The following is a 72,089-nucleotide window of genomic DNA, read 5'->3' on the forward strand; positions in this document are numbered from 1 at the left end:
GGGTAGCAAGTACAGTAGCAGACAGAATGAGGATTTCAAGTTGATTTTGGATGGAAAACTGAACTAAAACAAGCAACATGAATTTCAATAGAGATAAATGTGAAATGCTGCATTTAGGTAGGAAAAATAGAATGCATAATTATAGGATGGGGACACTTGTGGTAGCAGCAGCAAATGCAAAAAGAATGTCAGGGTCTTTGTATATCATACACAGAACATGAGTTAGTCATGTGATGCAGTTGCTAAAAAGGCAAATGCAGTAATGAGCTGCAAAAGAAATATAGTGTCTAGATCACACAAAGTAGTAGCACCAGGTTAGACTTCACTTGGAGTACTGTGTTCAGTTTTGGGCACCACAGTTTCAGAAGGATATTAATAAGTTGAAATGTGTCCAGAGGAGGATGGCAAAGATGGTGAGGAGCTTGAAGACAAAGTCTTATGAGAAAAGGTTGAAAGATTTGGGTATGTTGTATGTTTAGCCTAGAGGGGAGACAACTGAGTGGCATTTGAAGGGCTGTCATATAAAGGATGGAGTAGAATTGTGTTTTTTCGCCCCAGAAGTTTGGACCAGAACCACCAGGTTGAAATTGAATCAAGAGTTTTCTGCTAATCATTAGGAAGAACATCCTGAAAGTTACAACAGTTCCTCAGTGGAACAGGATTCCTCCAGAATTGGTGGGCTCGACTTCTTTGGAGATTTTTAAGCAGTGACTAGATGGCCATTTGACAGTAATGCTGAGCCTATGATTCATTATGACTTTAGACAGATTGTGAGGGGGAAGCTATGAAGGAATGAGCCAGTAGTCAGCTCTTGTGCCTTTTCTTATGAGCTCAGGGTAACGCGACAAGAAGAAATTTTGTCTCAGGGCATATTGGCCCCAGGATCCTGGATATTTTTACCTTCCTCTGGGTAGGAGTCACAAGGAACAGATGGAGGTGGCTGTGAATTTCCAGCATTGTGTAGGTTGTTGTACTAGATGACCTTTGGGGTATCTTCCAGTTGTATATTTCTACACCTCATCTCCCTTCCCATATTTTGCTTTAGAGTGCAAACAGATGCTGCTATCTCTAGGCAAGTGCCTAGTAAACTGGAATGGCTTAGCCAATGAGTGGTCCTACTTGTAGAGGATGAGAGTCCTCTCCAAGAAAGTGAAGTATGAAAGTGAACCAGAAGTATGACTGGGGAAATTACTGCACACAGAAATACCCATCAGAATAACAGAATCATAAAATCATAGAGTTGGAAGAGGCCACAAGGGCCATCAAGTCCAACCCCCTGCCATGCAGGAATACACAAAGCACCCTTGACAGATGACCCTCCAGCCATTCTTTAAAAACATCAAAAGAAGGAGACTTTAGCACCCTCTGAGGCAATGTATTCCACTGTCAAACAAATGTTTAGGTGGAATCTCTTTTCCTGCACCTTGAATCCCTGCACCTTGAATCCATCCTAGTCTCTGGAACAGCAGAAAACAAGCTTGCTCCAACTTCAACATGACATCCCTTCATGTATTTACACAGGGCTATCATGTCACCCCTTCACATTCTCTTCTCCAGACGAAACATACCTAGTTCCCTAAGGCATGGAATCCAGACATTTTACCATTTTTGGTTGCCCTCCTCTGGACCCATTCCAGCTTGTCAATATCCTTCTTGAACTGTGGTGCCCAGAACTGGACACAGTATTCCAGGTGAGGACTGACCAGTGCAGAATACTATTACATCCCTCAGTCTAGACGCTATACTCCTAGTGACACAGCCCAGAATTGCATTGGCTTTCTTGGTTGGTACATCACACTGCTGACTACTAAGACTCTACTAAGATTCCCAGATCCCTTTCATATGTTTATTTATTTATTTATACTTTGGGCTTCTATACCACCCCGTCCCCAAAGGGCTCTATGTTGCTGTCAGATCAGGTGTCCCCCCGTCCAGAGATGCTGTGGTGTGGTGTGAACTTGGGCTAAATGTTCTGGTTGATCACTGTGTCTATCAGACACATGTTTGCTGTCCCCTCAGTGCCCCTCTTCCCTTCTTCACCACCTATGGACAATGGAAACATAAAAATGAAAACTAGGAGGAGAATGTAGCAGCTGAGATCATGGCATCCTCACAAAAACACAACTGCAATGAAAGAAAAGAAGAAAGGACAAATGAATCTGCAAGCAACACACTAAAACATGACTCAAAAAGACAAGGGAGCAAATCAATTCTATGCTAAAATATATATGTAGTTCACAGTAATAAAATATGATTTAATAAAACAGTCATAAAACATTCACATAAAACAATGACAGACCAGTTGCATTTTGAAGGTACAGTCTTCTTCAGTAGTCTCTAATACATAAATGTACTATTCTCATATAAATATACATATGGTTAGGATCAATTCAAAGAGAAGAGATATAAAGAATCTTAGTACATGATCAAGCCATCATTTACATCATTTTTATGGAACTTTGTGGAGGATGGACTTGATTTATTGCTTAACCTTTTGGAGTTTATTGTAGCAGCTCTGAAGATTTTGTTCAGATTAGGTATTCTTCCAACATGTCATATTTACACTGAATTTTGATCGCTACATTTTAAAATCATTTGGAATTGGTTTTACATCTTAGAAATGTTGTCTGATATGTCAAATGGGGGCAATATTTTATTTAATTCACAACTGTAGACAATATTCTATTTCCCTTTTGATAGATTACTTTTGATTTTCTCTAGGAACTTACTAGACATGTCTATCCTCTCTATACTGATATATTCTTGCAGTACAATTCTCCCATTCCATAGATCTGAGGCTGATCAATTAATCCTCCTCTTTGAGGCCGTTTCCGCACGGCCTGTTTATGGCGCCCTGGGAATGGTAAAAACGCCGTTCCCAGGGAGCCATTCGCACAGGCGGCGCTGCTGCTAAGCAGCAGCGCCAACCTGGCATCGCTCCCCCTCCCCCAAGGTGGCGTCAAGCCGCCCTGAAAAACAACCCTTTAAAGGGTTGTTTTTCCCTCAACAGCGTGTTCCCGGCGGCGCAGTGCGAACAGCACCGCCGGGAACACGCTGTTTCCTTCCTCGACTCGACCTTGTCCCGTCGTGCGGCCTGCTGGCCGTCGAAGCCCCATGCTGTCCTCCGACCCTGGAGGTCGGAGGGCAGCGTTCAACGCCAGCAGGCGTAAATGGGACAAGGTGAGTGGGATGGGAGGGGAGGCGCTCCATCGCGGAGCCGCCTGCCGCCTGCCGGCCTCTCCAGAGGCCGTCCGCATGCTTGCATGCGAACGGCCTCCGCCTCCACGCCGGCAGAATTCTTGCCTGCATGGAGGCGCCTGGGGGGCCGTGCAGAAACGGCCTGAGTTTCTCAGAACATTAGAGCATTTGGAACTCACAGAACTGCGTAACAGCATCTGTAGGTACAGTCTGCTGTGCAACTATTTAAATACATTGTTCAGTTTTCAGTTCATGAATGTTAAAATTCTACCCCAGGCCAGCTGCAGCTCAGCTGATAAACAAATATGGCTTTCAGGAGACTGTGAATAGTGCAGAATGCCAGGAGCACACAGAGGTTGCAATCCCATCCATTCATTGTGTACAAAGCAAGTTCCAGAAACAAATAGTGGTCACTAGTTAGTGTCCTTATGTAGACGACACTTGCACCACAAGCTGCAAGTCCATTTCTTTCTTTTCCCAGATGTTAAATTGTTGCGTAGCACTGAAAACGTAGCCAATTACTGTAGTTTACAAACTGCTGTTTCACTACATTTTTTTAAAAAAACTACATGCTTTAGAAGAGTAAATGCTCTACTGTTGAGGTTCATCGGCTATGTAATTCCCACACTTTAGTTTTATTTATCTCTGTCTCCTAATCTTTTCGTGGGGTGGAACTATGACTCAGCAATAAAACATTTGCTTTGCATGCAGTAACTTTGAGTAAAAGGATCATGTAGCAGGCTATATGAAAGACCTCTCTGCCTGACACGGTTCTGATTCTGGTGGTCAAACTGTGAGATTCAATGAGATGCAGCTTCATCTGCTCATATTTGACTTGCAGAATCTTATTTTGAAGGCAACAACCCTTCCTGCTTGACTATTTTGTTGCCTGTGATGGCCATAATCCAGAGGAATGCCAGTGTAATAGCAACCTCGCACACTATTCCACAGAAATGTGTGAAATAATTGTGAGATATGAGGTGTAAAAAGGAGTGATTGAACTATGTGGAATAGGTTGTGAGTAGAAAACTGGTCGCATGCAGATTTCAAAATTTCCATTCTAATTGGATACCAGGCTGTCAAGTTGCTTCAGGATTCCTTGTCCAAAGGAGGTTGACCGTTAAGCAAAAGTCCCAGTGAGTCAATAGTTTGTGGGGGCACTTTCCCAAAGGTCACCCCGTGCAGGGTGGACAGCAACTGCTGCCACTGCTGTGAACCAGTAGCCTAAGCCTCATGTTGGGGAGGAGAAGAGGAGCACAGATCAGCCCCATGTTGAGTGAGGACCAAGGTACATGGTCCATCCCAGTCAAAAGATCAGGTGCATCATCAAGTCCTGTGCAGCAAGTGAGAGTCTCAGTTAAATCACATTGGCTGACATATTGGCTGCTTACCCAGTAGAAGGATGAAAGCAGGACAAATTGAGGGCATTGCCCTTTTCCTGGACCATTTTTTCCTTGCTCTGACTATTGATCAGTGTGTAACTTAACACACTGTACATGTAAGCACTGGGTAAACCAGATGTTTTCCTACCTACTAAAAGGAAAACTTCACCATGCATCAGGTATGGTATGTGGTAAACTGTTTGCTTATTTCTGTCTCTCACATTTCGATATAGTAGTGATTTCTCCTCACATTCTGCTTTTTGTCGCAGGACTAAAATCTAAAAGCCTCAGAAGTGTAGCTGCAGAAAAATACCCTTTGATAATTATCCTTTGAACTGAAAGTCATCCAGTTCTAGCATCATAACATTTTAAAAAGCTCACAAAAATAGTAATGCAACCTTCTGACTTTGTTTCAGGTCCCTCCAAGTCACATGTATCCTAGTAAATGAAGATTCTTCCTACAGCAATGAGAAGCCATAATTTCTCACATTATTTCTCACAGAAATAATAGCACAAAATGAGGAAATAGCATCTTTCCACCAACCTGTTAGCACTAAGCCATTATTTCAGGATAATTGTATGTGTATTACTAATAGGGCTGTGTATCCAAATCAAATGTATTTAATAATTTGAAACTATATACTGGTACTTGCAAACTGTCCTTTTACTGTGAAGTTTCTGAAAACTGAGGTGAGAATAGAATTAAAAACACCAGGTAAATAACCATAAAAATAATTTAAAACAAAACAAAAATTTTTCACAAGTAGTAGTACCAAGCCTTTATCAGCATATAAGACAATACAGAGAAAATACAGAGAGAAAAAACAAAAACCAGATTTAAAACAATCCCCAAAGAGAATGATAACAAAGCATCTCTTAATAACAGAGTGACACAACAAAGTTAAAAAGCAGAACTATCCTTTAGGGTGTATAATTTCGAGTAAAAACTTGGCCACCAATTCACAAACGACAAGATCAGGGTTATTTAGCAAGTATAAGATCTTTTGAGTATCTGAAATCTTGTCACAGTTCAAGGGAAGAGTATTTGCGTATTTTTCCCTAATTCCCTCATATTTAGGGCAATAAGAGGGAATGGGTTAAAGTTTCCAGTGGATTAGAGTTACAGGAGCAGAATCTCTTCACACCCTCTTTTTTTTAAAAAAAAATCTACCACATAGCAGCGCTGAAGGCAGAACAGTGAACCTAGCCAATGATATAGCTCTCCTAAGGTTAGGGTTCAGCATTATGCATATATAATCTGCTATGTGTCCCCATTTAAATAGTATCAAGAAGCTAAGAGGTCAACATGTTTTGGATGCTGCTGCAAATAGGTTTTGAGATTCTGTTTCTAGTAATCTTTCTTTCAAACTGTTATAGGCTTCAGCACTGGACAACATACCCAAGGATTCAATAGAAATGTCAATTTCCTCAATTTTGTTTGCAATTAATGGGAGCCAGTTGGAAAATTTGGATTCTGTTATCATTAGGTTGATTGTCCAGTTTCTAAACACAATGCCGCATAAGGCACACAATTTGGCAGCCCCACGATTTTGTGTAAAACTTTAGAGTGGACCGAATTTAAAGATTAGTTTACCCATTTAATCCAAATGGGAGCCCCATACAGCAGTTGAGATTCTCTTTTGGCATTAAAAACTTTCAAAGCAGCCGGAATATACTGGTTTCACCTGCTGTAGAAGAAGCGCAGTATTTACAAAACAGAACAGCCCTTTCAGTCCTTCTGAAGTGGTGCCTGGAAGCATGAAATGAACTGCTGCTGAGTGGCCCAGGAAAGCCAGGAGGAGTGAGAAAACCTGAAGGAAGCAAAACACATGTTGATTCCCTTCACTCTCCCTGTGAAGGGAGAGGAAACATTGCACTTTCAGAGATTTCAGAAACCGTGAGGATTCTCTAATCTTAGGTGAGGTGAATTCGAGAGAGGAGGAAATGTGCATATTTGAGAATCCAACCTGAATGAAATCAACGCTCAACGCAATATGCATAAATGACCCATTATGGGGTTGGACTCCTTTCCCCTATCATTCTGAAATAATGTTGTCTCTTTACAGTGACTTTCATATGTCTTTTGCCAGATTAAAAGCAAAGCAATTTTTTAGACATGGACAGACAAACTGGTCAGTTTTGGCATACACTTCTCTGTTCTGGTTTAACTACTCAATACCTTTTCAGTTTACAAGAGTGTCATGGGACTGTGCACACCTGTTAGCCATATAAAGTTCATACTTAGGGCGGGCATGACCTGCAAGCCACTGAATCCAAAATCAACTAGTCAGTCAGAAAAACAAACAAATACAAATACAAAACCTTTAATGGCATATAAGGTCAGAAAAACATGGAAATGAATGTTTATGAAAATAAAGTGGAAGTGGATTTCAGAAACTATTCATTTGCTTTGGTGATTATTGACAGGAAGAATCCCAGAAAGTGCACTGATGTAACAGATGTTTTTGAACAAATGTGGCAGAAAAGAAGATAGAATGAGTTTATTATTTATACATGCCAAGTTGTGTCCATGTATTGCTGGTTTTATGCTCCTAATATAATGGATTTGTCTAGTAGCCAAGCAGGAAAACACTTACTTTTACATCAGCAGATATTTGGGTTGGAACCCATTTGATGGATAGGTGTGAGTTCTTTGAATTCTTGGAAGAAATCCATCCAATTAATGCACCCAAAAGGAACAACCTTTTACAAATGTGCCTCATGTTTTTTGAAATGTGGTAAACATGATCCCCTGGATGAGGGGTATAGTGCCTGAGAATTTCATCTTGATTGGCTGAGGAAATAATCACAACCTGAAACATGTTTCTCACTGAAAGTAATGATCCAAAAGATACAATAAAGAAAAAAGAAAAGTGTAAGAGTGAAAATTGAAAAAAAATGTTTCTAAAAAAGAAATGAAGAGTTTGTTGTTTGATGGAGCCTATGCCCATTAGTTAGGCCACTTATTATTGCGCCTAATTAATCAACTGAGAACCAGTGTGGTGTAATGGTTAAGGGGCTGGACTAGAACCTGGGAAACTTTGCCATGGGAACTTTCTGGATGTCATTGGTCCAGTGAGTAACAGACTTCCCCCTGTGATACACCTCTGAAGATGCCAGCCACAGATGCAGGCGAAACGTAAGGAACAAGATCTACCAGACCACAGCCACACAGCCCGGAAAACCCGTGAAAGCCTTCGACAATACATTGGCATTTTACAAATCAGGCCTGCACCATTTTAATCTCATTTGCTGAATGCAGTTTACACATAATGTTCCATAGCTTATCCAGGGTGTTGTAAAACTTTTGTTTTGTGGTTTGCCTGGGACTGCAAATCAAAGGCTGTTAATTATCTCAACCTAGCAGGTTGTGATCCAGGGTTGCTGGGCTAAATTTATCATTATTTGTGATCTCAAGCCTGTTGCAGATCAAGCATAGATTACAAAGCAGTTCACTGCACCACCCAGTTGAGAAGGCTACTTGCCTGCTTAATAATGTCTGGATTACCCTAAAGATCTACAATATTTGCAGTTGTGAGCTCTGTCTTTGTGGAGCAGTGGTACTCTATGAATATAGTATATGTTCCATCATGTAGCTGCATGGAAAAAATAAGTATTTTCCTCCAGCCTTTATGATTTATTGATTTTCTTTTAATATGTAGTTTGTTTCTCTCATACAGGATCTCAGTCCACGGTTTATAAAATACATGTTCACATCTTGCTAAACATATTAAAATAAATGTTTTGAAAAGGTTGTGTTTTTTTCATCCTACCTGTTAAATTCATGGAGTTTAGGAGTGATTGAGGTCAAATTATTCTATTCCATTTCCAATTGCCATTCATTAGCTGCTCATGAACTCCAAAAATCTATTTTGAATAAATTTTGAATAAATTTTAAACAATATGACATTCTTATTTATTTATCTAAAATATTTATTTGCTGCCTCAGGGTGACTTACAATGTAAATAAAACAACATTTTTTTAAAAAAACCCACAATTTAAAATACCATAATTTAAAATCTCAATTAAGACTGCCAATAAATTAAACGTATATTATTCAAATGCTATCCAAAATAAAATGAAGATGGCGTGGAGTATACATTCACAAACAAATTTGTGGTGCCTCTTGTCATTTAATTCCAAAGACCCAGTCATTCACACATGGACTGAGAAACTCTTTTTTCTAACATCACCATGGACATTACTTTCTAGCTAGAACTCTCCAGTTTGGATTCCAATGCATAACTTCAGAACACCCACATGTTCTTGGGATATACATGGGTTTCCTCAACAATTTCATTCTTTCTGTCCTCCTCACCTTCCATTCTAGAGAAGGAGCTAATGCTGAGGCACACATTTTTTAAAAAAGAAAAGAAATGGCATTCAGATAGGAAATGCATGCAGGTGGGGTCAGTGGCAGTACACTGTCAAAGGTTTTGAGCTGCCTCACTCCAGAATATGCTGGTTCTGTCCCTGCACTCAGACCTTAAAATTAATAATTGGATTTGAAGTACTATGCTTAAACTGTATATGCCTGGATAAATTGGAAAACCTAATTCTCAGAAAGAAAAATAAATGAAACACAAAGGTCTCACGGTGGCCAGATTTATTTCTCATCTGGAATTTAGATCCTTTGCGTCAATCTGAAAACAAACCCCATCTCTCCTAACTTTCTTTTTAATGGTTTTATTAGGGAGAAAAATATTTCCTTGAGGTAAGCTTGGCATATGGCTTTAAAAAACCCTGTCCTAATCTTTGAGCAAATGGATTGTTCCCTTACCCTTTTCCTTTCTCTTGTGCTAACATGGCAAATACCCCCTCCCCATCAATCTGTTTTAAAGGTTTCATAGAAAGAAAACCACCTTAAGGTCAGCCAAACACTGTTGATTCCCTTGGGAGCCAACAACATTCTGCATTATGAACAGACACATACATGGATCTGGCAAGCGACATGCCATTTTCAGGCACCATGCAATAAACCTTAGATATGGAAAAGTGGTTCTAATTTTTGGACTTGATACAAAAGTCATGAAAAATGACCAAACTCAGGCCATGAATCAAAGATTATAGTCTGCCAAGTGATGATAACTAATAGTCTCTATTTTGTCTTAAGCAAATCTCAAAATGTTAGTTTTACAAAGTCCCAAGAGGGTACTGTGTATTGCTGGTAACTTATATTCAGCCTGGAAGGAGAAAGGGCTAAGGCTGCTATTTTCCAAATAATATTTCTATTAATAACCATTTGGTGCAACTGCTTTACTTTAGTGATGGTGGCATCAACAGTGTAGATGGGTGGTTTTTCAGGAGATAAAAAAATTAAAGACAAATGAAAATACGTGCAACAATCCAGTGTTGTTTATTTAAATATATAATGAACCTGCAACATGTTGGAAATAAGAATGACATGTTTGATTTGAAATGTTTCTAATGCTAGAATATTTAAGATATTTCTGTCATTTCTGCCCCCCTCATCAAATAAATAAATGCAGGATTAATCATGCTATTGTTCAACTGTCAATCCAAAATCCGGCATATTCTCCCCACTAACTACCAATTGCAGGCAGAAGATGTTTGTGCTTAAGAACCATGAAGAACAATGCTTATTTTTGAATGTCGGTGGATGTTGCCCTGTACTATCAGTGAAGAAAAGGGCTAAGTTTCACATGGGAAGGCCATTTTATTTTAGCCCAGATGTTGCAGGGGATGCATGGTCTACCTGTAAAGCTGTTGATACGCTGGTCATCAAAAGAGGTGGGGAAGGGGGAGATGCGGGTTGTATATGGCCAGACAAACTGGGAGAATACCAAGCCCCAGCAGTATTGTCAATATCCAGGGCTAACTCTGTATGATGAGCAAAATGTGCTGCTGTTATTCAGCATGCATATTAAAGTGCATTAGCCAGACCATATAAGCATAAGCATTTTATTGTCATTGTGCACGCACAACGAAATTTACAGCAGCATTCCTTGATGCACACAATTTCAGACTAACCCTAACCCTCACTTTCCCCTTCCTCCACCCATCCCTACACAGCCCCAAACATATCAACACGAAGCCGCAGAGTTTAGCATAACCACAGCTCTAGAGTAGAAGCTGTCCCTAAGCCTCTTTGTCCTAGTTTTGATAGACCTGTATTGTGTGCAAGGCAAAAATGGGGAAATGCAGGTTTTAAAAATTGGGGCTTTTTTTAGCCCCAAATATCAGAGAGCCAAAAATGATCAGTATTCTCAGTTTCCCATGTTCCAAGTACTCGTTTCCCTTTTTTTCAGGATTCCAATATTTTTGGCTTCATTATTCACTATGGGGAATTTGTTCAAGGGAACTGGAGGAACTGTTTTTAAAGTTACTGGCACCAAGTAGCAGCAGAACTGCTGGTGATTGTGTATTTAATAGCCCCCAAAATTTGAAATGAATTGGATCAAGAGGTCCAATTTGATGCGCTCCTAAATAATGTGCCCTATCCTTCATTATTTCCTATAGGGAAAACAATGTAAAAGAAAAAGAAAAAAAGAACAACCCAAGAATTGCTGCTAATCTACAACACAAGAATCGAAAGCAATGCAGCAGAAAGCAAACCATGAAGTAACTCAAGCAAAGAACACAACTTTGCTCAGTCAACAAAAACAATTCAGAAGGGCTTTTTTTTAAAAAAAACCATCAAGTCACAGGTGATTTATGGCAACCCGTGGTGGGGTTTTCAAAGCAAGAGCTGCTTACAGGTGGTTTGCCATTGCCTGCCTCTGCATAACAATCCTGGTATTCCTTGGAGGCCTCTCATGCAAATACTTGCCAGGGTCTACCCTGCTTAGCTTCTGAGATCTGATGAGATCAAGCTAACCTGAGCTATCCAGGTTGTGAAGAATTCCAACACTAATAGCCATATTTACTGCAGCTGGAATGCAGCGCACGAGAAGTTAAGTGAAGACAGGCCAACATGCTCACTTACTATGGGACGCCCAGTCATGCGAATAGCCCGGGGCTAAGACAGGTTCACTTATCCCGTTTGCAACCCGCTTTACATTTGCTGTGCAGAAAGGACCCAAGCCAGAGACGCCAAAGACATGTTGGAGGAGGGGAGGAAAAAACAGTCACAAGAATCTTCAAATGTTGCTTTCCAATATTCCCAGTTAATCCTGAATATTTTCAGGATTTTTCTAGACCCACTTACTGGTCTCCCAGAAAATTCCAGTTATCATTTGGAGACTTGAATACATTCCAGAAATACTGGTAAGGTATTTTTGAACATATATTCAGCTTGGTTGTATCCAAGTGCACATCCACAGGCCAGGACCCTTGAGGTTTTCCATTCAAGCGTAGATCAGACCCAGAACTGCTTAGCTTCAGCAAGGTTGTTGTATCACATGTCCTGAAACTATTCCTTGCATTAAGTTCAGATAGTGGGCTATTTCCTCCTACCCTCCATTATTCTCATTTCTGAAACCACATAATCATCACTAGGTTCAAGTCTACAACACTGTCACATGGGGCCTCTGTTGTGTGTCTTACAATGCCTGGTGGCTACACATGCTCGAAGAGGTAACTGCCTGGCTCTGCCAGGCATATGAACTAGTTCTCAGTAGAAGGCAAATGTGATCATAAAGATAACAGATGCAAGATGCCCCAGCCCTCCAGCAGTACCTTGAAGGGGAAAAGAAATGTTAGTCTTCCAGATGCCACTAGACTTTTGTTTTATTCTGCTTTAATAACTCCAGTCCACCTTAAGAAAAGCCACCCACAGCCATTATCAGTTGCTGAACTACATTGGGTGAGGTCATAATCCCTTCAGGCTCATTTTACTCCAGAGAAAGCGAACATAGCAGCAGCAGACTATCTTAGGTCTGGGTGAGGGACTTCCATCAACTTTGTACTCTAGCAGCACCACAGAGAAGAAATGGAGTGACTGGATATGGAGCTGAGAATTCTCCACTGCCCCAATTTTCTTTCCATTTTCTCATCCCCTCCCATCCCTGGCCAGTAATTCTTTTTGTTTTTCAACTCTTTTTTTAAAAAAACTACTTCACAGACTACTTTTTGTGCCAATATCAGTGGAAAGGTGGGTCATCTGTGTTTAAATAAGGGAAACCATATAGAAGACAATTAAAATTCCACTTCTGTAGAAGATGAATGGTTGACTCAAAATTTGGTAATAAAAGAGTTGGAAGGAGAAGTCTATCAGTACTGCCCATTTGTTTTGCAATATGAATTGTTCCGGCATGGGAAATGTGTTACTTTGGAAACATTTGGTTTCCATCATATTGCAATTATAATTATCCAAATCTGTCATTTGAGTCATTGTTTTTCAGAATAGGTTGCTGTTAAGTTGATCAACAGTAACTAACTTTAGTTGTAAATTCAACCAGCCTTGTGTCTAGAAGCCAGGATGCTCTGATTGAAAAGGATGGTAATTATGAAACAATATAAAAATGAGATAATTATAACCCATGGGACATCAATTATAGGAAACTCTATCCAATATATGTGCAAGATTTATGAAAATGCATTCTCTTCTACTTTAGAAAACTAGAATATAAATTCTGCTAATAGGGGAATATTGCAAATTAGCAGCAAAATGAAGAATGGCAGGATAGCCTTGAGTGAACACTGATGTGAATCAGAATTGGGTCCAAGCAGAAAAGTCTCAGTTTTCTGCTATAAACCATGGATCTCTCTGATGGTGAACACATGGACTTCCCCAGGGAATCAAATAGTGCCCACATTTCCAAAAGCACCAAGAGAGTCTGAAACTCAATCAATCAATCTTTATTACAGTCATAAGGCACTTTCGCACATGCAGAATAATGTACTTTCAATCCACTTTCACATTTGCAAGTGGATTTTGCTATTTTGCAAAATAAAATCCAGCTGCAAAGTGCATTGAAAGTGCGCTGAAAGTGCATTATTCTGCATGTGCGAAAGTGCCCATAGATTCACATAAGGGCTTGAGAAAACAGGTCTATACAAAAAATATTGATGTGGCAAACATTTGCCCCCATCGTGCAGCAAGCATATCATGTGTAATCGGCCACTCATGAAAGTGTAGGAGGAGTTGTACCAGTACAGAGTCTGGTGATATAATTCCTCTTTGCTTTGTGTCACACAAATAGAATTTATCTAGGTCCTAAAGACATCACGATCCTATTATACCCTGTGTTGAAGAAGAAGTAGTAGTAGTAGTAGTGTTGGATTTATATCCCCCTTTCTCTCCTATAGGAGACTCAAAGGGGCTTACAAACTCCTTTCCCTTCCCCCCTCAAACACCCTGTGAGATAGGTGGGGCTGAGAGAGCTCAGAAGAACTGTGACTAGCCCAAAGTCACCCAACTGGAGTGTGTGGAGTGTACAGGTTCATCTGAATTCCCCAGATAAGCCTCCACAGCTCAGGTGGCAGAGCACGGAATCAAACCCAGATTAGAGTACACCTGCTCTTAACCACTACCCCACTGCTGCTCCATAACAAGATAGCTATTATTTGACTCATGTCCATAAATTGCTGCTGTACAAAAGATCTGGAAAATTGATTCTAAACATGTAAAACCTGTAAAGCAAATGTGGAAAAACGCTTTGAGTCCTTCTGGACAAGTTCATTCACTCCTTTAGCTATAATATTCCTGCACTGAAGTAACACTGTAATATGGGGCATGGAGAGAGGATGAAATGCATTCCCAGGCTTCTTTAAAAATCTCAACTAGTGTCATTAGGATAGTCTTAAGTTTTGCCATGTGTTGAGCATCAAGCACATAAAAATATACATAAATGTTTACATCACTATGATTATACATATGTTCTTCATTCACATGTGTGCATGATGTGTTATGGTTCCTAACACTGCCTAGGCAAATGTGGGTAATTTGGAAGTGGTAACTGGAAAGAGTGCAGTTTGGACAGATGTGACATGACTTCTGGGTGACACTATGGAAATGTCTCCCAATCTCTGTAGTAAAGAGCATAGAGACTAGAAGAAATTCCTATAGTATCAATATAAAGTCAATTTCTTCCAGGCGACTTGGAAAGGTACAGGGGATGAAAACATGGTCCTGCCATGCTGCCTGACTGGCCAGTATCATTGTGGCATTGTGACCATTGTGGCATTTTGAAAAGGCCTTTCTTCAGTTCTAAAATGGCACTGGCTGCTACAGGTCACATCTGTGGACACCAAAACATGTAGTTAGGATCAGATCAGGGCCAAACTACAAGTTACAATTTGTAGCATCTAGCATATGGCTCGACATGACTTTGACAAACAGATGTCAGAAGTGCAGAACCTTGTTTTCCATGCATGTAGAGTCCCTGTCTGAGTCAAGATCGTGGTGTGAAGTAAGAATCAACTTGAGATTCCCTTAATGCTGTTTTCATAAACTAAAACATCACTGGGGGTGATATTTGTCACATAATGGACCTTGATTTGTATTTGTGGAGAATGTACTCCTGGGCAAGGCAAAAGGCTAATTTCAGATAAGATATCAGCAGCAAAGATTATTTTCATTGTACTTAATGTGGCAGTGAAGCTTCTGTCCCCAGCTAACAATGCTGATAAAACTATCGCACACATACTGAAAATGAACGGACTACTTGGCATCCTGAGCATGAGCTTTTATGAAAAGCAGAGACAAAAGCCTGGTCACACAACAGCCACCATACAAGCAATGAACCCACTGGGAAGAAGAACAGAAGCCAGAGCACTGGACCTGTTTCTGTGTGATTTCCTGGTTATCTGCAGGTGTTACTGTACAGAAGACATGGCCACATGACACAGCCTCTCCATAATTAACAACATTCACAACCCAACATTTTAAATATCTTTTAAAAAATGTCCTTCATTCAAAAAAAGAAAAAACTTAAACAGAAAAAAGAAGTAAATAAACAAAAATATGACAAAGTTTGTGGCAGTTCTACATATAATTTTCTATAAAGGGTTTCCAAATATCTAAAAATAAGTCCATGAACAATTGCCATCTACATGCTATATACTGATAGAGTTCTAAGATCCTCAGTCTATTGTTTGACCAGTGGTGGGCTTTTATCTTTACATCATTGTAATGTAAGTCTCTTAATTGTAGATAGGGCCTGGAGGGTCAATTTTTATTGGCCATTGGTTAGCCTCCAAAAGACAGGCAAATAGTTTAAAAGTACATAGACATCCTCAAAAATCAGCAAACATTCTAATTCAAAACTAATGTGAGCAATAACTTCATTCTAGCAAAATCAAATGATTGAACACACCCAAAACTCATGTTTAAGGGACATGTCCTCTGAGTTACCAGCACCAACAGCTGGATGCTTTATTCAGTCCTTTGCTAAATAGTGACTATTTAGCAAAGTATATTTAGGCCAGTATATTTGGAGCATAATTTTTGTTGCTGTATTAGTCTCAAGAGCTATGGAGAGAGCAGATATAAAATTTAAGACCATATCCCATTGCTTGGGCAAAACAAGACAGTCTAGCTCCTTATTTCATTCATTACAGAGACTCTGCATATCATATTTATTAATTAACATCAAATATTTATTTACTTATTCATTCATTCATTCGATTTGGTAGACTGCCCTACGCCCTACACAGAAAAAATAAAAGTATAATTTCAGTTGACTGGTGCAATATATGCCAGGGATCAATCAAACCTAGCTCAGTCATAAACCCTTTAAGTATAGATCTCACCAAAGAATATTCTTTGCATGGGTGTGTGCTTTGATCTAGTGGGTCATTAAAATCTCCCCCACACACACACACCAGATCACCAGGTGATCACATTTGGGATCTAGCACACTCATTGCAACTCCCCTGTCTTACATGCTTAGTGAACACGCTAGGTATTTTTGTACACAGGGATAAAGTTGTGATCAACAAGATGACCATTTTTGCAAAGACAGCACAGAATACCAAAGTTATTTTTTTTCTATTCTCAGGCTGATTTAAAATCTCTGACAGTACTATTATAATAACCTCAAATTTTAATATATGTTGAGTGTTCATTAAGCATGTGAAAGCAAGTTGTTTACAGTATTTATTCTTATGGAGACCTGCTCTGATTGAGACCAATACTGCTTACGTCTAGTGCAAAAATTGCTACCATCAGGGTTTAATTGCTAGAGATGCTTGATTGCATTAATACACAGCTGATTTATTTAAAGAAAAGTAGAATATTGTTAGTGTTTAATCAGGAAGCATTGTGATGAGTCAATATATAAATAAAATGAATCCACAAATAGGCTAATACTGTTCCAGATATGTATGATCATTTCGGCTAAAATCCAGAGGAGGAAGCCACTGGTACATGCATGCTTTATAACATTTTCAGCAATTAACTTGAAGGCAACACCAGATATCAATACAAATTTATTTAGGACTTCACTTAAGAAAAGATTGTTACTTGCTATTTAATAATAGATTATTTTGTTAAAAATTAAATTAATTTTTATCAATATAAAAACACAGACACAAAAATTAAAGAAAAAACAGAACTGGATCTTAATTTTCAATAAAGTATAAACATGAGATAAATTTGACAAACAGCCTTCTATCTTACTCATTTCACCTAACGTTCTTAGGATAAGGAAACACCCACTTGTATAAATTAATTAAACAGTTACTAATAATAATGGACTACTGGCATATCCATATAATTAGTCTAATTCTAATTTTAATCCCCAATGGGATTTTTAATTGATTCAGCAACATACAAAAAAATACAGTTTCCACTTCTCATCAAACTCATGTTTTGACTGTCTATTGGCAAAATGTGTTATTCACCATCATAGCATACTCTCTTACTTTATTTTCCTGGGTTTCTGTGTGGATTCTTAATCTGCAGTTCTGGAATCAATGTTTTTGTAAATGGCCTTGCTACATACAAGTCAATGGGATTCCGAGGTCCTTTCCGCATGGGGCCAAAAACAGCAGCCCAGGGACAGAAAAACACCGGTCCCTGGGGAGCTGTTCGCACAGGCAGCACTGCTGCAATGCAGCAGCACCGTCCTGTGCGTCCCTGAGTGGCGTGAAGGCGCCGCTTTCCACCTCCCTTCCCGAGGGAGGTTTTTTGGAAAGCACTGCCTTCCCATTGGCACGGTGCGAACCGCACCAAGCCAAAGGCGCCGCTTTCCCGTCCCCCCCACTCACCTCGTCCTCCAGCATCAGTCTGGAGGGCTGCTGAGACCTGCCCACGCTGCCCTCTGACCCCTGGAGGTCGGAGGGCAGCATGGGCGGGTCCCTGCAGCCCTCCAGACCGACGCTGGAGGATGAGGTGAGTGGGGGGGATGCAGAAGAGGCAGCTCCGTGCAGAGCCGCCTCTTCTGTGCCGGCTTCTGCGGGGGCCGCTCGCATGCTCCCATGTGAACGGCCCCCTCCCCTCCACCGGCATAATTTCTGCCGGTGGAGAAGCGCCCTTTCCGCTGTGCGGAAAGGGCCCATGGAAGGAACTTCCTTCAGGATTGTACCTGCTATGGTATATTGTATCTTTTAGAATAATCCTTAATACCAAACATAACTAATCTATATTTAGGAGTCTGAGCTGAACAAAAATATTGAGTTCTTTAGCCAGACACAAAATGAAAGTAGTTTTAGCTTTCAGATCCTATAATATAAGGTTTCTTTTGTATCATGTCCCCTTCTCACCTGTTTTCTCATAATGCAGTTAAAGACACAAAAGCCCAAACAGCTTAAAAAGTTGTAATCCTAATTATGAATATGTGTCAGCAGTTTCAGTGACCATGCACACACACAGTGGTAGCCCCCATCTCCTGTTAGCTCCCATTGGAAACAATGGAGGGTGGGGGCACCTCCTTTGGGGTCCATAACTTTGCCCCCCCAAACCAAACTTCACCAAACCCAGGTGGTATCATCGGGACAGTCTCCAAATGATACCCTGAAATTTTGGTGCCGCTAGCTTTAAAAATGCGCCCCCTGCAGGTCAAAACGCAAAAAACACCAAAAAATACCCAACAAAATCAGACGGACTCGAATTTTTCAGGTATACCCAAACATTCGGGTATGTTCAGAAGAAAACTGGAAGCAAACCAGTTCAGCATATGTTAAAAATGATTATGCCCTGGCAGCTACCAGATTCTGCCCAATGATCAAGTTTAACTCTACTTTTCTATCTCACAAGATATGCTGCATTCTTCAGGGTTTTTTTAGTGATTAAATTAATGGGGATGGGTGGGAAAAAGCCATAGATAGTATGGATTCATTATTACCTGTTAGGTCACACACATACTTAATCCCTTGAACATGTCTGTAAAATTTGAAAATGGTTTTGGAATTGTGAATGAGGCAACAGAAGGAGAGATCGACACTCAAATGGCATTTTAAGAAATGCATTTTAAAAAGTGGTCAAAACCCATGAAAAAAAGGGGGGAACCAGCAACTGAACCAGTTTTCCTGCCTGAACCAGTTTCCTTCCTGCCTGCAAGGCCAGGAGAAACTCAGCTCCCAATAGGAGGCTTGGAGAACCCACTGTGGTCTGTTTGGTTGGTTATACTTATCTTGAGCTTTTCTTTCCAAGGCTATGATAGAACACTGATGCTATATCTCAAGTACAAAACTGCATTATGTCAGGATGAAATGACATTTAGAGAGCAGTGGAATTTCTTTGGAAGTAGCCTGAATATGTTCAGTTCAGCCATGCCTTTTTGCTTCCCAAGAAAGCTCTGTGCTGGACCTTTTTTAAGGGTAATTAATTTCTATAGACTCAAGACCCAATAAGAGACTTCAAGGGTGAGAGGTGTAAAAGAAAGAAACAGACTCATTTTGACTGCAGCAAAAATTAAGGTCCTCCGGCCAAGGCAGAAGCATTGATTGCATCTTAGGCACATTATATAGCTGTAAATCTATCAGTCATTGGTACATAGAATCACCATTGATTACATCACTTCGATCCATCCCTTGACATGTCAATATAGGTTAAGCCCACTGCATGCCAGTTCATAGGTTGCATGATCTAAAACAGCAGAGCTTTTTAAACCTAGAGATGGAGACTTAATATGGAAATGAGCTACCCCGGGGCAACCTGTAACCCCAAAAGAATAACTGGCTACTGATGGCTATGCAGACTCTATAAACAATAAACAATTCACACTGTTGTACTCTTATCAGAGGAAGAAACCAGGGGGTGTTATCCAAATCAGGGAATGGAGACCCAGAGTCTGGAAAGTATCCTTGAAGATTAAAACATTGTGACATATGGGACTGGGACCTCCGTACCTGCGGGACCGTCTTACCCCATATGTCCCGAACCGGTCTCTGCGTTCGGCAGAGGGCCAATTTACTGGTGATCCCTGGCCCCTCAATGATACGGCTGGCTTCTACCCGGGCCAGAGCCTTCACAGCTCTGGCCCCAGCCTGGTGGAACGCTCTTCCATCAGCTGTCCGGGCCCTGCGGGATCTTGCTGAGTTCCACAGGGCCTCCAAGACTGAATTGTTCCGCCAGGCTTTTGGGGAGACCAGCCGTTGATGCCTCCTCCCCCCGTCCCTTCTCTTTTAATAACATCAAATGAATCCTACCACCCTCTTTGGGGTTGAGGGAGTTGACAGTAGGTGCCATCTTTTGTATTTGTATTTGTATTAATATTCATTTTAACGCTGCATTTTAATGGGGAAGGTTTATATTTTATCCTTAGAGCCTGTATTAATTAATTTAACGAATCTAATTTAATTTGACATTGTGTTCTATGTATATGTTGTTCACCACCCTGAGCCCTCTGGGGGAGGGCAGTCTATAAGCATAATAAATAAATAAATAAATAAATAAATAAATAAATAAATAAATAAATATTGCAAAATTTACTGCAATCCAGCAATCAGAGAGCATAACTCACTAATCAAATCTCCTCTATTGGCAGACAATAGAGGCCTCTGTTCCTGGTCAGGTGTTTACAGTATGGGAGTAAGGGTTTCCTTACAGGCAAAAATAACCCTATAGAAAGGCTGACCAAGATAGTTATCTGAGTTAACTGCTTCCCCAGGCAGTTTATTTGTGTCCTATTTTTCTAACATAGGTTATTGCTAAGGCTTAGGTATTTTAATAAAAATCAAGGTATATTATTCTACCAAAATCATCTATCCTAAATAAAAATATAAAATCATTTTCTAAAATGCTGCCTCAGTGAGGCAACAGGTGATTAGATCAATCAGTCTTTTTGTCAGGCATAACTTCCTCAGTAGTTAGAAGTTCATGCTATCATTGCAGCTGGTGATTGTGCATTCCAACTTTATATGTGGAGGAGGGTTTTTTTGCAAATCGTACTATGTATTTAATATAACCCAATTGTAGTAATGCACTGCTGACCCAGCACCGTGGTGGAACGCTGGCACACCAGCGGACCTACGGCCTTCTGGTCACACCGCACCCCCACTCCTCATCCCCCTATGAGTCACGGGTCATGAACTGTCTGGCTCAGTCACCGGGCGCAGGGACAATGGTCTTGCCCCCCAGGTGAGGATTAGGCTCAGACGCTTACGCTCCTCTCCGCACGTAGCCAGGTGAGATCATGCATCACATGATGATCTCCCGACCTCCCGCCTCCCGCTCTCCCGGAACTCCCCCCGGTCCTCCCTCCTACACGCCCCCGATAGAATAACAATAAAAGGTGCCAGGAACCAGCACGCGGGAGACTCGCTGGGAACACGGAGTCTCAGCTCCCGCTGCTGGCGATCTCCACCAGATGTTATCTCCGCGTCTCGTCTCGTTCTTACGCTGACCCACGTGGAGTCGACTACAAGCTGGTGCCGAAACCCGGGAATCCTCGAACCTCCACCCTGCTCACCGTCGCCTGGGAAGGGCAGCGATACCGAAGTCCGCTGGTCGAGCGCATCCAGGGACCACCGTTGCAGTATCGCCTGTCCTCTGGATCGGCGCATCCAGAGACACGCGTCCTAGGACACTCTCTCGTCCGACGGAACACCGGTGAGTATGGGAGCTTGCAAAAGCAGGGCTTATGACAAGCACGTTGACGAACTGAAAGCGTTAGCGAAATGCGGCAGGGTCCCCGTAAAGAGAAAGGAGCTGCGCAAATTGGTTGAGGAGATTGAAGCTCAGTGTCCATGGTACCCAGAGGGGAGGACATTGAATCTTAAGGACTGGGAAAACATCGGGCGCACTCTTCGCAAGACAGAGCCTCGCTAGCGCCCGATGTCACTGCTACTGACGTGGAGACAATGTTATGTCGCCATCAGCCTGCAGACCTATGGCTCCCTTGCTGTAGGCCGCCCTCCGTCCCATCTTTCACCTTAAATTTCAACCCCGGAATTTTCTCTATCCGCTAAATTGGGCCTGTCCTCCTTCTGCCCCCCTCGCTCCTTCGCCCATTTCAAACTCTCAGCGGCTCCAGCCGCCCCTCCCCTTGCTCCGCCTTCATTTTCCGAAGCCACCGCACCTCCGTCAAGCGCCGCGTAATGGCGCTGGTTTCAAAACCAGAGCGATTAGCCACGATCTGCAAAGAAAGAAACCCTGACGGAAGACGATGCCGATATTCTTGCATTGTGCCCCGTCCACTTCACAGATACCCGAAGGAGGGTGGCGTTATTGCGGGTTGTCGAGTACCGCCCTTTAAGCTATAACATCCTCACTGAGCTCCATATAAGCGAGTGCGAGACGTAGGAATCACTAGCCCCTACGTGAGAGGCATGCTGGAGGCAATCGCGAGGAATCACCTAATGGTTCCGGACGACTGGAAAACCACCTTTCGCATGCTCCTGAGCCCTGCACAATTTGTGATCTGGGAAAGCGAGTTCCACCAACAGTGCATCAGCAGGGGAGCCGCCTCCGGCGGCGCCTACACAGCCGCTCAGCTTTACGGTTTCGATGCTTTTGCCAACCCCAACGATCAGATTGTCCTGCCTGAGGCCACCCTTACGGTCGCCTCTGAGTGCGCCTCTAAGGCATTCATCAAGGTCCCCAATTCTGGCCAGCCCACACAGAGCTTCTCCGCCATACGGCAAAAGCCCCAAGAGCCTTATGCCGAATTTGTGAACAGGCTCCAGGAAGCGCTCAAGAGGCAGGTAGATAGCGAAGAAGCCCAAAACGAGCTCCTCATGCGCCTCGCTAAAGAGAACGCATCCACGGAGTGCCGCAGAGCAATCACGGGCCTGGGCAAAGATCCTGAACTGGCCGACATGCTCAAGGCTTGCCAGGACATCGGATCTTCCGCCCACCAAGCTAGCCTCCTCGCCGCAGCACTCTCCACCAGCGGGAGGCAGCCTCTAGATGACTGCTTTAACTGCGGCAGACCCGGACACTTCCGAAGGGAGTGTAGGCAGCCCGGTGGGGGGGCCTACAACCCCGATGGAGGAGGGTCCTCCCCCAAGAGGAGAAGGCCGCCCAAGACCCGGTGCCCACGGTGCCAGAGAGGCTTCCATTGGAGAAGCGACTGCCCGTCGGGAAACTCCCGCCCGGGCATCTCCCCAGCCCAGGACCAAGGAGGAGAATATTAGAACAGACCCAGACACCAAGGCCCACGCCCAAACCGCCCCCCACTCGTGGCATCTCGCTCACGTGCACCCAGCCCATCTCCTTCAAGTTCCCTCACGAGGTCCTTGTCGCCCCAACCCAGTATGGCGACCCCATCCCTACCGGGACTATTGGGCTGGTGCTGCCTAAGGCCTCCGCCGCTGAGCAGGGAGTGTTCATCATTCCCGGAGTAATCGACTCCACGCACCAGGGACCCATCCATCTCCAAATCTGGACGAACATCCCGCAGGAGTTGCCCACCGGGACCAGCTGCGCACAGCTGATCCTCCTGCCCCATGCGCTGCCCGCTGCCGACCCAATAAAGGTGACAAGCCCCGGCAGCCAACATGGCGCAGCCAGCACCACCATCGCCGCGGTGGAAACGCACCCATCGGAAGCTCCGCCCATACCTGGAGCGCGCTAGAGAGGGATGCATGTTTAAGGGCCTGGTGGACACCGGCGCTGATGTGACCGTCATCAGGGCAGCCGAGTGGCCTGACCAGTGGCCGACCGAGGCTTGCCCGCACATCTGGGGGGTGGGGGGGGAACAAACCGCGAGACGGAGCGTCCGCCCGCTCACGGTCCACAGCCCAGGACTGGAGCGACAACTCACGGTACGTCCCATCATCTTGGACATCCATGTTAATCTCTGGGGAAGAGATCTCATGAGCCAGGTCAAAACGACCTTAGTCTGGGATGGATAAAGCCATCACAGATCATTGATCCCAACTGTGCCTTCCGAAATTTACTCTCTAATCTCCGTAAGGAAACTGTTTCCCCCTCCCCTCCTCTTCTCCTCCTATTTTTCGACCAGCAAAGGCGGGAGGGCCAATTGGCTAACTGGCCCTCCCTGGATTAAAATCTGGGCCCGTCCTGGTACCGTAGCACTGCCAGGACAGGCCCCAAGTTAAAGGGCTGCCACCATTATGCCCCTAATACCCAAACCTGCTTGGGTTATGGCTGCCCAGCGCCTGGCAACTTTATCAATACCACGTTAAAGCGCCAGAGCAGCTTAGCGGCAACCGCCCCTTAAGGAGCGGTCTCGGCGGGCGGCAATTCCCAAAGACAATTCGATCACAAAATTTTAGCACCATCCAGCTTCCTGCATTAACCACCAAGGTCACGGTAAGTGCGACTCCCTTGCAAAGAAAACCCCCCCTTTTCTTTTGTTTGTGTGCGAGGAATCTGCCTCTAATCGCCTGATTGCTTCATTCCCCAGAGGCACCCATCCCCCCAAAAAAGGCGCTTCCAAAAGCCCCTTTTGTGTTGCTGATTAAGCATGCATACCCACAATCCCCCCAGGACCCGCCTGTCCCCTCCCCCCTCGAGGCTCGGACCCTCGCCTCGACGCACCCTGATGACGCTCTGAAGCCAATTCCCACCAGGGTCGCCTACCTCCTGCCCTCCCTGTCAAACAATTAAAGAAAGAGGAGTAGGCGGCCCCCAGTAGGATTGCATTAAAGCAACCTTCACGCAGGCTGCAAAACAAGCCTTCTTATATTAAACTCTAAAATCCAACTCAAACAAAAAACTCGATCCTGATCTCCCGCCATCCGCTCTAGAACCGAGCCTGGCGGGACCCACCTCCCATAACCTGGGGAAGGGGGTGTGTTTCAGTCCTTCTTCCTACAGGTCCCTGTGGACTCCGACTCGCCATGACGGGCCAGCCCATGGAATGGCGCCAGGAGGAAACCAACCCCATCCCGGAGATGGAACACATCTCTCTAAAGGATCCCGCCCAGCGGTCTCAACAGAAACGCCGTCGCCAACGCCCAAAGACCCGAATGACCTGGGGAGACGTCAAGGCGACCACCAGCCAAGCCCAAGAGCTGCTGCGCCAGCAAGACCACCCCGAGACACCCGAGAACCTCTGTGCCGCTCTCTTTGCGATCATCCCCGCCAACTCGGCGGCCACCATCCTTGCCTGTTCTGCTGCCTCCTGCCGATGGCGATCGGCCACCCCCTGACGAGCTTTCACCAGACCAACATCTGGGGAGCAGTTTGCTGCCGCTGCCAGCGTCTCATCTTTCTGCCTGGGCCAGTACCTAGGAGTGGTGGGCCTGCTAAGCTCATGGATTCTTCGCGTCTGCGAAGCCCCTGGGTACTTGGTAGCGACGTCTGGCTTTAGGCCCTTTATGAATGGTTCGTCCATCAAGTACTCTATGGGCGCTGACTGGGGACCCGTCGTTCAAACCCTCCCGGCCGGCGCTCTCTCCCTTGTCACCAAGACTGTCGCTAACCACGAATCCAACACCTGCGCCCGCATCACCGACGCAGCCAAACGGGGAACCGACCCGGGCCCATTCATCGGCTCAGCCAATTGGAACTGCACACACATGGAGGACATTCCCCCCGTGTTCGGAAACATCCTGCTCCCCAGGGGCTGGTTCTGGACCTGCGGGGAGAGAACGTTTAATTACATTCCCGCCCGACTCTCTGCCGGGACTCTTTGTTGCCTCAGTCGCCTCACCATCGTCCTACCCCAGGCTCCACCCCGGGAGCCCGGACGCCGCCGCCGCCCGCCAGCTCGCTCTGCCTTTCGATCCCTCCTGTCGGAGCGACGCGGTCGCCCTCTCCGAAGCGGAGTTCGTCTCCCTCGCAACTTCCCTAGTGGGAGTCCCCGGACTCGCTTCTTACAACGCTAAGACCATTGGCCGGCTGGCCTGTGCCCTTGCGAAGTCCATCAACTCTACCTCCATTGCTCTGGATGCTCTGGCCTCCAAGCAGCAGGAACTTCGTCAAGCGACCCTAGATAATCGTGCCGCTATTGATTACTTATTGCTATTACATCACCAAGGTTGTGAGAATGTACATAATATGTGTTGTTTTAATCTTTCTGATAACTCCCAATTGATTCATATGAAAGTGCGCGAATTGCAAAAAATTGTATCCAGTTTAAAGTATGATGTATTGCCCAACTGGTGGTCAGCCCTCTGGAGCTGGCTGCCGGGAGGATGGTTGAGTGCTATCATACAGCTCTGTATTGGTTTGATTGTATGCCTCATCGTCGGGTCTTGTATCGTTCAATGTGTATCTAATATTGCCTGTAACCTGTGTAAAAAGCCCCTCGACTTTCCCCTGCCCCGCAACCAAGTTCTAATGTTGCACAAGCAGCTCGGTCAACTCGACCAAACAGCGGAGGAGACAAGCGTCCCCCTAAATCGCCCCCTTGCATTTCGGCCTCCCTTCTAAAACGTAAAAAAGGAGGAGATGTAGTAATGCACTGCTGACCCAGCAGCACCGTGGTGGAACGCTGGCACACCAGCGGACCTACGGCCTTCTGGTCGCACCGCACCCCCACTCCTCATCCCCCTATGAGTCACGGGTCATGAACTGTCTGGCTCAGTCACCGGGCGCAGGGACAATGGTCTTGCCCCCAGGTGAGGATTAGGCTCAGATGCTTACGCTCCTCTCCGCACGTAGCCAGGTGAGATCATGCATCACATGATGATCTCCCGACCTCCCGCCTCCCGCTCTCCCGGAACTCCCCCCGGTCCTCCCTCCTACACGCCCCCGATAGAATAACAATAAAAGGTGCCAGGAACCAGCACGCGGGAGACTCGCTGGGAACACGGAGCTCCGCGCTCCCGCTGCTGGCGATCTCCACCAGATGTTATCTCCGCGTCTCGTCTCGTTCTTACGCTGACCACGTGGGTCGACTACACCCAATGTTTTCTATTACCCTAGAAAAGCCCTTCCCTTTTCAGTTCTTGAAATCAAACCAGTACAGCCTGTATGCAGGAGCAGGGAGAAATCGGGGAATATGAGTGTTTTTGAAACCTTTAACTTCTGACAAAGAATGATGTTGACATTTGCAGGGTAATTTTCCAGGTAGCAGAACTCATGAGACACCTTGAGGTAGCGGGAGAATAGTGTGCAATTTCACTTATAGTTCTCTCAAAATGAATGACAATAAGCCACTGTGCAGGGTATTTTTCTGAAGAGCAATACATTATCAAATTTATAATTTACACAAATAACTTGGCATATAAAGAAGAATATTTTCAGTTATTCCCAGTGCAATCCTAAAGCAGAGACAACCCAGTCAATTAGTGCAGACTGGTATAACTCTGCATAGTTATTATATTAACCATTAGATTATTTATTGTATTAACTACTAAAGCTAGTAGACTTTCACCAACTCCATAGGCATTTTAATTAACCATTAGATTATTTATTGTATTAACTACTAAAGCTAGTAGACTTTCACCAACTCCATAGGCATTTTAATTGTTTTCTCAAATTCTCTTTGTCTTCCCATATTTGAGTTGAAGTACTACTACCAAATCTTCAGTGGACCAAATTCTCCAAATTAACTGAGGCCATGCACTGAATACATGCATTCATTTTACAGCAGTTTAGCTTTCTTAGATTCTCTCCAAATATTTGGGGAACTGCAGATTGTTGCTGAGAATTCTTTTGGTTGAATCCTTGGCAGTGTTTTCCTCAAGCACATGGAGCTGTCCGTTAGTGTAAAGCTCTTTTTTCCAGAAGAAAGCGCACTGATAATTTTCATAGGATCCTCCATTCAACTCAGTGGCTCTTCACAGAACTACAATTCCTGTCCGTTTATTTTTGCCCACTTATGCCTTGAGATCGATCCCCTGTGAGCTCTTAGGCAACTGAACTTTGTATATCTAAGCTTTTAATAATCCAAATAATTTAGCATCCTCTTTAATACAGAAGAATGTGTAACAATTTAAAGTAGGAAATTCCAGATGAAAGATACTACACTGTAGTGCAAAGCACTTTTTTGTCATTACTTCTGAGGCAATAAGGCATCCAATAAGCTATATTTAACTATACTTTGGGGATAATTATCTTTATTTCATAGTATAGCTATGCCCAAATCTAAAAAATATATACTTTTGTACATCTTTAAACAATGCCTTTTAGTACTAGGCATATTTTTTTCATTAAACCATAGATCTAATTCTGAATTGGAAATAGAGCTAGGCCAAATACAAACAACCCCCCATACATTCATGTTTGCTTTGGAAGACAAATATGCAAATACAAGAACTTGCAGGAAGCGCCTCATTTTCCCTTCCCCTGCTATTTCCTCGTTCTCATTTCGAAAGGCCTTCACGGCCTCTTTCCTCTTCCTGCTTCCTGCTTCCTTTCTATGGTTGCCAGCCTCCAGGTGGGGCCTGGAGATCTCTAGAAACAAAATCTTCCAGCTTCAGAGAACAGGTTTGTCAGCTCCAAGTGGGGAAATTTCTGGAGATTTGGGGATGGAGCCTTCAGAGGATGACGGGGGGGTGGAGAGGCGTGACTTCAGCAAAGTATAATGCCATAGATTACCCTCTAAAGTATAATGATTATCCCCAAAGTGTAATAAAGATTGCCCTCCAAAGAGCCATTTTCTCCGGGGAAACTGATCTCTGTCATCTACATGATGACACCTGGATATTGGCAACCCCAGTTCTCATGGAGGAGATGACTGCTTTGGAAAGTGCAGTCTATGGCATTACACTCCCCCCTTCTCAAACGCTTCCCTCACTAAGAATGTTCTAAATTGGAATTGGCAACCCTATCTCCTTCCCAGCCAATGGCCATCCAGCCTTTATCTTTCCCTCTGTCTTAAGCTTTCCTTCTCATACCCCCTTTCACATCCTTGTTGCCTCTGCCAAGGAAACTGTAGTCCATGGTTCTGTGGTGCCAGCTACTGGGCCAGACCCACTTGCATTGTAGGAAACCATCCAAGACTTGGTGAGTAGCACTTTACTTTTCCCTGTGTCCTCCTCCCCACACTATTTCTTCTTTCCCTCCTCTTAGCAACCTCCACATTCTCTCCCCTTTCCTCTCCTTCTCAGGTACTCACTGACCTACATTTTATCAGCCTGAATTCACCAATCATTTTTGTTGAAACAGAACTGAACATTTTCATTGATCACTAATGAATGCAGGGCAAAAGGCACCATAATATCCCCATAACTATTCTCATTTTAGAGGACAAAATCTTAGCATTATTGAACAAATATCAGAACCTTCTCCAATCAGAATAAACGGGATAGATTGGTAGATTCCACCATGAAAGATATTTCTGAATGGACGTTCAATATAGCCTTAAAATAACTTGCTGAGTCCAAGAAACAGCAAAAGGCAAGGCACAGATTAAACAAAATAAGAAAAGCACAAATAAAATCTATCAGCTGTAAACTTTTTGGCAGCTGAAAGAAAAGATAAGCATTCTATTCCTTTTAAAAGTGGCTGATGATAATTTTTTCAGTGACAATGAGAGACTGTAGGCAGGCAAAGCCCAACCCCAGTCAAACATTGTATATCATTACACTATAATGCCAGCCAAACTAGCAAAGTTTTAATAAGACATGAGTTGAAGTGGAATCAATAACAAGCCAAACCAGCCATCATCGTGGAAGTAAGTCTAACCTGAAACTTCTGCTGAGACTTCTGCACTGAAACTTAATACCCAGCCAAGCAGGGAGCCAATTTGGACCAAAACCATAGCCATCATAAAAGAAGCAGACATACTTACAAAGCTTGCCACATTCCTTGCTTTAGTCTGCAGTGGATAGACAGTGTTTCAAGTATATCTTGGGGCATAACTATATTTTACACTGCTTAATGGGTCTGCTCAACCTGAAATGGCTCTGGAGATTCTAAACTTGCCCATAGATGAAATTCACATTTATAAATGAGCTGCCTGGATACTGATGGACTACATGTAAGTTTCTCCAAAAGGGCAAATCACAATTCCTCACAGCAGTTTCAGGTCATTAATTGGGCCCTCACTTGCCTGGGAATTAAATTTCAACATGAAACTCCAAGCACATGTCTGGTCCTCCAGAACACAGGAGGACTCATAAGCAGTATAAAACATCTGTGCCACAAGGCATACTTGGAACACTATCCAACAACATGTGGCAAGTTTTGTAAGTACATAAGAACATAAGAACTAGCCTGCTGGATCAGACCAGAGTCCATCTAGTCCAGCATTCTGCTACTCGCAGTGGCCCACCAGGTGCCTTTGGGAGCTCACATGCAGGATGTGAAAGCAATGGCCTTCTCCTGCTGCTGCTGCTCCTGAGCACCTGGTCTGCTAAGGCATTTGCAATCTGAGATCAAGGAGGATCAAGATTGGTAGCCATAGATTGACTTCTCCTCCATAAATCTGTCCAAGCCCTTTTTAAAGCTATCCAGGTTAGTGGCCATCACCACCTCCTGTGGCAGCATATTCCAAACACCAATCACACGTTGCGTGAAGAAGTGTTTCCTTTTATTAGTCCTAATTCTTCCCCCCAGCATTTTCAATGAATGCCCCCTGGTTCTGGTATTGTGAGAAAGAGAGAAAAATTTCTCTCTGTCAACATTTTCTACCCCATGCATAATTTTATAGACTTCAATCATATCCCCTCCTCTCCAAACTAAAGAGTCCCAAACACTGCAGCCTCTCCTCATAAGGAAGGTGCTCCAATCCCTCAATCATCCTCGTTGCCCTTCTCTGCACTTTTTCTATCTCTTCGATATCCTTTTTGAGATGTGGCGACCAGAACTGAACACAGTACTCCAAGTGCGGTCGCACCATGGCTTTATATAAGGGCATGACAATCTTTGCAGTTTTATTATCAATTCCTTTCCTAATTATCTCCAGCATAGAGTTTGCCTTTTTCACAGCTGCCATGCATTGAGTTGACATTCCCATGGAACTATCAACTAAGACGCCCAAATCCCTTTCCTGGTCTGTGACTGATAGCACTGTATCGTGTATGTGAAGTTTGGATTTTTTGCCCCTATGTGCATCACTTTACATTTTGCTACATTGAACTGCATTTGCCATTTCTTAGCCCACTCACCTAATTTATCAAGGTCTGCTTGGAGCTCTTCACAATCCTTTGTGGTTCTCACCACCCTACATAATTTGGTATCATCTGCAAACTTGGCCACCACGCTACCCACCCCTACTTCCAGGTCATTTATGAATAAGTTAAAGAGCACTGGTCCCAAAACGGACCCTTGGGGGACACCACTCCCGACATCTCTCCATTGTGAGAACTTCCCATTTATACCCACCCTTTGTTTCCTGTTCCTCAACCAGTTTTTAATCCATAGGAGGACTTCCCCTCTTATTCCTTCATTGCTGAGTTTTCTCAACAGTCTCTGGTGAGGAACTTTGTCAAAAGCCTTTTGGAAATCCAAGTAGACAGTGTCCACTGGTTCCCCCTTATCCACATGTCTGTTTACACCCTCAAAGAACTCTAGTAAGTTTGTAAGACAGGACTTGCCTCTACAAAAGCCATGCTGACTCTTCCTCAGCAGGTCTTGCTTTTCTACATGTTTAATAATTTTATCTTTAATGATAGATTCTACTAATTTACCAGGAACAGATGTCAAACTGACTGGCCTGTAATTTCCTGGGTCCCCCCTAGACCCTTTCTTAAAAATTACAGATCAGATTTGATTCTTTGATTCAGTGACTGTGATTTTGATCCAAACTGGGTCCTTGTCTGCGTGGGAATTAAACTTCAGTACAGAGGTCTCAGCATAGTGGGGTGAACCTATAAAACAATGCAAGGTGTTCTCATCATGATTATCATTAACTTCATTTATGCTCACTGGGACTCAAGGCAAATTATAAATATGTGAGGAACATGGAAAGTACAAAGTATGATACAAAACCTTTGAAACTGACTGCAAAGATTTCTGGTAAAACAGATTAATTCAGTGGGACGGGCAGGTTCCAGGAATGCAAAAGACTATGCAGTCAATCAGTGAGCAAAGTATCAAATATGATTAAACAATTCAGTTTAACAGCAAAGACCTTTAATGAGACAAAATAATGCAGTGGAATTGGGACTGAAAAACGGGAAGAACAACTGAAGTAAACAAATAACTGTCTAAGGAATTAAACAATCAATGTGTGTATCATTTATCTCTTACATAAAATAATGCAACCCTACAGCAAGATTCTTAATAAAACAAAAATAATACAATGGGGCTGGGAATTGAAGAACTGTTGCCTAAGTCAAGAAAACAATCAATGTAGGAAAAGTTTACTCCTTATAGAAGTCCCCTCCTCAACCAATCCATTATATTGTAATTCTGCTCCCTTATAAGAATGCCTCCTGAACAATTCTGTTTTGCACCCTCTGAAACAATAGAAGCATGGGGGCCTTCATAGTAGCTTCAGGCATGCTATTCCATAGTATAAGAGCCACTGCAGAGAATCTGCATTAGCAGGTGGTTGCCAGTTTTTGCTGTTTGTAGAGCAGCATTTTCAGAAGGCTTTTTTTCAGATGAGAATGGCTGTCTGGGTGGAACACAGCAGAAGAGGCTCTGTAGACTGAACTTTGTAGTTAGAACTTTGAAATAAACCCATTCACTGATTGGCAGAATGGGAGTTATTTGAAGATTCCATATAGTGCCAAATAATACCCAACCTGTGGCATTTTTTATCAACAGAGTTTCTTAGCTGCCTTTAAAGTATAGATCCATGTAGAATACATTACAGTACTCTAGCCTCCAGGTAACCATAGCATGGGTCCACATGGTTAGGTCAGTTGAATTAGCTATCTTCTGAGCTAAGTGGAGCTGGTAATTAGGATCTTGGTCTCCCAGATTACATAAAGAAAGGCAATGCTGGCATGTAGACCCTCAACAAACAGAGCTATCATTACCTAACCATGTATCACAATTTTTAGAGAAGCATTTAGTAGTACTCCTGGTGGTTATTCCTGACTTACAGTAATTCTTAGTTCCCTGTATGAGATACAAAAGTACATGATGCATATTATTTTCTTTTCCCTGGTAGAGAATGAGCTGAAGTAAAACTTGTAAATATGTCATACTCATAGTGGAAACCTATTTCATGAGGATTGTGCTATAAGTGAATTATCACAATATAAAATTTGATGGTGCATTCTGACCTCAAAATGTTGATCTCAAGTACAAATACAGAATACCAAATATATGTCAGACATTCATAAAATAGTCCCACCGCCAGAGAGCTCTTTCAGGGTATTCATCAAGCAAATTTGTATATGAGAACTGGGGGGGGGGGGGGGGATCATTTCAGCTCAGTACAGATTCTGAAAGGTAGGGTATTCCAAATGTGGTATTTGCCTCTGCCTGAAAAAATAAGTATTATGCCAACAGTGCAACCTTAAACAGTTTTATGCCATTCTGTCAATGGATTTAGAAGAATGTATCTGGTTAGGGTGACACTGCAAACATACAACTGTTCTTCTCCCAAACTTTTCTTTACCTCATAAGCACAAAGTTGTCTCTTCTATATGGAAATAGAAAGGAAATACTGACATGTAAGACTCTGGCCCCTTCCACACAGGCAGGTAAGCACGGATGTAGGATGGTTAAAAACCCACCCTGAAAATAAGCCTGCCCCAGATAGATAGATAGATAGATAGATAGATAGATAGATAGATAGATAGATAGATAGATAGATAGATAGATAGATAGATAGATAGATAGATAGATAGATAGATAGATAGATAGATAGATAGATAGATAGATAGATAGATAGATAGATAGTCAATGTTCATGAAGGAAAATCCTTCCATCTGCAGAAATTTTAGTTTAGATCCTCTCCAAAAGGAGGAAGGTACTTCAGAGGGATTTTGAATGGGAATGCACTGAACTGGGGAAATGCTCTCCACTGCTTTACTGCTCCAAATAGCCCACCCCCTAAGTAGTTTTTCCTTAAATGAAGCAGCTGTCAAGGTTTTAGTGTCCATGTTTATAATGCAATGTACAAACTGCCTCTACACTAGATGATTTATGTTTTGCATTATCTTTTTGTTAATCTTATTTAAAAATGATCATTTCTAGAAGAAATTATTGGCTGTTGCATCTGTTTAGATGGGACAATTCTGCCTGAACCTCCCTGATCACAGCTGCATCATAGAGCCTCTGTAATTAATTTTTGCGATAATTCATGCTGTTCGCAAGTGATTTGGTAAGTTCTATAACTGGAAATGGTTTTCAAAAGTGCAAGCTGCAGATTTACAAAGCCCTGAAAAGAAACAGTCACTTGCACAAAGGACAATCATGAGATTAATAAAGATATATTTCTGGGAATCTGTCTATTCCTAGTTGGCTTGCAGTTGTATGTTAACCAGAAGTAATCTGTTTTAGAGGAGATTTTCAGAATGGTAATTAGAACATTGGTTGCACTGAGCACTTTACCAGAACAGTTTCCCCTACAATGATCATTTTACAAGAGGGGAGCATTAAGCAGGAGTGAGTGTCCCTCCTTTAGTTTATCAGCATGTTAAAACAAGCTTCTCTTCCTAAATATGGTTAAGAGCAGGTGCATTCTAATCTGGAGGAACCGGGTTTGATTCCCCGCTCTGTCGCCTTAGCTGTAGAGGCTTATCTGGGGAATTCAGGTTAGCCTGTGCACTCCCACACAAGCCAGCTGGGTGACCTTGGACTAGTCACAGCTTTTGGAGCTCTCTCAGCCCCACTCATCTCACAGGGTGTTTGTTGTGAAGGGGGAAGGGCAAGGAGATTGTAAGCCCCTTTGAGTCTCCTACAGGAGAGAAAGGGGGATATAAATCCAAACTACTACTACTATTACTAGTAGTAGTAGTAGTAGCAGCAGCAGCAGCAGCAGCAGCAGCAGCAGCAGCAGCAGCAGCAGTAGTAGTAGTAGTAGTAGTAGTAGTGTACACTGCCCTGAGCCCTCCGGGGGAGGGCGGTCTATAAACCCAATTAATAATAATAATAATAATAATAATAATAATGATGATGATGATGATGATGATGATGATGATGATACTCTTCTTCTTCTTCTTCTTCACAATTTTTTTTAAGGCACCGGAGTATGGTTGGCAATGGTGGCCACTCTGCTGAGTGCCATCTCAGTTCATACAAGGCAACACACTCAAAATGTGCCTTGGCTGGGGAACCACATTCTTGCTGCTTCATTTCCTCCCCTGGAATTTCTCTCTGCCCAGTAATCCACTTCTCAAACAAATTCCTCAGATCACAGGAAGTTTGCCTCAGCTTCAATTTCTTGACAAACAGGCAGTCTGAATGTGATTATACACATAAGAGTGCTCACATGAGGAGGATGGGGTTTGGGGAGAGAAGGGTTCACATTAGGGTATAATGCCATCGAGTCTATCCTCCAAAGCAGCCATTTTCTCCAGGAGAACTGATCTTTATAGTCTGGAGCTCAGTAGTAACTTGGAGAGATCTCTAGACTTCACCAGGAGGCTTGCACTCCCAGTTCACCCAAACCTTAGTATTTGCTATTGGAAATAGCATTGATGATATAAAGGCCATTGCAAAAGATAAACATTTGGGCTGGATGTGGCATGCCAAAATTTTCCATCTGTGTTCAACTAGCTGAATTTCATACCAGAGAGCTGTTGGCCAATTTCACTGAATTTCATCTTAAAGTTAATGCCTAGAATACTTTTCAGGTACCGATGGCTGCTTTCATACCAGTACTTCTCAGTGTTGATATTTATGGATGTAGAGGATAATAATCTGTGACTTATCAAGAAATCCCTGAAATGTCAAGAAATAAATCAGTGCTGACCTTCTTATATGCTCTCTGGCAACTTGGTACTGAGTTCAACAGCTACTTCTTTTGCCATGGCTTATATTTCCAGAATGTCAAACAACCTTCTATAATATTGACTATGTCAACACATCAATTCTCAATCTCATTTTTCCACTTCTGAGCTGATCATTAAGGCTTTTCTGTAGCACTTCTTTCTGATTACCAGGTATCATCCAATTACTTCCTTAAAAGTTAATTACATCTACTCTGATGAATTCATCTTTATTGTCCCAATAATCTTGGATTTGCAGGTCACTACTGTCTCTAGTTTCTGTCCACTCCAGCAATCATAAGTCATGCCAAGCTCTGAAATGATTTGCCTATCTGGTTCCACTTTAATATACCTTTATGTGCTGCTGGAAATGAAGTTATAATTTATCCACAAAGTCTTGCCTCTCAGGCCCCTTCCGCACATGCAAAATAATGCGTTTTCAAACCACTTTCACAACTGTTTGCAAGTGGATTTTGCTATTCTGCACAGCTTCAAAGAGCACTGAAAGCAGTTTGAAAGTGCATTACTCTGCATGTACAGAATGAGCCTCAGTTTCAAAGGTCTTTTTCACTGGTATAGTAGGATTCACTGGCTGAGATTGTATCATCATTTGTCAAAATTGTACCTGGTATATACAATTATAATTAACCCATATTCTTGTAATTCCAACTTTGGAAGTTGTTGAAGGCCATTCAATTAATTGTTGAACAATACTATATAGTCCTTGGAATCAAGTTACCTCAACTTATTTGCCCCTGCCAAATGGACAGTTGTGTTATTGAACTGCCCTCTGCATGGGGACATTTGGCCTCACTGCAGAACTCCATTCTTATCAAATTTTCCAGGCAAACCTGACACATTTTATATTTTCCTCCTCCTCTTGGGTTCTTTTAATGAGATCACCTTTAAGGTGGCCAAATTTCATGCTTCAGTGTGTTTAACAAGAAAGCAGCTGATTAAGTCTTTATTATGTTCAAACTATTAAAATCTGCTTATGATGTGGCCTTGACTTTTCATTGCATGTAGATATGCTGATGATTCTAGGTATCAGTCTAGGTATTAGTCTTGACTGCAACACATAAAGCTAAGTAAGTTAAGGAATCTATTTCAAAAAGGTACTGGGCCACCTGGGCACCCACCCGTTGTGGCCCCCTTCCTGCTGGTGTGTCGGGCTCGATTGCAGAGTCCTCCGCGGCATGCGCCATGAGCTCGCTCCACCCCAAGCCTCTTATGGAGGCCCCGAACTGCAGGGAAGTTTGTCCTGTAAAATGCACGGTCTATTTTCTGAAAGACAAAAAAACGAACAGTCAAACACTGTGAACATGAAAGCAACTAAGAAGTGTTTGTATACATTGGGAAAACACTAGAAATGTTGTTGCTAAAACTGTATATTAAGTCCTATACTGAAATGAAGTTTTCCTTTTCATACCTGATACATGGTCCCAATTGTCCCTTGCTTTATTTTAGCAGTCAGGCTATTGGCAAGTTTGCTACAAATAAAAAATATTATATCATCCCATTGCACCACATTTTGTACATGTTTTTCTCTATGCCATATTAAAGACAGGAGTCAGTGGCTTTTGGTGGAGGCCATTCCGTGAATCTAGGATATTCCAACTGAAATAGCTAACCTCCCAAACCATGAACCATAAGTTACATCTTGCACTTCCATTTAGTGCATTGCCCTACCCTGCCCCTTCTTCCTTCTCCTTAGATAAATGAAGACATAGAGACAGGGGCTAAATTATTTTAGGAGCAGATTTTATTGATTGTTTCACCATCTTTATAGGAACTGTATTTTAGAATTGGTCTAGGAAATTATTTTAGAATTAATTTATGTAAATGGTTGGTGGATGGTTTTAAACATACTTTTAAGTCACACTGAGCCCAAATTCAGCTGGGAACTGGGCAGGGTATGAATGAATGAATGAATGAATGAATGAATGAATGAATGAATGAATGAATGAATAAATAAATAAATGGTGTTTATTTACTTATTTAAAACATTTCTATGTGGCCTTTCTACCCAATTCAGTGTCAGAAGGCGGTGAACATTAAAATAAAAAAATTAAATATCAGACATTAAAAACAATGGGCAGCCCAATCCAGATGCAGGACTGAATGGGCTGTGGGATCGGTGCTGTACTGCACCAATACATTTCCCCACCACCACCAGTGCAAGGGGCGCTCCCGCTGGTGGAGAGAATAAAGATGGTGGCAGCCAAGCTCGGCAGTGGTTAAACCTGGAAGTGGGCACCATCATGGAGGAATACTGGTCTCCAATTGGACCCTAGTGGGAAAGGGCACACTGGGGCATTTCCTGGAGTGGAGCCAACTTTAATCGGCTTCAACCCAGGCTTTAGAGCTGGGAACGCCATGGCCAGGGCTTCAGATTTATGCCACCCAGATTTATGCCACCTATGGAGGGCTTCCAGGTGCCTGGGGTGGGAGTTTATGTTTGCTGCCTCCCCACACCGCCTGGAAGCCCTCTGGAGGTGACGCAGCAGTAGTGCCATCCGGTTGTGTATTAGGCTGTTAAAATACAAATGTATACAAATTATTTAAAACAATTAAATAAAACATCATATAAACACACAAAAATATACAGTCAGGGAGGTGGGTATCAGTTAGTGTGGGAAGGTCAAACAAAAGAAAAAAGTGTTCAATCACTGGTAGAAGAAAATAATGGAAGGAGACAGCTGAATTTTTCTCAGTTTTGGTGCCGAAACTGAGAAAGCTCTTGCTGGGATTGCTAGGCTTAGATGAAAGGCAACTAGAGTGGTCAGGTAGGTTTAAGGTTGTTAACATCCAAGTATGGTCTGAAAATATCTTGGAATTACAATTCAACCCCCAACTGCAGAAACCAGCCCCCCATGAAAAAATGGCTGCTTTGGAGAGAGGGCTGTTTTGCACTGTACCCTACTAAGATCTCTTCCCTTACCCAAACCCTGCCCCCCCCCCAGCTCTGCCTCCAGATCCCTAGGAATTCCCAACCAAGAATTGGCAACTGTAGATAAGTGCACATGGATGTACAGAAATGTTGTTCTGACCTGATCATACACTGGCTGTGCCCTCGTGGTATTACTACTAAAGTCTGGCCATCCCCACTTCAATTCAAGTAAAAATGACAGACTTTTGGTCCTATGCACCAGGAGCCTACCCACATTAGTGGAAGATAGCTGGCAAACCTCTCAGTAATTTCCTTTTAAGCCTTCAGAAAATAGTTCAAGCAAGACATTGCAGGCCAAAACTGATTCATTTGATTATCCTTCTCATCCCGGATTGCAAATGAGCTTGCAGCAATAATACCAAGTAAAATATTGCAGAAAGTTTGTTCAGGTCTCTCCAGCAGGGATGAGTTTCAGAGCTGATGAAATGAGAGAGGAAGTACAGTAATGCTTTCATTTCAGGCCTTTGGACTGTAATGGTCTCCAGCTAAGTAATTTCAAGGTTGCATGCGAGACAGGGTTTCATTACATTGCACTGTCCTCAAACCAGTGTAATAAAAAGTGCCTTCTCAGTCCAATCTACAGGACAATGGATTCTGAATTTTCAGAGACACTTGCACTTGCCGGAGTATAAAATCCAATTTTTAAAAACCATTTAAACAAGCCTTTTTTTTTTTTGATGGAAAGTCCTGACAACTCACAGCCAACTTTCGAAGATCTGATAGGTTTTTTCATGCAAGAGATGGCTTGCTATAACCTGCATAGCCACCCTGGACTTCCTTGGTGGTCTCCTATCCAAGAATTAACCCTGTCTGATTCTGTGTAACTTTTGAGATTTGAAGAACTAAACCTTGCAGGGGCCATCCAGGTCAGGGTAACTCTTTTACTACATGAAACATTTTATGGGGTCATTTAAAGTTTATCCCTTATAAAGTCATTGTTTAAAAATAGCTATCCTCCTTCCCCCTTTGGAGTGCCCTGTTTATCAAAAACTAAGGCTGAACTGAACGTTCAGAAGCAAACATTTCTGGAACAAGAAAGAGGCTTCCAGAGGTCTGAAATGTCTCTCGAAAGATTCTTTTGTCTCCCCCATCTACAGGCATGCTCTTTGGTGAGCTAGTTTTTGCTGACTTTGGTCAGCTGTAATTTCAGCACCAATCACTGTGTTTAAAAATAATTTTCTTCATAGTAGTAGTAAACTAATCATTTTTAATAAAAGTAAAATTAACACCACATAGAACATGAGAGTTGGCTGCATGATGTTGTGGAGGGCGAAAGAAAGCTAATACAGAGAGAGGACATTTTTAAACACAAAAATGGTATCCAAGCAGCAGCTATTCAAGGCGACATAAAACTCATGCTAGACGACATCATTTGGATTTCGCTAATGAGATTCTCCGAGGGATACTGCCCAAGACTATGAAAAGGCTCTCTCCCTCCAAAAAAATGGCCAGTAAGGGATATTTTTTGGTTCATCCTGTTTGAAGTAGATAACCTTTTGAAATGAACAATTTGAAATGAACAATTTAGTATGGAGGGGTGTAACATGACACATAAAGTTTTCAGTGGGTTCACACATTTCAATTTTGTGTGGTTCCCCATGCATTTTCTCAAGCTTTCATTCATATCCTGCATTAAGTTTCCAGAAATATATCATTTTGCTAAGATTTACACACCTTGAAAATACAAATGTCTCTGATCGTGTATTTTAAATATGAGCACATTGAATGTGGATATATTTTGATGAACACTTGGAAAAGGAATGAAAAATTTCTGCAACTTCATTTTTACACAGATTTATAAAATAGACCATCCAGACTTTAGAAGTAAGCAAAGCCACTCAGGTGGCGTTTAACAAGAGGGGACATTTAGAATTTAACGAAGCTATGATTTAATAATGGAAAGTTCAAGCCAAAACAGCCATTATGTTGTTATTAAATAGAATGTACTGGGAGTCATTGAGATGCATATCCTGAGTACTTTCAGATTTCCCTGGTGTAAACTAACTTGTTCACAATGGCAGATTCATTTTAAACCCTCATGAAATTAGTATCATAAAGCAGTTTTGAAGGACAAGAAAGAGATCTCCATGCTGACATTGTTTTCATCTCAGCTGTGCTCAATTTATGTTTTGAAATGCTTCCTGTGATCTTGATTGTGGAAGGATGCTAAACTAGCTGGATCTCAAATCTGTCCACCAAAATATTTGATGTAATTGAAGTTATATAATTCAGTCCTTGAGCTCAGTGCCAAAATGCTCCAGAAAAGACAGTGCCTGAAAGGCAGGAACACAATGGCTACATTTCCTGCTGGGAACAGTGCTGCAAAATGTTATATTGAAAATAGCTTGCAGATTTAGTTGCAGGTAAAGTTCATTATTATATTTAAACCACTGGAGACAGCTTTCACCTCTGAATTGCACAAGTTAATTATACAAAGGGCAGTCTGGGGATATACTGACAAAATAGTTGAAGGAGGAACTATAACTTTAATATAGCATCCTAAGAAGCTAGACCTGAAAATTCAGGGAAAGCATCTGGGGAAATAATGTGGCCTGATGCCTAGAACAGCTAGTCACAAACTGAGATAGATGGGATAGTAGTCTGATGAATACAATATGATTTATTTGAATAGTTCTTTTAAAGATTCGACATTATGCTATGTTGATATGCCTCTTAGACATTCTTCTAAACATGAGCAAGTTACTTATGCGTAGTTCTGCCTAATATTTATTTATCTAGTACATTTTTGTCTCACCCCTCTTCCAAGGAACTCACGGTGAAATATAACATTTTCCCTTCATTTCCCCCCATAACAACCCTGGGAGTTGGGTTACCAGTCCGGAATTCCCCACCCCAGCTTGTGTTTCTTTTTGCTGAAAGAGGAAAATAAAATTAAAAAAATAGTAACCAGGCAATGCAATGACCCAGAAATCCAGAAGTGGTACCAGGAACTGGCCAAAAGTCATTGCTTTTACCATAGAGTTTTGGCCAATTCCTAGAAGGTGTGATGTCATTTGCAGATTGTCCTTAAAGGGACATCAGACTGTTGGCTGTTGGCCATCCCCAAATCTCTGCTCTGAGTTTCTCACTCAGGCCAGGCCAGGAAACTCTCCCTTTGAGGCAAGTGAGGCTGACAGAGACTAAACAGCCCATGGTCACCCAGCAAGCTTTATGGCCAAGTGGATTGTTAAACATCATAATCACTCATTCTTGCGGGGCTTGTTTAATGGTTTAATGGCCAACTATGTGGATTGGGTCCAATTATGTGGTTTTGCTTCCACAGAATCTACATTGGGAAAGAATGTCAGTTCTGTGGGGCATTTCCCTCACATCAGGCCTCAAGTGTATGACTGGGTTATTTAAGCATACTGACAGCTAATTGTTCATTGGCCTGTTCTGTTGAAAAGACCCATATCACTGATCCCTATTTACAGAGTTGGCTAGGACATTTCTGTAAACTATGCAAAAGCTGATAAATGACACCAACATGGCTGAGAAAACATATAATATATCACAAGTTACATCCTTTTGAAAACATTGGTTGTGCCCTTATGGATTGGTTAGAGCTAGTTAAGGCAGGGAAATAGATTCACATAAAAGAACTCAATAATGCACCCTAAAATGGATAGATGTGTGGTTTTAATTTGCATTGGTGATTGTAATAATGGAAGCAGAGGGTGACATTGGTGTGAGAATAATGATTACAGAAAAACAGTGTGATTATAATGGCATACCCTATCCAAATCTGATTGGTTTGCTTCTATTTGTTTCTATTTTGTGAGGAAATAAAGTTTAATTCAGTGTATGTTATTATAAGTATGCTTAAACTATCTTAACTTTACAAAGTAAAGCGGCTGTAGTGCAGATAATTATAATTAATGTAACTTAACTGTTCCTTGTTCTGAATGCACATTTCAGATAATAGAATACTGTAGAACAGGACATTTTATGAGAATAATCGTCATTCTGCTGAGAATAATGAATGAATGGAGTGATGGATTGCTTTGAGACTTCTAATTTCACGTTGTAGGTCGCTGTGGAGTATTTAGAGCATTAACACAGCTATGATTTACAGAAGACAATTCAATGACAAGCATTCTTCAAGGGCAGCGTATGTGCCAAAAATAACAGCTTTTGGGGTTTGAATGTTGGATCTAGGACTGGATAAATTCAAAAATATATCAGGGATGCTGAAAACTTTGACACACATTTAACTGCAGGGCAAACTGATGTCACTCCTTGTTTACTTATATGTTGAACCCTCTCACTGGATCACCTCTTAATTATTGTTGCTTAATATTCATATCAAATATCTGTGCTGAGCATATGCACTTGTGCCGCAGCGTCACGGCTGGGTTGTATCTTGGTATAGGAGTGTATATTACAAAATTCCTGTGCAGATTTACAAAGAAATCCAGAATTCTTTGGAATTTATGGCCCAATCCTATAGGGAAAGCAAATGGGTCAATAGAGGTGGCATAGGCTGTTCCAGCACATTTGTCCCCTCCACCGGCATAAGGAGTATCCCTGCTGATGGAGAGGGCAAAGGCTCTGGTGGCTGGGTACCACTCAACTTCACAGTAGTAAAACCCAGGAAAAACCCAGTGGAGGAACACTGGTGCCCCCAGGGCATTCCCGGGGGGTGAATCCAAAATTAGTCAGCTTCCACCTGGGCTTTGGTGCTGGGAACACAGTAAGCCTCAAACTTACGCCACCACATAATTTAGCCCTAAGGAGGCTTTCAGGCAGCCGGGTTATTCTTGTTTTAGCTCAGGTAGGCTTGGAGATTTGGGTCAAACAAATACCAGATTCGGCACAAATCTGGGTGAATTCGGACATATTCAGGGCAAAAATCAGCCAAATATATCCTGCCCAAATATGAACAAATCCGAATGCAAGGTACCAAAATTCTGGGGTCTCCTCCAGAGACTGTCCTTATATCTCCCAAGTTTGGTGAAGTTTGGTTCAGGGAGGCCAATCTTATGGACCCTCAAAGGGGTAGCCCCCATCTCCTGTTAGCTCCCATTGGAAACAATGGGGGATGGGAGCACCCTCTTTGGGTACCAAACTTCACTAAACTCAGGGGGCATCATCAGGACAGTCTCCAGATGATACCTTGAAATTTTGGTGCCGCCCCCTGCCAAAATGTGAAAAAACACCAAAAATTACAAATACATTCAAATGGACTCGAATTTTTTGGATATACCTGAATATTTGGGAATATCCAAATATGTTATTTGTCTTATTCGGGCATACAGATAATTTTATGCCTGAATAAATCCGAACCCAAATTTTACTGAATTTTTAGGGTATTTGCCAAACCTATGTAGCTGCCTCCCTGCACTGCCTGAAAGCCCTCTGGAACCAGAACAGCAGCAGTGCCATCCCTAGTCACCTCCAACCTGGGATTTTTCAAAAGTATCACTAGTTTAGTGATTTTCGAAAAATTCAGATTGGGTAAATAAAACGTGGCAGACTTGTTTTGGAGGCAGGACTTGTACACCCCCCCCCCCCCCCCCGGTTTTATAGCATTCTACACCTGTGTTTGTTGGCCCATTCTGCATGAATGGGCCAACAGAATGGGCCATTGGGAAAAGTGAGAATTTTTGAGCATGGCCTTTTTTCACACTTGAATCACAATGTCTGAGGTGGGAGAAACTATTTTCTCGCAAAATGTGACTATCCAAAATGAGCATAGATGTTGCCATTTCCTGAAGAATAGATTAGGATGTTGTTAAATTTGCCATGATTGTATGTGACAGTCAAATTTCCTGTGTCCAGAAAAAGAGATCAGACATCAACAAATAACTCAGTGTGTTCAGCTTGTGCTGAACAGCCACAAATACTGCTGAACCAGTTTGCATTGGTTTTTTGCAAAACAGCTTTTTCACCAAGATGATACTAGTTCAAACTGATTGGCAGCCATTAGCATCACTGAGGACTTCTTGCACAAACACCAAAGGATAGGATTATATTGAAATACAACATTTATTCATGGTTGATTTATATGATTTGTATGATTTATATGATTTGTGAACTGTCTATTTAAACAATTGCCCGAGGGGCGGAGCAGTTAACACTGCAATAATCAATTATTAGTTGGGCTCAGTTGGACTGTGTATGAACTCACATTTGCAAAAAGCCAGTTGCTCTGCATTGTATGAATAGGAAGGAATGCAACGAAGCAACTTGCTGAATACCCATAAACACCTGACGAACTGTCTGATAGGTGAAATTGAGTCATTGAAAATTTAAGTTCCTGTTTGAGACAAGAGTACCGGATGCAAGTCAAACTGGTGGATGTCCAAGCATCCCCAACAATACAGCATATTTGTGAATTCAGATGGTAACTAAATATCAAAAAATTATTTTTGTTCATATTCTGATCTGAAAATTAATGTAAGAAATTGTGGTAGATAGGAAATTGTCCTGCCCATAAAAAGAAAAACAGCCACTCAGCTGTTTCATCCTTGAACCTGTGGATGTGCTGCTCCAGCATTCAGTCACCATTTGGAAGGGGAATTGAATGTTTGAGGGAAGCACAGCAGGAGTTAATTCTGGTCTGGCTTAGGGAGAGTGCAGTGATTTTAGGTCTGACAGCTCTGCCTGGCAATGTGGCAGAATGGCTTAGCTCTAACACTGGGCGAGGACAGGGTATCTAGCTACTAGACCTCCCTCTGGTGGTTAGCAGACCTAATACCATTTAGTCTCACACTTTTGAAAGGGCAGGCTGGTATGGGTGGAATACTTTATTGAAAGTATGCAGCCTATTGGCTAGTCAGTAAAAGCCTTTTTACACTTGTAAGCATTATACTCAAACCACACTCTGATTTATCTGCTTCAGCTGGGTTTCTTCTTTGTCTGTCTGGAGACCTGTACTGCAGATCTGTTCTTTAAACCACCTTAAAATATATAAATATTCTTTGTTATTTGCATACAAATCCTGCTTCAGTGGTGGATTTTGCACAGCATAAATATAATGTCTTTAGGACGTTCTAAAAAGATCCGTTTTGGCATTCGCTGTTCCCACATGTGGGAGAACACAAGTGTTGCCAGTCAAAACGGTATCTTTTTTCCCACCTGCTGCATGGCTTTTGTCAGTTTCACAGTTGTGCCTGCCATTTTGGGTGCTGCAGCAGGTTCTCCATGAAGATTCCCCATGGAGATTTCCTATTATTGCAGCGCATCCGTGTGCGATTTCACTGTAAAAGTAAAAGAATAAAGTTTGCTTAGCCCAGTGATCCCATGCACGGACAGGCTACATTTCAATGGAAGGTGGGAGAGTGAGAAGAGACTGCTTAATTAACAGCCCGGAAACCACACAGCACCCAAGACTGCTTAATTCTTTCCCATGCTTTCCCATGCATTCATTTTTCACCTCAAAATTGCCCTCCCAGAGGTGGGATCCAACCAGTTCTCACCACTTCTCTAGAAGTGGTTACTAATTTTTTCTGAGTGCCGAGAAGGGGTTTCTAAAGCAACCTCCCTGCCCAATATGGACTGGAGGTGCGTGTGTGCGGCGGCACCACTGTTTGAATCCCACCACCATCAGAACCTGTTATTAAATTTTTTGGATCCCACCACTGCCTCCAACAGTGGTGTGTGTGGGAGGGGGAATGGCACCTGTGGCAAAATGGCACCAGGGCACCATGCCCCATGCCCCCTTACCTTAGTTTCGCAGCCTGCTGAACTCCAGCCTGCTCCAGGCTTCTGCCGGACCTGGTGGGGAGGGGGAAAGGGTGTGCGGGGTAATTTTCTGCCCCCCACGTGACCCCAATGGAGCACCTGGGGGCAGCACCCCCTGCCCTGTGGCAGCTACATCACTGCCCTCCAAGACGGCTTTTTAATCCATGGGAAGAAAGATACAGGATGGTGTGAGGACCTTCTGAGGGTAGAAAGAATAGTTTGGTGAAGGTGGTGTTGATCTCCTTTCCATGTACCCATCTTCCATTTTAACAAACAGCTTGCCTGGACTGTTGTGGATTTGTTTTTAATACAGTGAAAAGAATAACAGAATTCCATGTCAAATGTGATTTGAGCCATGCAGTAGTTTAACCACAGGTAGAAAACAGCACCGAGGAGGGGGTGAAACCTTCTGATTAAATCAGATCAAAGATAAAGGTCACTACGGGCTATGCACTCAGAATAAATCTAGATGTTTACATGGCTGTGCGCATTTAAACTTATAGAAGAAAAGATAGGTAATGGAAAATGCTATAATCTGTTGCCATTGATCATGAGTGCAATGACTTGTGGGCCAATGTTGATAACTAAATTAGGAGGGGAAAAGCCCAATAAACTTTGCATCTATAAATGTAATTGAAACTGCAGAGACTTAAGTGATAAACAGTTATCTGAAATTCCCAGAAGCAGAATAATGGAATAGAGTTCAGCACCAACCGCTGACTTCATTATTCTTGTGTCTAGTTTTTCATCTTGTAAAGTTAACCCACTCATTTCAGGATGGCCATCTTCACTAGGAAAGAAAAGCCACAGACCGGTTTTTTAAAGCAGCTCAGCTCAGAAAAGAAGTTTGCTTACATCCATTGGTTCTTTTCTGTAGAACTGAAGCAGCCTAGGTCAAATTGACCTGGGATGCACTGAGACATTAAGGTCATTTTTTCATTTGCCATTAAGTCACAGCTGACTTATGGCAACCCAGCAGGATTTTCAACCAAGGTTAAAAGGTGGCTTCCATTGCCTACCTCAAGCTGGTATTCTTTGGTGGTCTCGCACCCAAATACTAACCATGGCTGACCCTGCTTAGCTTCCGAGATATGATGAGATCAGGCTAGCCTAGGGCAAACATCTCTCCAAACATACCAGAGACCCTTGTTATTGTAATGACAGAGGTGAATCCAGCCTATTCCTGCTAGACAGAGCTCCACATGATGACTACCTTCTGCTAGCAACCAAATGTATGCCCATGATTGGTCCAGGTTGATGCTGGATTAGGAATTCAAACCCAAATCTTTATATTACTAATCTGATTTATTCAATTGCCACTCCACATCAGCTCTTTTCACTTTCCCCTCTTTGTTGCTTCTCTTCATGATTCCTGCTTTTATTTTTGGGACACCGTTGTTAGTGATATTCTGTTGTGGTTGATTTTAAGATAATTTAAATAAACTTTTTTAGTTGGTTGATATATTTTCTAATTTGTTTGCAGGAGACTTCTAGGAGTTCAATAAATCTCCTGTTTCTGTTGGCAGCTTAGGCCTACAAACATTGTCAAGCCCCTGGCAGGCCATAATACAAGAGTGATGGTCTGCCTTCCTTTTAGCCAGTTACATAGGAATACACAAATATAAAACTGCAGTATCCATCCAGCCAAGGGTCTTCAGCCAACCAAATGGTACAAACCAATAGAGCAGCCAACCTCATCAGCCCCATTCTCCAGTACAACAGTCTGATCTGCATATAGTAGCAAATGACAATGATGTTTACTGACATGCTGTGAAAAGCTTTGTTTGCTCACTGCTGTAGCCTAGGCTTCTGTTAATAGAACATAGGAGTAGGTGAAAGGAAAAAGTGAACTGTGAATGGCCATGTCAATGAAGGCCAAGTAAGGAATTTAGGGGAATGCTTGATTTAGTGCTGATCCAGCACTGTTATCTGTGCTTTCAACTGAAGTCTCCTAAAGTCTGTATTTCTCACCTCAACGGGCAAACTAACCTTTGGCTCATTCCGCACATGCAGAATAATGCATTTTCAAACTGCTTTCAGTGCTCTTTGAAGCTGTGCGGAATAGCAAAATCCACTTGCAAACAGTTGTGAAAGTGGTTTGAAAATGCATTATTTTGCATGTGCGGAAGGGGCCAAAGGATGACACAGCCCATAGTGACCTTTATCTTTGATCTGATTTAATCAGAAGGTTTCACCCACTCCTCGGTGCTGTTTTCTACCTGTGGTTAAACTACTGCATGGCTCAAATCACATTTGACATGGAATTCTGTTATTCTTTTCACTGTATTAAAAACAAATCCACAGCAGTCCAGGCAAGCTGTTTTGTTAAAATGGAAGATGGGTACATGGAAAGGAGATCAACACCACCTTCACCAAACTATTCTTTCTACCCTCAGAAGGGCCTTTAATTCATATTCTGTTTTCTTAAACATAACAGTCAGTGATTCTTCTAACACTAGTAGAATGAGACAGATAAGGTAGTAGTATTGGATACTTTCTATGGGATACAGTTTGGTGCAGTACTGAGTTATTGTGTAGCTGGTGATAAAGTTCTGCAAGATCCCAATGTCAGTTTGCCTATATATGCTTATGCTTTTGCCCGTAAGATTGTCAGCATCTTGAACTTTCTTAGAAATAGATGCTTGCCTTGATCATGATCAGTCAATAAAGAGAGTTGCTACTTCAGTTGGTAGTGGTAATGATTCAGACCTCTTCTTTGAACCTAGCTAAAATATGTAATTTCTCAACCATAGACCAGGCTCCATTTTCCAGATCAGCTGACAACCCAGAGAACAAATGCCACAAGGATGCTATGGAAAAAGGTGATTGCCGAAGGTTCACAGCATGATATGAAATATAGTTATTACCAATGTGTTTCTTTTTTAGAATGGGTTCTTTTGTTTCTGGGTAGTTGCAGCTCATATCATGACTAATGAAATAAATTCCCATACATCCTATTACTATAGCACTTGGTTTTTCCTCTTCTGCAATTAAAGTGCCAGATATCAACAAAATAACTGTATTGGCTGGCACACAAAGCCATAGAATTATCCTTGCAGGACTTCCTACAGCATCTGTTATGCTGCCAACATCTCTTTGAAATGATTTGTTCAATTCAGGGATGGCACATGCCTGGAAGTCACTGCCAGCCACAACCATTTATAAATGAAAAAAGAACCCATGCTTCATTTATTTTTACAAGATTGGCGTTCTTCTAATTGAAACTGCTCAGAAGGTAGGGGAGAGCAACAGCACTGAAAAAAAAATCATATCTTCCCCCCCCCCCCCCCCGTTATATTGAAGTAGAAATCTTTTCTAAACCAGGACTAATACTCCAACATATGTATCTCTGAAGAGCAAACGTTAGAAATTTCTTAAAACCTTTGCTCACATCTCACTTTTTTACTTGTTTTTAAGTTTCAAAACACATTTTTAGGGAACACTAAATGGTGCTCAGAATGACTGAATTTCCTAAAGTGGTTTTGACTGCTCTGAAATTAAAAGGCACTTTCAGCAGGTTCATATGACCAAATCTGTTGACTGTGCCAGCAGGAATAAAATGCCGAGGATGCAATCATGCAAATATTGCCAGCTGCAGGCTACTTAAAAAGCCACATGACTACGAAGTATGTCGGGTGCCAAATATTACCATGCTCTCCATTTCCCTGGATTTAAAAGCAAGTAACGGAATCATGGGAGTATCCAGTCTACAGCATCATGAAGATTACAAACTATCAGTTCTTCTTGAACATTGTTGTTATGCGAGTCTCTTATTAAGCATAATAGGCTCTCTTCCCCCTCTAATTTTTCTTGTTATTTTGTGTATATCACAGGCTTACAGTGGTTTGGCAGTAGTTTACAGTGCTAGTTCTTTAAGGGTGGATATGGAGTTCTTAAATAATTTTCACCACCACCACCAACAATGACTATGAGTCCCAAGAAGCTGTAACAGTTAGGCTAGTATAAAAGCAAGACAGTGACCAACAACTTTTCAATGGAATGAAAAGCTGTGATTCTATCATATTTAGTCTACAGCCTCATTCCACATTCAATAATCTCAGATCAGATGTAAAGCTCTTATTCTTCTAATTAAAAATACTTCACAAAAGTGGTATTCAGCCATTATTTCACAGCCATGAAGTCTCCATTTTCACTGCTTAGCTAATACATACCAAATACATATGTTTTGGCTGTGCATTTTTCTAATAATTACCCTAGTCTGTATGCACTGTATACGTTAGAACAAATTACCTGACTTACCACATCTCTCAAAAACATCATAACCGACTTCTATGAACGGGGGGGGGGGGGGGAATCTCTTGCAGGTATTCTTGGTCTCATAACCCCTTAAACCAAACTCTTTTGGCTGTACCCACAGCTGTCTATGTCTAAGCTCAAAGCAACAAATAACAGTATTAAACAACAAAAAGTACCTCTGAACATGTGTAGTCTGCCTATTCCTTGGCAGCAAGCCACTCCTGTAGAAACTTCTCCAGCATAAAGGTGGAAGTCAGCTGTTGTGTACTGTTCATTTGTTTGTTTAGATATTTATACCACAATTTATACCACAATTTATTTTATCCTCACAAAAACAATCCTATGAGACAGATTAAGCTAACAGAAAGTGACTAGCCAAAGTTACTCAGTGAGCTGCCACAGCACAAGTATGAGTCAAACCTAGAAAAGAATTTGCAACTGATAACGGTTACACTAGGATCTGACCCACCATGCAAAAATTTCAACTTGTCATCTAAAGGTGTGTCAGTAACTCTTTTCAAACAGGGAGGATAAATTTCTTCATAATGCATGTTAACAAACTGTAACAGACTTTTCTCTGTGATACACCTCTGAAGATGCCAGCCACAGATGCAGGAGAAACGTTAGGAACAAGATCCACCAGACCACAGCCACACAGCCCGGAAAACCCACCACAACCAGTTGAATCCGACCGTGAAAGCCTTTGACAAGTTTCACAGTGTTTTTAGAATATCACTCTGCTATTTGCAAAGTATTTTGAATAAAGTGACTATTTGCATTATACTATGATCATCAAAAACTCAAAAAGTCTCATCTGACCCCACCCGCTTTTTAATAACTTTTGGCAGGCAAAAGGAAAGTTGCCAGCAGGTGCCACATCAGGTGCACTTGAGTCCTTGAGAAACCTTAGTACCTAAAAAAAGTGACATAACCACAGAGTCTTTTGTGATTTAGAAATATGCCAAAATGCACATGGCTTAAATGCCAACACATCCTGATGAATGGTCCTGGTGCCAGTTGAGTCTGTACTTCTCTGGGCTGTTATTGTGCATCCAGTGAGTTATGACAGAATTAGACTTGTTGTACCCTCCCTCTGCCACCCTGGGTTCCACAGGAGAGTTGGTAGCAGCTGTGACTTGGTCGTAGAACCAGAATGTATGCACCTACATGTTTGGAGACTTGTGGACAACAATAAGAGAGACGGGGGATATTGAACAGACAAATATTGGCTGATTGCATTTTTTAACTTTGATGGAAACCAAACAGGTCTAAGAGATACCACTTGTCCTTTTCCATTCCACTCTTGTGCTGGCCAGAGAGCTGCAGTTGTTGATCACCCTGCAGCTGTCTCCAAACTGGTGTGCACCAAACTCAATTAACAAGTTAAACTCTGCCAATGCCCTCCAGTGTGGTTTCAACTGATTAAGTTGCTCCCCCATCATGATTTATAACACCTCATGACGAAATTCTAATTAAACTCCAAAGCTTTAAACACACTTTTCTAAGACAAGTTTGTGCCCCAAGCTGAATGTCAAGAAACAAAGAGAAGACTAAAAATCATTTTCCTACCTTTGCAGAGAAAATGCTTGCCCAACGCATTTATAGCATGTTTTCTAATGGTGTAAGGATGAGCACATCAAGAAGGAAACTAATTCAAAGTAATATCACAGAATAGGAAACAAAAGCCCTTTATTTATATTGTGATTTAGCTTATACCAAGATTCACATGAATGAGCTCACAGCAGAAAGGTTGGTGCCCCAAATGTAAAAACAAACAAACAAAACAATAATTTCGCCTTCAAGTAATTGTCTCCTCAGAATTCAGTTCCCAGTTACAGATCTCCATCAAACGTTCCCTTCCAAAAAGTTAATTTCTCCAAATCAATTTGTCCCTTTGCTTTCCTTACAACTCTCTTCTGCCAGAAAGATACAGCACTCTCATTGTTTATACTCATCAACAACAAAGCATTAATAGTGTCCCTGTCCTCCTGGCTCCTTTTTCACCTCATCCAGGTACAAAAGTGTTCTGACAGTGCCATCCTAAACAGATTTACATCCTTGTAACCCACTGACTTCAATGAATTGAGAAGGATTTAACTCTGCTCAGAATGACACTGTTAATTTGAAAGAAAGGACAGCTAGAGAAACCAACTGCTGCTTACGCAGAATTGCCACCAAGAAGCAACCATTCTCCATTCTCATCAAATCTCACTCCAATTTCACTGGTAGGGACAGGTGAAGAGCTAATCTTGGAAATCTGAAGTCTGATGGCTACCTTGAGGGCAAAACAACACTATAAAAATCAATATGGTTTGATTTTTACAGGGGAAGGAAGTTGTTGTCTTTAAGACTATGGTTTGACATGCTGTGCATGGTTGTGAAAGAACTCACAGCTCAGCTGTCTTATTGAAGCATAGGCTCATTCCGCACATGCAGAATAATGCACTTTCAAACTGCTTTCAGTGCTCTTTGAAGCTGTGCAGAATGGCAATATCCACTTGCAAACAGTTGTGAAAGTGGTTTGAAAACGCATTATTTTGCATGTGCGGAAAGGGCCATAGAGAGGAGGGGTGTCCCTGCAGTGTTCTCCTCCCTCTGCTGAAGCATAGAAGTTAATAAGGCCATCTCTTCAGAGGGACCACTGAGACAAGGCAATGTCAGACTTCTCCCCTAGCTATATCCACGGTTGTATATCCTGGATATACAAGGGGACTACTTGTTTATCTGTAACTAAGCGTTATGGGTAGTGGAAACACATGAAACTGCCTTATCTTAGCCCTATGCGTATGACTTGACTGCATGTTCATCACCGTGAGGGAGTAGAATAGGTATAATCTTGCTGGCAATGGACCCCACCTCCATGATCACCAAGTGGTTTGCATAGGACAAAAGCAAACCAGAAATGCCCATCCCTTCCCCATGATCAGGGACACTGCTTTTGGAATGGTGCCGATCAGGGAAGAGGATGTGAGCATGGGCACTTCCTCTGCATGTTCATCCCATACAGACAACTTGGCAATTACAAGGAAGCAGGCGGAGGGCCTGCATGTTCCTGCCCACTCTACTACCTCCCACTGCAGTGCATGAGGTTGTCTGTATAGGGTTATTGAATCAGATTATTGGTCTATCACAGTCAGTACTGTCTACTCTGACTGACAGCTGCTTTTCCGCATCTCAGACAAAGGTGTTTCACACCACCTAATACTTGATACCTGGACTGGAGAATGTCTGCATGTAAAGCTGTTGGTATTGCAATGAATTTGCAGAGTAAATAATAAGGCAGAGATGTGAGTGAGTTGTTTTATAGTACTTCACTAGATAACAAAGTAAAGTTACTCTAAATATAGGAACAGCAGCCTCTATCTATGCAAGTGCTCGGTCTGGGTGTCTGTTCAGTCTATCTGGGCCTGTGTGTCTGCCTCTCCTCTTTTTTGGAAGAAGAAAGGAGATATCCTTCCAGAAGCTCATGTGATTTCAGACATATGACTTCAGTACTCTATCAATACACTCAACAGTTAACTCTTGATTGACTGAATGAAGCAGGACTTGTAAAATCCTAACAAAAGTAGATGCAGTACCAGTAGGCCAAAGAGCCACACTGTATTATGCTTGAGCATGTGTTGATGTTAGTCAATGGAATCATAGGATCACAGAGTTGGAAGAGACCACAAGGGGTATCAAGACCAACCTCCTGCCATGCAGGACTACATAATCAAAGCACCCTTGACAGATGGCCCTCCAGTCTCTGTTCAAAAACCTCCAAAGCAGGAGACACCACCCCACTCCAAGGTAGTGTATTCCACTGTCAAACAGCCCTTACCATCAGTTCTTCCTAATGGTCTGTGGGAACCAAGAAGAAAGGTGTGATATAAATCTTCTAATAGATTAAATAAATAAAACAGTGCTTTTTTTTCTTTGCAAAAGATCTAATAAATGTGAAGTCAGCATCTGACTTGAGCTGAACAAAAGGACTGAGAAGGATAAACAATACAAGGAACTTTTCAAATCACAAGTCTCTGGGAGTTATGCAAACAGAAACCTGAAATTGCAGAGTTCTACTGTACCTTTTTGCTCGCTGTGACAAAGCTGTCCTGCAGTGGGACTGAATTGGCTTTAGAAAACAGCTTGTAATGGATTATTCACTAGGACTGCTTTCAGTGTCAGTATTCTGTGCAGAACCACTGCTGATAACAATCTTTGACAAGCATTAACAGTAGAATGTTTTCAAGCCACCAGCTCTAGCATTCTCTGGCTGATGAAACAGCAGCCAAGATCCTCCATGATCAGAGCGCTAGAGAACAAACTCATCATATTTACTTTGCTTGCAGTTGTTCTCTTTGCAGAGAGACTCACTGATGTTTCATTGAGTAGAAGACACTAGGGCAGGTGACGTGGAAACATTTTACTGTTTACAAGTCATTTATAGATCCCTTTGCTAATTAGAGTTTGGGGCATCTCGGTGGTTAATGTTAAGACTTACGCGAAAGAGCAGGAGAGAGAAAGAATTTATTTATCAAATTTATTTGCCACCTCTTCTGAGACCCGCTTGAGGTACCTGACGAAATGAAACAACACAAAATCATAAAAACATAAAACCATTCAAATTAACAAGCCAATAAAAACCGGCATATAAAAGTGAATGAAAACCCAGCAGCATAATCACAGCGGTAAGGATGAAAGGTGTGACTTGCATTTGTATTTCCTATTCAAGCTTGGATGAAGAATATCAACAATTTCTGTTCATGGATGCTTTATAAAAGATGGATTTTCCCGAAGCACAACTGGTTTTATGAGCATAGAATTCTCTCAGAACAAATAAATCATCCTTGTTTAGCTGTTTGCTCTGTATTTTGCAATCTGCTATTCCTCTGAAGTGCTCAGGAAGACATATATTGTCTCCTTCCTCAATTTCATTCTTATCATAACCCTATAAGGTAAAGTCTGCTGTGAGAAAGTGACTAGCCAGGGCCACCCCCTGTGAGCCTCATGGTAGAGGATTGGAACTTGGGTATGCCCAATCCTAGTTTCACACAAAAGTCACACTGGATGTCTTATTCTTCTGTGGCAAGACACATCCCCAGAAGCTAGGATTGCCAACCTCCAGGTGGGGCCTGCAGATCTCACAGAATTAGTGCTGATCTCCAGGCTACAGAGATCAGTTCCCCTGGAGACAGTGGCGAAGCCACCAGGGACGGGGGGTGCGCAACGCACCAGGCACACCAATTCTGATCACGGGGGCGGAAACCCCCATGGCCCCTCCATGCTCCCCCGCAGCACCCCCTACCCCCTTCCGCAGTGCCCCCCCACCCCCCATGGCGCACCCCCCACAGCGCACCCCTCACTTACTTTTAGGAATGGAACATCCCAGAGAAGAAGCCTGCCTGTGTTGCCTGGGCCTGGTGGGAACTACATTTCCCAGGGGCTCCTGGGAAATCGCCAGTTCCTGAGGCCCAAGTAACGCAGGCAGGCTTCTTCAGCCTGCTCCTTTCCTAAAAGTAAGTGGAATGGGGTGCCACGGGGGGGCGCTATACCATGAGAGAGTCATGAAGTGGGAGACGCGAGAGGCATGAGGGAGCGCAGGGGGCCATGGGGGGGGGCAAAAAAGCCAGAGTGTGCACCGGGCACACTCTGGCCTAGCTACGCCTCTGCCTGGAGAAGATGGTTTCCTTGGAGGGTAGATTCCATAGAATTATCCTGCTCAGTCCCCTCCTCTCCCCTCCCCAAATTCCACCCCCAAAGCTCCTGGAATTGCCCAACCTGGAGCTGGCAGTCTTACCACATGTTCTCTGGAGGGCTCTGGAACAACCTTCCAGAAGAAATCAGGGAACCAAGAAACCTCCTGGCTTTCTGGCAAGACTCTAAAACAGAGAGGTCTGAGCCTCACTTTTTGAAGTTTTTTTTTTAAAAAAACAATCTGTTGCCTTAATGTTTGCTTTATCAAGTTGTCTTCATTACCTACTTTAAGTTCTGAGAAAATTAGGCAAGAGTTTCAATAGATTGCTCCCTGACATACCCCTAGAGATTTTTTCAGACTTTTTAATGAGAATTAATGGACACAGTGTTATAATGATCTAGTGCCATGATCTACTCGTCTAAATTACTAGTTTTCATTTCCAACAGGGAATTCAGAAAAGCCAATAGACTCTGGATATATATCATTAGATTATCAAATCTCATTAGTATATTAGCAGTTGCAGCTTTTTTAAACAAAAAAAGCCTAAAAAATCTCTCCAGTTGCATGGGAGCGGGATTCATAGACAGTTAAATCAGTCACAAATTGTGTAATTCTGTCAACAATATATGTTTTATTTAAAAACAAACAATCAGTGTTTGTCTAAGTAGCCCTTAGAAATGACAGGGGCTGCTGATCGGTATTTTGTTTTGCATGCAGTTTTTTGGAAGGTGCAGAAAATAACAACAAATCTGTTCAGCAAGTCTTTTGGACATTTGGTAATGAATTAAAAAGACTCATTGATCAGCTCATGTCTAATTATCAGAGTGAAACAAGGTAAGCTTAACACATTAGATGCAAAATCTGCAGGACCCTCATCTACAATTTGCATCAAGAATCTACTTGGGAATGAGACTTTTATACTCAACCACCCATTCAGTTAAGAAAAAGACTACCTCCTTAACATCATACCACTTGGAAAGAATCTTATAGGACACCTAGCATAGCTCAATTTGTTTCCCCAAGTCTTTTCTTCCTTCCCTCAACCAGGACCATAGCCAAAATTATCTTCAGCATGGACCACTTTTCAGCAAGGGTCACTGGCATCCACAAAGACCCAGAAACCAAACCTTACACAACATCAAAGCCTCCTGTTTTTTCCAGGGTCACAAGAATGGAAGAGTAACTAAGATCTCTCAGAAAGATATTATTCTTTTGTGTTACCAAAATTCTAAGTGTCCCTTCTAAGATGTCCTACCCTGCTGCAAGCATGCAGGCCTGCAATTTTGATTCCTGAAGTATTCTTTAAATCTACCCTTTTGTAAATCTAATATTTTAGGATGAACTAATTCATTATCATTTAAGCAACTGCTTCCAGAATGTGAATCCGTGCTTGCAGGACTTTGAGATATTTCAGGGACAGTGTTCATAATAATCCTGCTTCCGGTAATAAGAATCTTATTTCTCTAACTCCATACTGAGTCACAGTCATGTTTCAGTAACCATGGGGTTTTATGTTATATTTGAAGCTTAATTATATTCACTCTACTTTGTAATGATTGCATAGAACAAAGCAGTAGAGAGCTGAGCTGGCAGAATGTTGAAGTAGTAGAGCAGACTGTCTTATTTCAGAGTGCAGGTGGCACAGTCATGGCTCAGTGATTCAGTATCTGCTTAGCATACAGAAAGTCCCAAGTTCAATCCCTGGCATCTCCAGTTAAAAGGACTGGGTAACGGACAATATGAAATACCTCTGTATGAAACCCTGGAGAGCTGCTGTGACTCAGAATATATAATGTCTTGAAAGACCAATGGTCAAACACTAGATAAGGCAACTTCATGTATGTTCATGTTCATGTGGTGGATTCCAGCTTTGAATGGTTCATTTTCTTTTTTTAAAAAAACTAACCACCTTGCAAATGAAAAACTTTCTATTTTCAAAGGCAATATACCTCACTACCAGGTTTTAGAAGCAAAAGGCAGCACAGAAATGTTGTAAATAAATAAATAAGTTCTCTTCCTGTTCATAATAAATACCATGACAACCTGACATTAGTTAGATGGAGGAAACAGCCCTGAGTCTGAGAGGGGAAGACATACAAGACAAACAAAACAAACAAACAAATAAACAAGCATAATAAAACATACAATTACTTCTCTTGTATGTCATATGGAAGGGATGGTGAACCTTTTTGAGACTGAGTGCCCAAATTGCAACCCAAACCCCACTTATTTATCGCAAAGTGTCAACCCAGCAATTTAACATGAATACTGACGTTTTTGTTTAGAAAAAAATGGTTGGCTCCCTCTTTCTCCACCCCACCCGCTCGAGCAGGGGCCAGCCTGCTCAAGCCTCCAGCAAGTCCCACACACACCACTTTGTGCCTCTCTAGCTTCTCTGCCTCCTCTGCGCCCTCCCCTCTGGCAGCAGCCATCCAGAGCACAGGCACCAGGCCTGCCAGCCGAGTCCTCCCTGCTCACCTCGGTGCGCATATGTCGAGCTCAGTGGCCCAGGCCAGCCTAGATGTGTGTGTGTAAGGGGGGGTGATTTTCCTCCCCCCACATGACAAACTCTATGTGTGTGTGCCCACAGAGAGGGCTCTGAGTGCCACCTCTGGCACCCGTGCCATAGGTTCGCCATCACTGCCATATGGGCCTGTTCTAAGCTTTCAAAGCTTGGAAGACTGCCTCAGAAGAGCAATATTGTACAGTTGATCTATGATGCCTTGTCTCCATTGGGCTATATGTGCCCATATAATCCAAGTAGCTATAAAGCAGAAGATCTACGTGGGATAAAGTGCTGCAGTCCAAGCAAATGTCCCCAATGATGTACGTTCACATTCTTATATAACCTTTTCAACAGCAGGCGCCACTCAGCAGCCCCAGTGTCATTTGCAGGACATTTATGAACAAATCCTAAATAATCCCATTCATAATTTAAAAGGACACATTTTTATTGTAATGCAGGATACGCAGGATTTAATAGACATTTATGAAAAGAACTGTTATATACTGTTATAGCAAATTAACTGGTGGGTTTGAAAGTCCACTTTAATCAAATACCATTTATGATCCTGCGAAACTACTTCAATAGTATTTAGGAATAGCTTTGTTCTCTTTAGCAAGAAATCTGAACTTGCCTTGCCACAATAAACCCTTCCTCGATTACACTTGCCAGACTCTTGAAAGTGAACTTAGACCTGTTTGCAATAGATAGGAGCATTCTGGAAAAGTCACCAAGAACACCTCTCCCTTTGGTCTTCAGATGTAGTGACACATCAACTCAGTACATCCGTTAGTTGTTAAAGACCATGATGACACATTGAGAATTGGTGGCCTCTTGAACAAGTTTAGCATCCTGCCCAGATAGGCAAAACATGTTCCATCATGGAGAAGAAGTAATATATGGACACTGCCCCAATATTAAGAGCCAAATATAAAAACATTTTTCTAATAGACTTCCAGAAAGAGTAATCCAAAATAGGTCTAAACATAATCCTACATAGGGGCTTATTCCCAGAGAAGAGTTCCTTAATACTGCACTGTTCGGCTTGTTGGAAGCAGGCAGTTGCATTGCCATTAAAACAGTAAAGGATACATTCTGCTGATAATTTTGTCACAGAGAATCAAGCTAACAACATTTCTGATTAGTCTCTTGAGATTACGAGGATGGAGGTGCTTATTTAGACCAGGAGAACCCACATGGTCTAGTGGTTAAGAGCAGGTAGACTCTGAGTACGGCAGGTTTTTAAGAAACAAAAAAGATTATGAGTAAGTTTTTATACCCCGCTTTTCTCTACTGGAAGGAGTCTCAAAGTGGTTTACAATCACACTCCTTTCCTCTCCTCACAACAGACACTTTGTGAGGTAGGTGGGGCTGAGATAGTTCTGAGAGAACTGTGGCTAGCCCAAGGTCACCCAGAAGGCTTCATGTGTAGGAGTGGGGAAACAACCCCATTCACCAGATTAGAGTCTGCTGCCCATGTGGAAGAGTGGGGAATCAAACCTGGTTCTCCAGATTAGAGCCTGTCTCTATTAACCACTAAACCAGTGCTTTAAATAATAATCCACATGTTGGCTGTTTCCGCACAGCCACGCTGGGGGGGTGCATCGCGTGTAAATCTGTGATAGGGACAGGAAGACAGCCGTTTATGGCGCTGCACCGTTACTCCGCATCGACAGCTCTGGAATCTCAGAGGGCAGGCGTGTCCCCAGGCCTGGGGGGGGACGATGCCCGAGGAAGGAGTGCGCCAGGGAAGCGTACATCAATCGGGAAGAGGGGGGATAGCAGCTCTTCCAGCTGCGCTTGTATTGGTCAAGAAAACCTTTCAGCTTCAGGGGAGGGGAGCGAGGGCAGCGTGGCTGCAATGCAGCTGTGTCCTCCATGCGAACAGCTCCCTAGGGACAGCATTTTTGCCATCCCTAGGGCGCTGTAAATGGCCCATGCGGAAAGGGCCCAAGTGTTTGCTTCTCTTGTGTTTCAGGCTGCAGTTGCCTAGTAGTCTGGCTCTTTCTTTTTCTCAGTAGAGAAAAATTCACAAAAGTCTAGCACAACATTAACTATAACTGTAATGAGTTTGTGGATATTTTAGTTGTGGAAGAATAAGCAAGTAGTTAATTTTAAATGTGTTGGATAGACAACACTTTTTACTGGAAAAGCATGACTTCTTTCAGTAAGCATTGTGAATCAAGGGGGAGAAGTAACATTTCTAAGGAGAGTTACACCCTTTTAAAATCATTGATTTAAATTATTTTAGAAAGGTGTCATTCTGTTAGGATTTGTACTGCCAAGTGATCAACTTATATCAGCTTTTATCTAATAGTTCAGCTGCTGACATGAGGAGGCTGTTTAAAAATCTAGTCGCCTGTCTTTTTAAATTTGAAACCATATGATCCAGCATTACTTCTGAAACATAAATTGAAACATAAATTGCAACTGCTGTAGTATATATTATTTATACTATATTGATTGTTATGTAATAAAAATAACTTTTGTTACACAATTACCTTTGTATGGGGGGTTATTTTAAATTAAAGGTCATCTTCCTATATGTTTAATTACCTCTATCTTGGTGGGTGGGGGCAGTTAATCTCCTTCAGTGTGGCTTTCCTTTCAAGTAAGTATGGTAACACTTGTGACTCTTGTTCTCTTAGTTTCTCATCAGCCTGGCACTGTTGAACATTTCCTATACTGTATACTTTCTCTCTTGACATGGCAGTTCATTTTTGACAATAACACTGAATTAGCAAGATTGCACCTCTGCAAACTTTTTTCTTCCATTCAACTTTTTTTCTTTTTTTTGGTCAAAAAAGTGTGGGCGGTCGCAAGAGAATGCTGAGAATTACAAAGTCATGGAGGGAGAAGAAGAGTTTGGATTTATACCGTGCATTTCTCCACCATAATCTCAAAGCAGCTTACATACTCCTTCCTTTCCTTTCCCACAACAGACACCTTCTGGTGGGGCTAGCCCAAGGTCACAGGCTGTTTCTGCATGGCCAGAGGCAGTGGCTTCCCACCGACTTAAATGAAGCCGGTGAAGCATCGGGACCGTTCGCACGGTCTCAAATGGGCAGTCCGACGATAACACTGCTCGCAGAGCCAGCTTCGCACAGAGCCGCCCAGGGTGTGAGGAAGACATTCACTTCCTGTGCAGCTCTGGATGGCTGGAAAGACATGCCCCCACTGCTCTCTGACCCCCAGGTGTCAGAGGACAGCATGCGCATGTCTTTCCAGCTGTCCGGAGCTTTCACAACAGGAAAAGCAAAAGGCAAGTACAGTCTTCCCTGGCTACGCATCTAGAGGGGCCAAAAGCGCCGTGCCGCCCTCCAGCGCCACGGTGCGGTTCACACCATGCTGGCTGGAAGACATCGCTTTTGGAAAAACTCGCTCCCTGAGTGGGTTTCAAAAGCACTGTTTTCTCGCCATTTCGGGGGCCGGCACACAGTGCTGCTGTGTGCACCAGCTGTGCAAACAGCACTCCAGGGATGGTGTTTTTTTCTGTCCCTAGGGCGCTGTTTTTTGGCCGTGTGGAAACCACCACAGTTTCATGTGTAGGAGCAGGGAAACAAATCCTGTTCCCCAGATAAAGAGCCTGCTGCTCATGTGGAGGAGTGGGGAATCAAACCCAATTCTTCCTATTAGAGTTCATTGTTCTTAACCACTACCTCTTGCATGGTGCAGTGGTTAAGAACAGCAGACACTGATATAGATAATTAGGTTTAATTTCCCACTCTTCCGCATGAAACCTGCTGGGTGACTTGGGGCAGTCACAGGTCTCTGAGAACTTTTTTGCTTAGGGATTTATTGCTTAGGGGTTTAACCCACCCAATATGAATGTTTAATGTTTTTAGAAAAGTTTCCTTTCTGTCAATATGGGCCCAACCCATGAGTTTAGATATCTACAAATTGGCTCACACATGACGTAACAGATGCATAGATAACTTTATCAGCAAGTAGCTGCTCCATGGAGACAATTTCAGATCAAGAAAACTGAGGTTGGGGGCGGGGGCAATCTGGAAGCTGAATTCCAGAACTTGTTTGATTTCACCTGAGATCTTAAACCTATGTGCCTGAATATAACATCTTTGTGGTTTCTTTTTCTGGAAATATGTGTGTTATGTGCACTTTCCAGTTGTTGCAAAGAATCATGTGTTCATTAAGATCCTTTCTTTCCTACAGCAGAATAGAGAGGAAAGAAACTAAGTCTATTTCATGAGGTCTTACTGAGGGGGGAGGGGGAGGGGGAGGGAGAAATTGAGAGGAGGAGATGATTAATAATTTTACTGTCTTCAGGCATTCAAAATTGCGAACCAGGCACTCTAAAATTATAGGATTTTAAAAATTAATACCCCTTTATTATGTTTTTAAGGCTTTAAGTTTTCCCAGTTTTATCTATAGCAAAGTGGGTGCTATGTTAATTTTTTTAAACTATAAAAAGAGAGAACTCTAAAGTGAAAATTTAGGAGCTGACATTACAAAGAAAAACACTTTATGAAAACTAAAAAAAACCTAACAGGAGTTTGCATATCAGATTAAATATGTAGTCCTCGACCAAAAATAAAAAGGAGGCTGAATATTGGCTTACTTCTGTCTATGGCAGTATACTTGTGCCTGGGCTATGCCACTACAGGTGAGGTTGACATGACTGAACACAGTTCCAAACAAAAAACATTCCCAGCACATAGGTTTCTCCTTGATAAATTTGTTGTACACATGCAGGGGATTATTTTTTTAGGCAAGAGACACCTCTGCAGAATCCAAATATAGGTTTGCCACCTGTAAGAACTAGGGAGGTTTTTAAATCTAGGTACAATAAATCAGTGGGGTATTGTTCCCTTGTCAGTCAAATCTCAAAGGGGCCCTGATTAATGAGCTAGGGCAATGTGAAAGTCAAGGGAAAACAAATGGTAGGTCAAGCAAAATTAGGTTGTGAAAAATTATTTTAAACACCTTTCCTGGTGACTGTTGGTGCATAGCTGCCCAAAACGACACCCAGAACTTGCCCTGCTCCTGGTTGCCACTTGGGCAAGTCATGTGTTGCGGGGGGGGGTGTTGCTGGGCCACCCCCTCCCTCACAACTGCACCTCATTCCTAAGCTGCATGTGGAGTTTGGAAGTGGGGGCACAGTTGGACGCTGAACCAGGAAGCACTTATCTGGATTTACCCTGCCCTGAACTCGAGAGAATTTAGCAGTGGGGAGAATCTGCTCAATGTTGGGCTGACTGGCTCCAGCTTTTTACTGTTTGCTGTGCCCTCCCCCCAGTTACACCTCCAGTCAAATGGGGATTGAAAGTGGAGCCAAGAGTATAAAGCTGGAGTCGGTCAGCAAGACTGCTCAGTTCAATGCTGGGCTCAGCATGGCTGGATAAAGCTTTAAACTGCAGGCTCAAGGCCAAGCCACCAACCACCAGGGTTGCCTCACTCCTGAACTCCATGTGGAGCGTAGATAAATGCTAGCCAGCTCAATGATCAACTGCCCCCTGCCCCCAAACTCCACATGTAGTTCAGGGGGTGACACAGTTGTAAGGGAGGGGTGGCCTGGCACCCCCATGTGGCCTGCCCAAATGGCACCCAAGGCTCCAGCCACCTCACACCCTTCCCTCATTGTGCCACTGGGTGCCTGCCAAGTGTTTTTAGCAGGATGGTGAGGTCAAGTGGGACTCTTGCCCAGCAGGATATCTTATTGGCCATTGGCTGTGCAGATTTGTTTAAAAACAGTGTTTGATTGCCACCAGAATGTTGGTTTTATTCTCTCACTCATCTTTCTCAGTGTTTTTTAAATCCCCTCTTCTCCCCTGCACTTGGACTTCCTATGTGTGCGTGCATGTGGCTATGAACCTATAGCAGCCATTGTGTCATTGTGCCCACCACCCTTTGTTAGAATTCCAAAGATGCCCATTAATTCCAAATGTGTGGGGATCCCCACCCCTTTTTTGCCATCAAGTCAAACCCATAGGGTTTTCAAGGCAAGAGATAGTCCAGGGGTAGTTTATCATTGCCTGTCTCTGTGTGATTCCTTGGAGGTCTCTCATACAAATATTAGCCAGGGTCAGGTCTGAGAATATACGACTTATCCAAGGTCACCCAGCAAGCCTCCATGGGATGAGTGGCGATTTGAACTTGAGTTTACCAGGTCCTTGTCTGACACCTTAACCACTATACCACATTATGCATGGTAATAAAAAGAAGTCTCAGATCACCCCATTATGTGCAAAAAGGCAAATAATTTAAGTTAATACAACATAACCATTTATGTATGCAACCTAAGAGATTTGTATAAACCCAAGAAGCAAAATAAAATAAAAAGCTACATGAGAACTCTCACTGATGGGACAAATATTTTGAGAACAGGGTTTCATTTTTTATCATAGTTAGACACTTCTGTCAAAACTGGATAACATTTTTATAAAATATGGGTGTTTTCTAATTAGAAATCTCATAAATTTGAGGGGAAATAGTGTAAATTATAGAGTACGTATTTTGCTAGTCTTCACAGAATGCTACTAGCTGCTAATATGTTCCCAATGACTCAGTTTAAAATGGTGGTTATTTGATTCCCCCCCCCCCCCATCAAGTCATAGCCAATTTATGGCAAGCCTGTGGAATTTTCTAGGCAAGAGACATTCAGAAGTGCTTTGCCATTGCCTGCCTCTGTAAAGCAACCATCAAGGTCCTGGGTAGTCTCCCACCAAATACTAACTGGGGTAGACTCTGCTTAGGCTGCAAGATCTGGCAAGATCTAAGCAGCTAAGCAGCTACTTCACCTGCAAGCCCTCCAGCCTCGAGCTCAACCTTCTGCATTTGCTTTCCATTTTTAAACAAACTGCTGGGACGAGTAATTGTGAAAGAATCTATGACCTCATGGTATTACATTAAATTTATGCAAAGTTCACACCTGCATGTCTGCCTTATGAAATCTGGGGTCAATGTTAGTATAGGTTATCATAGCTACTGGCAAGTATTGCTTAAATGCTACATTTAGGACCTGCTCTGAAGTGTGCTGAGATAGCTCAAAGGGATTAATGTAGCCCCTTTACATTGATTTTCCTCCAGTTTGTCAATGGATTATTTGAACACAATGCGTTTTAGGATCATGTGTTTTATGTAATGACAGGGAAGCCTTTCCACATCACCTCCTCACTGGCCGTTTTGCACACTGCTGTGTAAATATCAATCACTTGAAGAGGCAGTCAAGGAACCAAGGCATAATTCAGTCCTTTTACGTTAATACCTCTTATACAAGCACCATTTTGAAAACGAAGCTACAAGCCTGTATCGCTGGACAGCTGTTGTTGGAGACCTGTGAATGTGCTTCAACTACTTAAAAGGACACAGTGTTAATTCACAATGTTATAATGGCTCTGAAGCAATACTGAACTTACTCCAGTCATTTAATGCGTGGAATCTTCACAACAGCACATCCAGTTAACACAGAAGAACAATGGCACAAGCTCATTCATTATTAATTCCCACTGTCAATTCTGTGGGGAAAGGAACAAAAAGTGAACATGACCAAAAAACCCTCACCCTTATCCTAATCACATATAATTGCCAACAAATTAGATATTTTGTAATTGCCAGTAAGTTAATTTCATTGGCCTTAACTATTAATAGGCTAAATATGTCAATTTATAATTTATCAAGCAAAATTGTGATAGAATTTTTGGCTTTCTCTGCAACTGATGAAATTTAGATAGCATATTATCTTATTTGAATTGGAACACATTGGCTCATTCTGCACATGCAGAATAATGCACTTTCAAACTGCTTTCAGTGCTCTTTGAAGCTGTGCGGAATAGCAAAATCCACTTGCAAACAGTTGTGAAAGTGGTTTGAAAACGCATTATTTTGCGTGTGCGGAAGGGGCCATTCTTTATGCTTGGGTGTCTTTAAAGCATCTTGTATGCTGGAGGTGCCAATAACAACAACAATTTCAGTTACAAAAGTACCTAGAGGCCTGCTATCAAAACAGTGGCACATTCAAGTGTATCTGGAATTCATCTTGTCCAAAGGCCAGTTCAAAAGATGGGACTTAGAGAGGGCAAGCAAGATCAGGAGGTGGTATTGGTTTTGTTGTGTCAATTTAGTATCTGAAACAATAGTTTTAGGTGTTTTTATTTTCAGATATTTAGAGTTACATGATACTAGCAGCGTTCTGGTCTTTGTTATACCTCCAGGCCTAAGATACTTATTACACTGTTGTTTGGCAGCAGGGTGAAATAAAAATCAATAATATTCTGCAGTTCCATACCTAATAGCTGATTTGCCAGCTCCAGCATTCTGACCTTCACTACTTTTCTGGCTTGCTAAGAGAGAGAAAAGGAATTCTCCAAACTTATTCAAAGGTAGCATGATGCGGAAAGGGCCTTGCCACTGAACAGGATTTGTTAAGAGTATACAAAGCTCTCTCCCTAAGGGTATCAATATATCAAATTCTCATCATGGTCAAATCTGTGAATACTTAAATCCAGAGCTTATACATGTGGACAGACAAGAAAGAGCTTTCTGCAAACATGAAAAAGCAACAAGTTTTCAGAAAAAAAGCTGAAACAAAAATGAGGGAGGGGTTTAAAGTCGCCCAAAATAATAGAAGCAATGCTGTAGCTTTAAGAAACAAGGGCCCCTCTGTGGCCATTGCTAGGCAACCACATAATACTGTTAGTCTTCAAGCTCTGGTTTCTGTCAGTAAAAGGCAAAAGAAAGGGGAAGCATCCTTTCCAGGGCTGTTCTGGCCTTTGAGGGAGGACTCATTGGATCGATGCCTGGCTGTCACCACTAGCTGATCTGATACCGCTTAACTTGCATAACTCACCCAGGACTAGATGCTTGCTACTGTTCTATAGCAGCCTTTACCAAAAGCCAGTGTGGTGTAGTGATCAGAGTTTCAGAATAGGGTCTAAAAGCTCCCTGGATGACCGTGGACCAGTTACACACTTTCATCTGAACTTACCTTGCAGAATAAAACGGAGAAGATAGTGATATAAGCGACTCTGGGTCCCCATTATGAAGAAAAGTGTTGTATAAATGCAGAAAATAAATAATAAATATAGCTAAATATGGTGACAGATGAAAGGTAGGTTAGTTAATGAGTGAAAAGGAAGCAGAGAAAGGTGTTTTTCCATCCCTGGGCCGCTGTTTTTGGCCCCGTGCGGAAAGGGCCTCTGTGTCTATATGCATACACACACTTTGTCCTCTGGTGCCCATATTAGTGTACTAATCACTGTGAATACTATTTTCAGATATTTTAAAAGACTGAATTAAAATAACTTACTATCTATAATGTCTTTGAGCTTGAATATGAATTGAGCAAAGTTTGACTAATCCAAAAGGACTTGTAAATTAGACTCCTTCCCTTTCATCTAAATTAAAAATCACCTAAGCTGCTATCTTTATATTTCAAAGCCAGCCAAAAAGGGAGAGTGATAAAGTGACAACGTTGCAGTTTAATCCTAAAAGTGATGACCTTTCAGAGTATTCCAATTAATGTTTTGGCTTTTCTCTGGGCTCAAATTTTCAAAGCAAATATACTCTGCATCTCAGTGCTCAGCATAACAGATACAAACGGACTACAAGATGAAGCTGCATTATGCTTACTCAGCCAATAACTTAATAGAAGCTACTGTTAGATAATGACTACTTGAGGTCACAGACAGAAGTATTTCCTTAACTCTGCTGCCTGAACTCCTTTTTAACTGACTTAACCTGGGCCTTTATACATGAAAAATCTGCACTCTGCCACCATGGATGCATTCTTTGCAATGATGAAATCAGTTCCTTAGTAACGTGAATTCCCAATGTGTCAATAGGCTAGGAAGGTCAGAGTTCATCTGAAGGAAAGGATAAGACCCTTAATTAGGGATACAACCCAAAGCAGAGAATGAGTACTGAGCATGCATCCAGTTCTCCTGCAAAAGTTGGTGCAGAAGTTAATGCACAGATGCAGGCCCTCAGGCAACCAGAGGCAATTCAGTCTTAAGAGGAGCAAGTGAAAAATATTTTCAAAAGTCTGTAGTCCTTTTTTTGGGTGGGTGGGGGATCGTAAAACTTCGTGAAGCTTTGTCCGAATGCAGAGAACTTCATTAAAAAAAAAGTGCCCCAGGCTCTTCACAAGGTGCATTGTAACTTGGTCACAATTTATTTTCAATGCTTTTGCTCTTCCAATGAATCTTAATGGTTTCTTAATCCTTTTCTTATGTAAATCCTTTCCTGCAATTTCAAATGCTACTGCTCTGAAGGAAAAACTCTCTTGAGCAAAGCAGAAATGATCTGCTCTGGACTCATGGAATAGCATTTAACAGTTAACAGCTTAAACTTTCGTTATAACAAATCCTAAATTCCAATATAAAATTTCTGCCTTGTTGGGCCCATCATATACCTGCAAGGGAATTTGCAGCTCCCTTAGTCAAGTTCTGGGCCTTCCCTCTCTTGCTGAAAGCCAGACCGACTGAGGAGGGGAGCAGAAGCTGTTGCTGTTGGTAACATGTGAGCAATCTTACCAACAGTCCATGCTCAATGAACCCCTGCTCCCTAGGCCTTGGGGTAGGAAATAAAATGCAAATATGAAAATGGCAGGGGTTACATTCACACTCCTTCTTAGATGCCAGAGCCATTATAGGAACTGGACAGTTCTTGATCCAAGAGCTTCTGTTTACAAGCGGTGGCTGGCTTGACACATAAATATACAAAACCTGTGGGTTGTGCCAGACTGCCACTAGGACTTCCAATCAAATACACATTTTCCACTTAGGGCTCCACATATACTAACAAAGTACTCACAAGTTCCCCAGCCAAGTTCATGGCGCTCCTGAACTGTTTCAGGTTAGGAAAGTGATTTTGAGAAGTGCCCTCTTCCCACGTGCTCTGATCCCAATCTGAATTGGGCCCCCACACCCAATAGTTATGTTTCCAGTAGGGGATTCAAGTCTGACCTTGTGGTAGATCCAGACATGACCTGAAACTTCATAAAGTGTAGTTAGTCCCTCAGACAGCAGTTATCCAGCTGGCTAGCTCCTTGGGGCTGGAATTGAAAATGAGGGGATGCTCCTCTGTGCCCTGCTGTCTTTCTCACTTCCGGATATTGTTCTGAGTGCCAACACGTCAATGCTCCTTCAGATGAATAGACAAATATTATAGCCACAGGCATTTTATATGCTTTCATCACATAAAAGCATGTGATGCTTACTGATTGATGCCATTTCTTTTTGTTGTTACGATAAGCCTTTTCACTCATTATGGCTACAACTAATGCTTTCTTTTATTTCAGCTGTGCTAAATTGATATGAATTTCAAACATATGCAAAATCCCAATCCAATTTTGCATTGGCTCTGTCTACTGAATGATGTAGTTCCCAGAGATGATGTATCATGAATTTCATTATTTTGATGAATTTCCAGAGTCCTATTCTTGTCAAATTATAGCTAATTGTTTCTTTTTGGTGCAGTAGAATTTAACGTATGAAAATAATAGAAAAGGATCTCTTTTAAAAAATATTACTTTATTTTTCTTCAGTTCAGAACACGAGCAAAATTGGCCTGATATTTAGGAACACTGTAGATGTGTGAGAAATACAAAGTCATGTGCAATAAAGTTCATATGAGTTCCAAGTTCTCTTTCATTGAATTTATGAGTACATTTTACTTCGATAACTGAATACCTCTAAATATAACAATGATATGACAGTCCAGTGAAAATGTGTTAGGTGCTACACAACTTTTGTCTTCATTTTGGAAAAAGGTATCTTGCAACACTGTTCTATGCAGAGTTATACCAAAGTAAACCTATTAATTCAGTGGGCGTAAGATGGATTAACTCTGATAGGATTGCACAATTAATAAAGGATATGTTGTGCAAAGAAAAAAAAACATGTTTAAAACAATTTCAATGGACATTTTTCCCCTGCTCAAGGGATCTTCAAGCAGGCTCAGATGAGAATAACAGGAACGTGACAACTTGGTAGGCATAAATACAGTCGCCAGCAATACCCACAACTCTGTCAACATTTCCCCCACTGCTGCGGTCAAGGGAATTAGTAGCAGCTTAATCCAGGTTTGCAAACAAATCCAGAGGACAATTGATCTGCTTGAACCATGGATCTGTTTGTATGGAAAAGAAAATCTTATATGAACTGGCCCTAAACTACCTCCTTTAGTTACTCTAGCACAAATGGCATTAGTTTCCCATATTAAACAGATCTTCTCTTGAAAGCGCCAGTGCAGTGTAGTGGTTTGCATAAACTGGACTAGAACTGGGGCCAAAAGCTGTGCTACTATGAAGCACTCAGAGTGATTTTCAGCCAGTCACTCTCTCTTAGTCCAAGCTAACTCAGGAATGTTGTGGAAATATGATGGGGAAACAAGAACATGACCTTGCTGTCCTACACTCCTGGGAGGAAAAGCATGCTTGAGAAAATATTTGTGCAAATGCATATATAAGAACAGAAGCAGGTCCACAGATTAGGGTAAATATAAAGCCACTTCAAAGACTAGCTCCTTCAGCAATAAAGTGAAGGAGAGCACTTACACATCCCACTTTGGTTCCAAAGACAATACAGTTGCTGCAAAGTTCCCCTTTTAGGAGCTGTTTGTCTTAAAAAGATGGCCAAAGTAGCATCTGTCCAACTACACAAGGAAGATGTGGAGGAAATTTTTCCTCTTTGCTCTGTTCTTCTCTCTGTAACATTTTGTCCAGATTTGTCTACTTACTTCAATTAAAAAGTCAAATAGTTTGCATTTTTAGTTTAATTTCCAGTACCTTGGTGCAGATCCAAATAAGTCTCTCTTTGGTTGCTTTTTAAAATTTAAGTTATGTGCTGGGAGATATATGATTACAAATTCAGTTCCATGTATAGTTCTGCCTTTCCGTCAGAAGAGACTGTTAGTTTGATGTCATTTATATATAAAATTTTATCTTTAATATCACAGCATGTTTGAAGGTATACACGTCCTTTATAGACACTATTTTTCTGGTTAATTAAATACTGGGAGACCAGGCAAAGTACCATTGTTTCAGTATGTGCAATTGCCATTTTGGTTGAAAAGGGCAACGTGCACATTTGACTTCAGTGTGTGCTACCTGAAAGCTGGGTTTGGGGTGATATGTATTCACATATACTCCCATCAGGCTCTGCCAGCATGTTCAGGAACTACAGTTGTCATGCTGTGCAGTGGTGCTGGTGGGCTGGGTCTCTGAATATCTTTAGAGCCGCAGGTTCCCTACCCCTGACATATACTGATGTTACAAAAGACATGTATTGCCTGGTATGCAATAAACAAGCAGCAGAAACAACATATGGGAAGGGTTATAGTTTCAAAACAAGCGGAACCTCTTCACCAGTGCCTGAAGGAGAAATCACAGTAGATGTATACATTTCTATCTTCTGATCATTTCAAATTAATTCTTCTGAGTGATTTTATGTTTCTTCAGCTGAGGAGGCATGGCCTTCAATTTGCAGTTATTTCACTAT

The sequence above is a fragment of the Sphaerodactylus townsendi genome, linkage group LG08 (assembly GCF_021028975.2).
Source record: "Sphaerodactylus townsendi isolate TG3544 linkage group LG08, MPM_Stown_v2.3, whole genome shotgun sequence".
Classification (NCBI taxonomy): domain Eukaryota; kingdom Metazoa; phylum Chordata; class Lepidosauria; order Squamata; family Sphaerodactylidae; genus Sphaerodactylus; species Sphaerodactylus townsendi.